We start from the raw sequence: 60,948 nt of genomic DNA, 5'->3' as shown, positions 1-60,948 counted from the left end.
TATTATTCATCGAGGGCAATCCTCATGCAGCAACTTAGAAGGGTATAATTCTTGTATAATCGGCCATCTCATCCAGATGATGACACCATTAGATGTCTGTGGAAAATATTATTAATTTCCATTTCCACATTCTTATATTTTCTCGATCCTTCAAATATTTATTTAATTGCTTCAGAGTTCAGATGACGTGGGAAAAATAATATAACCCTTCATTGATTTATGTGAAGTATCAAATGCCTTTAATGATAATTCTATTTAAAACTGAAGAGCTCTCAGTCAATCTCTCAAATGACGCATTTTTGGTTTTTTCTTGTGCTGTGTGTAGGGTTGGACATTTAGGACTGAGGACCGCTTTGACCGCACCAAATCGGGACTGTAGGCACTCCATTTGAGGATGGACTGGTTTGTCAAATAGCTTTAGGTCCAAGGGTCAAACCGGGCCGGAACCAGAACTATATTATTTGATATTTATTTAATATTTTTTATAAATTCTAAAATATCAAATCCAGCTGGACGGATAGGTTTCTACTGAGCTCAGCATAGTTGCCATATGTTTAACCATTTGTGGGCAACCCCTTGATGTAAAGAATACCTAACATTACCATGAATATAATTTTTTTACTTTGACTTTGACATTGACTAGTAAACCTGACCAGACAAGGACAAATCCCAACCCGAGACCGAACAAGAACCAACAGAAACCAGACCGAAGATTAGGTAAGATTTAGATCTATGCTAAAAACCCAGACTGGACTGGGACCGTCAAACCCTAGCTGTGTGATGGTTATGCATGGTTTCTGCATCGGCAACTATAACTTTTTTCCGTATAAATGACAACCGTCACCGCTTGTACAATCAAGTCCTTTACAAATATGGTGGAGTTTGTGGTGTTTCTGCCTCTATCTCTTTTCTATTGATAGAGGTCAGCACATATTCTACCAAATATCAGCTGGGAACACCGTCGGGAAAGGCTACTTTCTATGCTCGTGATATAGAAGGATTCATGATCACAACTTGCTCAGGTAACCGTTGCATATGCCAAAATCACTGCTGCTCTGGTCGATGCAGGACTCTACTAGAATTCGTTGCCGCTTATCTGCAGCCGGATGCTATATACATCAATAGTTGCCAATCAAGGCCAGCGCAGATTGTTTTATTTTGTCGCGGTCATGATGAATTGATGAATTGAATTGCTTTTTAATGGATTACTACCCCACGCGGAGTAGCGCGACATCTCGACTGCATCTTCTTTGTCACCATCATCTGAAGAAGCCACGACGGCCGAATGTGGCTACGACATTAACGCATGGCAACTGGCAGCCGCAAACTTTAAGAATGCCGCCGTCTTCTCTTGGATGTCTCAATCTTTTCACTCAGATACATGATCGGAGTTTGATGTGCCACATAGAATAATGGATGGCAATGAAAGCTAAAAATATCTTTCAATCGGCCCTCAATTATATTAAATATGCAAAATAATTTAAGAAAATGTTTAATAACGGAATTCCATATCCCTTGGTTCTCCCTAAACAAACTCGCTAAATTCCAAACATTAGATTCTGCATCAGATTCCAAACTTGATTACATATTATAAGTCAAATTCAGCATAAGATAAGCAAATTAATTCTATTGATGGTATCTAACACATTCCCGAACGTTATTACTTATACTCAAACACTTCTTTGTCTCGTTGTCCCTTCACTCCGATTCAGCAAGTCATTGATGATAAAGGAGTTAAAAACTCCAAAAAACAACAGAGCCAGCTCAACAGATTACGTGGTGCCGAAGACACATGTATGAACGAATATGACTTAATTTAAAAGAGTAGAGTAGTAAAAACAAGCCACACACCCCTATATCCGTTATGGAAATCAGCGGCTAGGATCAAATGTAGGTTCAAACGTAGAACGGTCAGGATTAAATATAGAAATAGGATTAAACATAGATAGGAGAACAGATCCAACGGCTATGATTTGTTTTAATATAGCCGTTATACTTCGTTATAACGGCTATGATTAAAACGTAGTAACTAACTATATAACAACCATTGATACTCTTATAAATAAAGACATAATGTTGGAGAACGGCGTGAGGATTAATAAAAGATTTACGGCTAAGGCCGTTTCTCCTTCTTGTGCGCTCTTCCTCTCTTCTTTTCTTCTTCCCCACTTCTCTCTCTAGTGCAAAGTCTCAAGCTCGCACATGGTATCAGAGCCACGGCTGATTACCGACGGAATGGGAGAACGCTCTTCTACTGCCGTCTCCTCCTCAAGGGAAATAAGTTCTTCCTTCTCCGGCATGGGACACATCCCAAACGTCATTCCGACAGGAGCAATGGTGCTCAACAAGCTCAACGAGAGCAATTTTAGCATCTGGAAAAGCGCAATGCTTCGTCTTCTTCACGGGAACGATTTAATTCGATTCATCGAAGATATTCCTCCTCCTGCATCCATTACAGATGAACAAGGGAATACCGTTGAGAATTCGAATTTCAAATAATGGTGGTGTACCGATCAGCAAGTCCTGGGGTTTCTGCATCAAACGATTTCTGAAAGTGTTGCTCCCTACATCAGCAAACCAAGATCAACAAAAGAGGCCTGCGAAAAGCTTGAGGCTGTATTTGATGGATGGGATCAGATTCGAATAATGGAGCTCCAAAGGCAATTTCATAATATGAAAAAAGGTACGATGTCCACTGACGAATATATAAAACATTTCAGATCCGTAATAGAAGGTCTGGAAGCAGCTGGACAACCACCATACTCTTCTACCATAGCCAGCACATTCCTGAGGGGATTAGGGGCTGCATATGCTCTGTTTGTGGTGAGCACCAACGCTAATTTGGGGCACCTGAACCTCGACGAGATTATCAAGAATCTCAAGGCACATGATGCATACATAGCATTCTCACAAGAAGACGACAATGGGAAATTCCCTCCCATTGCAAACAACGCTCAGAAAACACAAGGATCAAACTCTTGGCAAAAGAAGGATTACCATCAAAATCGGGGAAATTTTCAGAACCGAGGCCAGGGAAGGGGCAAGAATCAAAAATATCAACCACGCTGTCAGCTATGCTCTCAATATGGGCACAGGGCCAAAGAATGCCCAGAACTCCAGGGCAGTTTTCAGAATTGGAAAGCCATGAATAGCCAAAAAGAAGCCCATATGGCATCAACTTCCAACAACTCTTCCCAACAAGGCTGGTATCCTGATAGTGGAGCAACTCATCACATCTCTTCCAGTCAAGACAACATATCATCAAGGCAGAATTATCAAGGCAATGACACACTTCAAATTGGTAATGGGACAGGTTTGAAAATCCTCTCAATTGGTTCTTCTAAAATTTCGACTTCTAATCGTACACTTTACTTACGAGATATTTTGCATGTTCTTGAAATCACAAAAAACTTGTTATCCATACAAAAATTAACTATGGATAATAATGTGTCTAAAATTTGGTTCTTCTAACCTGTCAATTGGTTCTTCTAAAATTTCGACTTCTAATCGTACACTTTACTTATGAGATATTTTGCATGTTCTTGAAATCACAAAAAACTTGTTATCCATACAAAAATTAACTGTGGATAATAATGTATATGTTGAGTTTCATAATTCTTTTTGTCTTGTGGAGGACAAGGACACACACCAGATCCTTCTCAAGGGAACAGTTAAGGATGGCCTCTACTTCCTCAACCCTCCATCCTGGAACAAAACTGCAATGGTTGGAGAAAGAGCATCCACAGAAACATGGCACAGTAGGCTTGGGCATCCTCAACTACGAATAGTACAATCTATTGTCCAAAGATATGGTTTACCCATTTTTTACTCAAATAAAAACTTTGTGTGTGATTCCTGCAATGTCTCAAAATCTCATAAACTACCCTTCTCTACATCCCATAATTCCTCTCTAGTTCCCTTGGAAATTATCCATTCAGACCTATGGGGGCCTGCTCCAATAATTTCTAACTCTGGATATTCTTACTACGTAGTCTTGATAGACGATTGTAGTAAGTATACCTGGTTATATCCTCTAAAAAGAAAAAGTGATCTTCTCCAAACTTTTATTGATTTTCAAACTAGAGTTGAAAACCAATTTAACTCTAGAATTCGCTATTTCCAATCAGATTGGGGGGGGGGGGGAAATACCAGTCTCGCCACTCATACCTCAAAACTAAAGGGATTATCCACAGAGTTTCATGTCCCCATACACCAGAACAGAATGGGACTGCTGAGAGAAAACATAGGCATCTAGTAGAGACAGCTTTATTTTTGTTAAAAAATGCTCATCTACCTTCGAAATTTTGGGATGAAGCCGTATCTACCTCTGCATTCCTCATAAATCGATTAATAACACCAAATCTTAAAAATAACTCTCCCTATGAAATTCTGTATAAAAATCCACCAGATTACAATTTTCTAAGGACTTTTGGATGTCTCTGTTATCCTTACCTACGACCATATTCTGCAACTAAGCTTGACTCCAGGTAAGAGAAATGTATTTTTATGGGATACAGCTCTCTACATGTGGGATACAGATGCTACTCTAGACATCCAAGAGAAGACGGCGGCATTCTTAAAGTTTGCGGCTGCCAGTTGCCATGCGTTAATGTCGTAGCCACATTCGGCCGTCGTGGCTTCTTCAGATGATGGTGACAAAGAAGATGCAGTCGAGATGTCGCGCTACTCCGCGTGGGGTAGTAATCCATTAAAAAGCAATTCAATTCATCAATTCATCATGACCGCGACAAAATAAAACAATCTGCGCTGGCCTTGATTGGCAACTATTGATGTATATAGCATCCGGCTGCAGATAAGCGGCAACGAATTCTAGTAGAGTCCTGCATCGACCAGAGCAGCAGTGATTTTGGCATATGCAACGGTTACCTGAGCAAGTTGTGATCATGAATCCTTCTATATCACGAGCATAGAAAGTAGCCTTTCCCGACGGTGTTCCCAGCTGATATTTGGTAGAATATGTGCTGACCTCTATCAATAGAAAAGAGATAGAGGCAGAAACACCACAAACTCCACCATATTTGTAAAGGACTTGATTGTACAAGCGGTGACGGTTGTCATTTATACGGAAAAAAGTTATAGTTGCCGATGCAGAAACCATGCATAACCATCACACAGCTAGGGTTTGACGGTCCCAGTCCAGTCTGGGTTTTTAGCATAGATCTAAATCTTACCTAATCTTCGGTCTGGTTTCTGTTGGTTCTTGTTCGGTCTCGGGTTGGGATTTGTCCTTGTCTGGTCAGGTTTACTAGTCAATGTCAAAGTCAAAGTAAAAAAATTATATTCATGGTAATGTTAGGTATTCTTTACATCAAGGGGTTGCCCACAAATGGTTAAACATATGGCAACTATGCTGAGCTCAGTAGAAACCTATCCGTCCAGCTGGATTTGATATTTTAGAATTTATAAAAAATATTAAATAAATATCAAATAATATAGTTCTGGTTCCGGCCCGGTTTGACCCTTGGACCTAAAGCTATTTGACAAACCAGTCCATCCTCAAATGGAGTGCCTACAGTCCCGATTTGGTGCGGTCAAAGCGGTCCTCAGTCCTAAATGTCCAACCCTACACACAGCACAAGAAAAAACCAAAAATGCGTACGAGAGATTGACTGAGAGCTCTTCAGTTTTAAATAGAATTATCATTAAAGGCATTTGATACTTCACATAAATCAATGAAGGGTTATATTATTTTTCCCACGTCATCTGAACTCTGAAGCAATTAAATAAATATTTGAAGGATCGAGAAAATATAAGAATGTGGAAATGGAAATTAATAATATTTTCCACAGACATCTAATGGTGTCATCATCTGGATGAGATGGCCGATTATACAAGAATTATACCCTTCTAAGTTGCTGCATGAGGATTGCCCTCGATGAATAATAATTATCTTGATCTTAGACTATGAGAAAGTAAACATTATAGGTTCCATTATAATAGTTTTGAGGATTAGTAGTAAGGATCCATTATAGGTTCCATTATAATAGTTTTGAGGATTAGTAGTAAGGATCCATTATAGGTTCATGCATAGTTAGGAAGAAATATACTTGACCATAATTAAATATAGAAAATATGAAGATAGACTGCCTAGATTAAAACTATACATGATCAAATATACAAGCATAAGATAAAAGCTAGAGAGGTATGCTATCACTAAGTTTATTTTATCATAAATAGAAACCAACAAGTATGATGATGATTTTTTGAATGCAGTAGTCGTTATAATCTTTTCTTGCTTTTTCTCTTTGACTTGTTTCTTATATCCCCCTTCTCCTTCATTAATTCTTCTTGAATGTACTTCTTGATGCTGTGAGAGCCATGATTCGGCAACCCAGCTTCTAATCCCTGAAATCAGATCCAAGGTCTCTAAACATTAGAGACAAATATATTGATGCTTTTCCTCCCATTTTTTGCACTCCATAAGATTTGTTCCCAAGCATTGGTGGCCTGAGTGCATCACATTTGTCCTAATGCCCGCCGATTATATAATTTGGGACCTGGGGTCCAGAAGCTGGAAAATAAACATCAAATCAAACTTAGGAATAGTGTTTGTGATGCCAGACGTCGTCAGGGACGTCATCAGGTCGGATATCGAGACGATGCTTGGATACCAATATGAAGTCGGACGTCATCAATGATGTCGTCTGACAAGTAACTCCCTAAGGGGAATGTAACTACCTGATGTGATGAATCCTAGGTGGATGTATGTGCAGGCCCGACTCGTGGGGATTTGCCGAGCTCCAATGTCCAGGGCGGACGACCAGTGATGGTGACGGGCGACTTTCTGACCCTCGTCAAAGTGACCACAATGACTACTACATGGGACGGAATACTTTCATTTACGCTCGCATGTAACAGACGTGCTCGACCCATATCGAAGAATTCATTTGTGACATAATTTTCTCAATAAAATCTCTTACCTAAACTAACCCAAGCGCGATGGAGTACAGCCAAAAATACACTGAAAGATGTAATATAACAAACGAGCAAGGGGTACAATGTACCTCATCGGCGGTATCGCTCATATCGGTGTCTTTGTCAACGCGAGCTGGTACAGACCAGCATAGTGGAGAGGTGTCGGGGATGAGCATGGTGTAGCTCGACAGGCGGCTGTGGCGTAGCGCTGGAGCAATAGTCAGAGATAGTCAAGGATGAAGCCACAAGGAGGAGCGCGAGGTAGCTGGGACAGGGACTGTGGCTCGGCGGCACGACTAGGGTGGTCTGTTGGCACAATGGAATCGATGCGTAAATAGGAAGCAAACCTGGCGTGAAGTCGCAGCTCTTGGGCAAGGGCGCGGTAGAGGCGACACCCAAATATGACATCACAAGGTGACACGGGCAGAGCGCGTGCGTGGGTAATAGCAGCGTGCGTGCGTAGGGGCGACGATGACTTGGACAACGGTGGATCCTTACGTAGGTGCAGTCGCGGGCGCAAAGCATGGGGTGACACGCGTGTGGAGCAGCTATAGCGGCGGCGGACCAAGGCGGCAGTGGCTGCCGTCACAGGCAACGCAGATTGTAAAATCAGCCGAGGGTTGTTCAAACAACACCGGCGGCGTCATCTGGAGTGGCAGCCGACACGATTGTGGGATGATGTAGAGGTGCGACTGAGGTCGTAGGCAGATCAAACAGCACGGTGTGAGGGCCAGTCACACGACCATTTTGGAGGCTTGGGCGACCAGTGGTATGACTGAGCTTGGAGGAGCCCACACTGAGTTGTAGACCGCGAAGCGTGCCAGCAAACTCTCGGCTGCATGCACGTACGTAACTCGTTGATCGCTGCAGAGAACGCGAATTCCAGGTCTGATTCTAGGGGTCCTTCATGCTCCCTTATGCATGGGCATGATGGCCCTTAGTAAGGGCAGGAGAGCCCTTAGCAAGGGCTCTAGTGACCTTACTGGGGGGGGAGGTCTTATACATAGGACCCCCCTTAATACAAAAATTAAAGTATTTTGACACGGTTCGACAACACGAACGCGAAAACACGAAATGACACAAGTGACAATGATATGGACATGACACGACAAACACGGACATGACGAACACAAACACATGAATGCGATAAAACACCGAACATAAGTAGCACATGCCAAACAAAAATCAAAACGGTCGAATACACGGACGTGCTTTATCCGGGGTATTCAAACCCGGGTGTTTCACCTACGCCTTGGCGTGCTGGTCGGGTTGGATGCCAACCGGGAGGCTGTCGATGACGATGATGATGGCTCTGACGACATCTCTGATGGAGTAAGCTGGCGCGCTCCATCAGTTTGTCCATCCCAATTCCGATATCAGGGCCGCTATTAGGATGGATGGTGAGCTGAATCTCAGAAATGGGCTTTCGGATATCCATCCATACCGATATCCCAAAACCGGATGGCGCTATCGAATCTTGGTAGCTACAGTAAACATAGCTGATACCAGTATCCATCCTGACATTGGCATCCATCCTGATCTCAAAGGTTGGATGAAGCAATTGGATATCGACGTCGGATATCGGTTTTTTTGATCTCTGATATACGAATTCAAAATATATTTTAATTAACTGTTAATGTGTAACTAAGCAATTGTGAGTCACATATACTGTTTCTTGTATAATTTTCTGTGATGGGTCAATTCATCTTTCACTTTTAATATCGCACTTACTTTGGCCCACTATAAAATGGGTCAGACTTCTCTCAGACTGGCGCACATTATTCTTCCTTCTAATGTATATGTTTGGCATTTGGCACGTTATTACAATATTTGTAACAATTTCTCGACGACAGGTATTTATGCTACCGTAAAATTTACATGTCGCAAAATACTATATGTGATTAGGGCACTACATGGTGCCATCATCTAAAAAGTATTAAAGTACTTGTGCGCAACTAATTTTTAATAATAAGGTGTTATTTACAATAAGGTAAAAAACTGGAAAATTTCCAATAACATAATATAAAGAAATTTGAAAAGCAACAAATCAAAATGATTGACCTTTTCCCCAGCCATCCATTGTTGTGATGAATGCAAAATGAGGGATAACACCTACATATTATAGAAGCATTTTCCAATCATTTCATTGATATTATCTGCATTTTGATTTGGCATGTCAGTCCACGCATTAATTGGGCCAGTGGATACCAAAGACACTTTATAAATATAATTATTAGATAATTTACAAGCATATCAGTTTTCTTTCAACATATGTAACAAATTTATTTTTAATGGGTTTCATTCCCTCTCAAGTTTGTTCTTGTGCATTTTTCAGGGCAGAATTCAAAAAATAAATTTAAATAAAGAAATGTTGCTATGTAACTAATATTTCTTGTTCTTCACCTTATCATCTTAATTTCCTAATCCTAACTGAAGTATAATATCGATCTTTAGAGGCTAGTCCCTGTGGAGACAACCTCATTCCACTAGACAGACTTGACTCAGTTTAACAGTTACAACTTTTATTTGATGGACTGCTCCACTTGAATTCGTCGATGAGCTCTGCCGCCGGGTTGTTGGCAAGTCCATTGCCGGCCGATGATGGGCAGCCCAAATTCTTTTTATTTGTCAAGGTCACAATAAATTGGTGATGTAAATTGATTGACATCGGATTACGACGCCCACGCGGCGCTAGGCAACATCTTGTCTGCATCTTCGGCGTCGCCATCGACGGAAAGCAACAGAATTTCGAAAGAGCCATGACGATAGATGACGAAGTACACTGAGAGGGCGGAGAGAGAAATCGAGAGACATCGTGAGAGAGAGAGAGAGAGAGAGAGGGGAAAAAAGGGGGTGATCGAGAGAGAGGGAGAAGGAGAGGGAGCGATCGAGAGAGAGAGGGAGAAGGAGATGGAGCGAACGAGAGAGAGAGAGAGAGAGGAAAAGGAAGTGATCGAGAGAGAGGGAGAAGGAGAGAGAGAGAGAGAGAGGAAAAGGGAGTGATCGAGAGAGAGGGACAAGGAGAGAGAGAGAGAGGGAGGAGAGAGAGCGATAGAGAGAGAGAGAGGGAGAAGGAGAGGGAGTAGGAGCTGGAGCGATCGAGAGAGAGAGAGGAAAAGGGAGTGATCGAGAGAGAGAGAGAGGAAAAGGGAGTGATCGAGAGAGAGAGGGAGAAGGAGATGGAGTCATCGAGAGAGAGAGAGAGAGGAAAAGGGAGAGAGCGAGAGAGAGAGAGGGAGAGGGAGAGAGCGAGAGAGAGAGGGAGAAAAAGAGGGAGTCAGCGAGAGAGAGAGAGAGAGAGAGAGAGAGAGAGAGAGAGGGTGAAGGAGAGGGAGTGATTGAGAGAGAGAGAGAGAGTGAAGGAGAGAGGGAGGAGAGTAAGCGATTAAGAGAGAGAGGGAGAAGGAGATAAGAGTAATCGAGAGAAAGAGAGGGAGGATCGAGAAAGAGGGGGAGACGAAGCGATTGAAAGAAATATTTCCGTTACCGAAACGTCATCCGTTTCGCTCACTCATCCGGATGACTATTGACGGATGGCTAAAGGTACTTCGTTCACTCATCCGAACGAAGAAGGAAGAAGGTTTTTGCGCGGCCGGATGACGATCCGTCATCCGTGTAACAGATCTATTTAAACCAAATATGGTCAGGAAGACACGCCAGAGATCCGATCCAGAGAACAGACGGGCCTACAATTTCCGAAACTTGAGTTCGGGTCCAGTATCGACAAAGAAAAGTTTGGGATCCAGTAGGCCGTTTCTCCTTCTTGTGCGCTCTTCCTCTCTTCTTTTCTTCTTCCCCACTTCTCTCTCTAGCGCAAAGTCTCAAGCTCGCACAATTGAACACCAAAGCCATGCAGGACGACATCATAGCTGGTCCGTGGCAGTCCTACGATCGAAGTAAGTACGCCAGAGATCCGATCCAGAGAACAGACGGGCCTACAATTTCCGAAACTTGAGTTCGGGTCCAGTATCGACAAAGAAAAGTTTGGGATTAAGATGAGGAAACCATTAACATGTAATATCAGGCTAAGACGCCGGAGAATGTAACAATTTTAATGATCGAGAGCGGTCAAGGAGACGACTTTGAGAACCAAACTTCCCGTAAGAAGTCTTGTCTATAAAAAAATTCATTTTCTGAAAGGAGTGCCGATTTTTCATTTGAAGCAAACTACGAGGGTCATTCGAATAACGTTAACCAAAGCTTCCGCAAGCTTACGCTGGACGGTTAGCCAGTCCTACAGAAGAATAACACATAGGACGATATTACCCTGACGGCCGCATGCAGGCACACGATTAGATAGGGGAGTAGGTGGAGATAAACACTAGTTTGATTCTAGAAAGAACAACACGAAAGAAATGTACAGTCCCCCCCTTCACTTCGACAAGGACGGAAAGGCGTCCTCTGAACACTCGTTGGAATACAACGGCGACATGTCAATAAGCCGGCAAAGGGGTCATAGTGCAGTTAACCGCGCAATAATGAGCCAACGCCGACCCCACTATCAAAAAATAATTCATTTGCTCAATCTGTCACGGGGCTCCTATAAAACCCTGCCAAACCTTTGATCTCAAAGGCATCTGTCTGGAGATCAACATTCCGCTCCAGGCCAACTCAACCCCGTTTTCGATCATGGTGCGATCCATGTGCACCGTCGCCATTCTCATGGTAACTGACGAGTCTACTGGAGGTGACCCCTCAAATTTCAACTATTTGAAGTCTCTAATTTAAATCGTCCCTTTGACAGATGGCGGTCGTGGGAGCATCGGCTGCGGTTTTGACGCCTCAGAACTATTGGCACGCTGTCCTGCCCAACACGCCCATCCCTAGTGCTTTGAGCCGGCGTCTTCCAGAAGGTTTTTCCTCCCTCATACCCACACCGAGTAACTAAGGGCCATTGTCCTCCGGGTTGCTGATGCCTTAACGTTTTTCGTTTCATCTGTAACCCCTCCCCAGATGATCAGGTTAACATCGGATCCAGACTAGCAGTCGGGGTGACCGTTGGTCCTGGAGTTGGGGTGACCGTTGGAACCCCTGGGCCTGGTGTCGTAGTCAACGTCAATCCATTCCTCTACCAGTACGCGGCCACCGATACGCAGGTCCACGGCAACGCCGGCTCAGCTCTCTTCTTCTTGGAGAAGGACCTCGTCCCGGGCTCCAGGATGACCGTTCACTTCGCCAAAACCACGACCGACGTCGCCTTTCTTTCCCGATCAATGGCCAACTCCTTGCCCTTTTCCTCATCCAAGCTGCCCGACGTCCTGAGCAGCCTCAACGTGGGATCCGACTCCAAGGAGGCTGCCATCATCAGCAAGACGCTTCGCAGGTGCGAGGAGCCCGCCGTGGCAGGAGAGAGAAGGTACTGCGCCACGTCTCTGGAGTCAATGGTGGACTTCTCCACGGCCAGCCTCGGCTCTCGCGATCTTCTCGCTCTTTCCACGGAGGTCAGCAAGCCTGACTCGCCCAAGCAGGCCTACGTCATAGCTCCCGCGGGCGTGAAGAAGGTAGGCGGGAACAAGGTCGTGGCGTGTCACGCAGAGCCCTACCCGTATGCCGTGTACTACTGCCACGCCACGCGGGCAACCAAGTCGTACGTGGTGTCCCTGACGGGGACTGACGGGACGAACGTGGAGGCAGTGGTGGTTTGCCACACGGACACCTCGAGCTGGAACCCTAGACACATCGCCTTCCAGCTCCTCAAGGTTAGCCCCGGCACGGTGCCCGTGTGCCATTTCCTGCCCAGCGATCACGTCGTCTGGGCTCGCGACGCCTAAACCTGCGCAGCTACGAAATAATTGTCCCTTGACACTTCCATAACGTCAATGTAAACCTGATTATCTTGTAATCTTTAGTGGTCATTTGTGCGCTCGACTGATGGCGGGAGAAAAGGTCCGACCTCTAGAACTGCCGCCGCATAAAGTGAATGAATTTCGCCGAGGGTTAGTGCGTCTCTTGTGTTGACTCGCCAGTCGCCAATGGCCAGGTTACGGTTCCCAATAAAAACATGCCTAGTTGTGAAGTTGGATTATATTTCAGCTCATCTTCGTGGACGCCGGTTTTGCAGTCCATCTGCCGCTACCTACTGTGTGTTCAGCGAGTGTACCTAGAGTGTCGATATCGCATTGGACAAGGCTTCAAATGACTTGAGAGTCGGGGGTTGCCTCCCTTGAAGTTGAGTTAATAATTAGGGACAGTAGGAGGTCTGTTGTCTTGTAAGTGGTCTGGATTCACGGGCTTAGTCAACGAGAGGGATAATCGTGTCTTATGTTGTGGATCTCTCTCAATAGTTAGGCAGCGGGAATAGATTTTCACTACATCTGTCTTACTCAGGAAGCCAATCCAAAACGCTAGAGTAGCAGGAATTGTATCCAGGCTGTTCCATAGAGTTTTTCACAATTTGCAGGCCGGCGGACTTTCGATTTCGGCGGCGGCAGGGTCGTTCTTTTCTAGATATTGCCTACATCCGCGGGAAATGATATCAAAGCCTCTGTGGTTCAGCTGGACGACACCGCTGATTTGAGTGCGATGAAGAATGCGGGATAGAGAACGTCGAAACACATTCAACTTACGACCCTATGAGAAGAGTTCATCAAGGGATGTGGATATCGATATCCAGACAGAGTGATTGATATCTACGTAGACATAAATTGAAACAGAGGGCGTAAAACGAGAGTGGAATTAACCAAGCCCAATGGCGGAGTAATGGGCTTTGGGGAGTCGGGATAGCTGGGACGAATTAAGTCCTCTGGGACGTAGTAACAGAACTGTTGACTCTTCAAGGATTCCTCGTGCCTTACTCTGATCGCAGCGCACCCAGGATGATCAAGAAAAACAAAGGTGAAACGTGAATATACGAAAACGTCCAGCATGTCATTACATCGAACACATGGCTCTTATTTATAGAGCAAGTATCAAAGAAGAAAATTCAAAAGAAAGAGCAGTCGTAACGGTCTCCCGAACCATGAGCTGGCGTCCCACGTGGTGCCCAAAGGTTGTTGCAGCGGCCTCCCGGGGTATGAGTTGGCATCCAACGTGGAGCTCAGATCGCCGTTATAATTCACGACGATGGACGGTCGCGATCGAACCTGAAACAGAAATAACGAACTAAGCACGGGGTGTTACAACGGACTTCTCGTTGGGAACTTGGATCATCGCCGATTGCTGATGGAGTCTGGATCTTTGTCTTCAATTTCCCCCATGATTCAGACTCCTATCATGAACGTTTACAACTCCAAGACGCCTTCTCATGTCCAAGAAATTTACTCGCCCAAGCCCTTTTGTAAGAATGTCCGCAAGTTGATCTTCCGTTCTCACATAGTCCACGGAAATCCTTTTTCCTCCACACATTCCCTGATAAAGTGATATATTGTATCAATATGCTTGGTTCGGCTGTGCTGCACAGGGTTTTTACTTAGAATGATGGCCGATTTATTATCCAGGTAGAGCTTTGCCGCTTCTATTTCTTCTCCACATAGTTCCCCAATAATTCTCCTTAACCACACACCTTGGCATGCAGCCGAAGTAGCAGCCATATATTCTGCTTCACATGAAGAGAGAGAGACTGTCTTCTGCTTATGTGATGACCAACTGATCAAGGCAGTATTGTAGAAAAAAACTTCTCCTGAAGTGCTCTTCCGATCGTGCTCGTCACCTGCAAAGTCACTGTCACTGTATCCAACTAAGCCTTCCTTTTTGTCCCCCTTCGCATACACCAGTCCATATTCAAGGGTGCCCTTTAAGTACCTTAGGACTCTCTTAAGTGCTGAAAAGTGCTCTGACGTATGTTTGTCCATAAATCGACTCAAGTATCCAACAGCGTAGGACAAGTCTGGTCGTGTGTGTGTAACATACCTCAGACTTCCTATGATACTTCGGAAGATTGTTGGATCAATGCTGGATGCACTTAGATTATTGAACTTGAGTCTTGTTTCAGTTGGAGTATGTATGGCATTGCAATCCATCATCTTGGCATGTTTGAGGATATTCTCGGAGTATGTCTTTTGAGACAGAGTTATGCACTCCTCTTCTTGACTAACTCTTATCCCCAGATCGCAACTTAATCTGCCAAGGTCTCTCATGTCGTGATCCTTCATCTGCCTTTTGAAACTATTGATGTCTCTTTCTTCATTTCCCGTGAGTAGAAGATCATCAACATAGACGCCAATTATCAGGTGGGATTCTGCAGTGATCTTGTAATAAATGGCCTGTTCATACTTGCTTCTTATGAACCCCAAAGACATCAGACATTTGTGCAGCTTGAAGTACCATGCTCGAGGGGCCTGTTTGGGGCCATACAAGGCTTTTCTTAGTTTGAGAACATGACTTTCTTTTCCTCGAACCACGAAGCCTTCTGGTTGCTTCACATAGAGATCTTCTTCCACATCTCCATTTAGAAAGGCTGATTTGACGTCGAGATGGTGCAAAATCCAACCCCTTTTAGCACTATAGCAATCAAAACTCGTATGGATTCAAATCTTACCACTGGTGCAAACACCTCTCCATAGTCTATTCCTTGTTTTTGAGAATAGCCTTTTACCACCAGTCCTGCTTTGTGTCTCAGAATATTCCCAACTGCATCTTTCTTGATTTTGAAGATCCATTTTAGACATATTGGTCTACACCCTTCCGGTGGTTCCACCAAGCTCCAAGTAGAGTTCTTGATAATGGCCTTCATCTCTTCCTCCATGGCCAATCTCCAGACTTCTTCTTGTGACGCTTCGTTGTATGACATAGGTTCTTCAGCGCATGCAAGGCATTCATGTTCTTCCATACTTTGAGGACTGGTATCTTCATATAGCTGAGAGAGGGACTTGTATTTTTGATTTTCAGACACCTCAGATGTCGAGCTTTGGTCCGAGGTAACTTCGATAGGTTGCCGGTCTTCTCCTTGCTCCTCATTTTCCAAATGGTGTTCCTCTTCTTATGTCTCATTACTGAAAGAAACTGGATAGAAAGTGAGAGTAGGTAATTGGTTACCTTTGTTTTTCCAATCCCACTTTGAGTCCTCTTCAAAGATAGTATCTCGACTGATATGAATGGAACCGTTGACTGGATCAAAACACCGATAGGCTTTGGAGCCCAGTTCATATCCCACAAAGATCATAGGGGTACTTCGATCCTCCAACTTCCTCTGTGGTAGTTTAGTACATTTTACATGTACTATGGACCCAAAAATCCGAAGATGTGCTACTGAGGGTATTCTCCCTGTCCATTTTTCATAGGGTGTCGCACCCTGTAGAGACGACGTGGATGACCGATTGAGCAGATAAACCGCAGTATTCACAGCTTCTCCCCACAGTTCCTGGGGTAGATTCTTGAATTTCTTGAACTGATACAAGACATCCGATTTCTGCTTCAGAAAAGCAACCCACATTAGCCTTGAATAGTCATCCACGATTAGAAGAAAATACCTGCTTCCTCCCAAAGTGTTTGGACTGATAGGTCCACAGAGGTCCATATGCACAAGTTCTAGTGGATTCTTGGTTTTGAACTCAGATTTTTTTGGGAACGAAGTACGAATCTGTTTTCCTTCCAAAAAACTTCGACAGACATAGCTAGGCAGCTTGATTTGTGGGAGTCCCTCTATTGAACCATTATCACCCATATCTTTCAAGGAATGAAAGTTAAGGTGACCGTACCTTAAATGCCATAGCTGACTTGTTTGGTCTTCTTCCTTTGAGAGCAAACAGTCACCAGTTACTTGCTGCTTCAAGAGGTATAGTCTTCCACACGTGCGATTGACTTTGATGAGCAGATTGCATTCACGGTCATGGATTGTAAGACATCCTTCTTGCATAAGCACCTTGTAGCCTTCTTCATCCAACCTTCCCAAGCTGAGAATGTTAGCACAAAGTTTGGGAACAAAAAGCACATTCTTTAGTATCATAGCTTCCCCATCTTTTCGCAGAATAGAGATACTTCCCTTCCCTTCTATCTTCACTCACGAGTTGTCCCCAAACTTCACGAATCCTTCAGTCGAGTCATCCAGTTTTGAGAAGAAATCTCGATTCCCAGTCATATGATTGGTGGCGCTAGTGTCTAGATACCATAAGTCGGAATTTGGGTGCTCCACTTCGGATCCTTGGAGCAGAAGATCAATTCTTTCTTCTTCAAATGCCATCAGCAGTGCTGATGTCTCTTCTTCCTCTGCTATCGCCAGAGATTCACCTAGATAGGCACTATCACCTCTTTCCCTCTTTTCATTTCGACATTCATAGGAAAAATGACCGTACCTTTGACAGTTATAACACTGAATTTTGGATTTGTCAAAAGGTTTCTTATCTCTCTCATCAGAGAGCATATTTCTACCTCGGCCTCTGCTTCGTCCGCGGCCTCTTCTTCTTCCTCCTGATGAAAACTCTTCCTCATTGCCAATTCTGGCTTTGCTCATTGCTTTGGCCGGTAAGGCCTGCTCTTCCTCTCGGGATTCCCTATCCCTGAGGCGCATTTCATGCATGGTAAGTGAACCTATCACTTCATCCAGACTTACTTTGTCTAGATCTCCGTATTGCTCCAAAGACAAGGTGAGTGCATCGAACTTGGAAGGCATTGCTCTCAGAAATCGCTTACCACGTCTTTCTCCGCCATCGCCTCCCCGAGATTTCTCAGATCTGAGACAATCCGAGTAAACTTCATAGCAAAATCATCAATCGAATCGGTATTGGACATATTGAGCAATTCATATTCTCGCTTCAGGGCCTGTATGCGAGATTGAATGACTCTCTCTACTCTGAGATTTCTTTGCCTGAGAATCTCCCAATTTTCCTTCGCCTTCTTAGCATCCAGCATCAGCAGCTGCTCTCAGAAACAGCACTCATGATAGCCGACAATGCCATACGATCCTTCTTCTTGGTGACATTTTCCCCAACTACAGCCTGCCAAAGATCATGAGAATCCAGATATACTTCCATTGACATGGACCAGATCCGATAGTTTGTTCGAGTCAGCTTGAGAGTGGGCAATGAAAAAGATAGTTCGCCGCCAGAACTCGATTCTCCGTTCCTCTTCGCCATCGGTAAGTTTCTTGATCTCCCAGTTGCTCTGATACCACTTGTTGACTCTTCAAGGATTCCTCGTGCCTTACTCTGATCGCAGCGCACCCAGGATGATCAAGAAAAACAAAGGTGAAACGTGAATATACGAAAACGTCCAGCATGTCATTACATCGAACACATGGCTCTTATTTATAGAGCAAGTATCAAAGAAGAAAATTCAAAAGAAAGAGCAGTCGTAACGGTCTCCCGAACCATGAGCTGGCGTCCCACGTGGTGCCCAAAGGTTGTTGCAGCGGCCTCCCGGGGTATGAGTTGGCATCCAACGTGGAGCTCAGATCGCCGTTATAATTCACGACGATGGACGGTCGCGATCGAACCTGAAACAGAAATAACGAACTAAGCACGGGGTGTTACAACGGACTTCTCGTTGGGAACTTGGATCATCGCCGATTGCTGATGGAGTCTGGATCTTTGTCTTCAAGAACTACTTACCCAACGCATCGATTTGTCCTTGGCATTAGCCACCGACGGACGGCGACGCCTCCGTTGCATTGCGCACTCCTACTCTCACCTACTCTGAATACATTTTGAAGATGACACGATGATGGGTCATCCCGAAATAAAATGTAATACGGTCACTAATGTCAATACGGTTAGAGAAAAAACTAAACTCTAGTTAACGCATATAGTGTGGTCCGGCCATTCGCTGCAGAACGAAGTAGTAGCGGAAAAAATTCCATCAGCGACTCTCTCTCTCCTCCCTCGCTGTCTCCCTTTCTATCTCTATCTCTCTCTCTCTACATATATATGTATATTTTGAGAGAGAGACAGAGAGAGATATATACACAAATAGTATATTCGGCACCACGAGGTCCTATTCCGGAGAGAAGAAGTCCCGTTCCATCGAAGCAACAAGAGAGCCGGATAAAATGTCTCGAAGAGCGGTGGAACACATGGTTTGTAAGACCCGTTGCACGAAATGAAAATGCCCCAACCCACCTTCCATTTGGCGTCAAGGTCAGCTCCAGAGTTTTCCATGATTCTGATCATCTGATGTCCCTTCCAATTCCAGCTGCACATGCAGCTCCATTAACTGCAATCTCACCAGAACTTTCGTAAATATTCTCGAATTGAAAGTGATTGGAGCATTCGCAGAAATTCACGAATTGATGAGCTATCTCTCGCAAGACATTTAAGTTGACGGAAAACTTTTCGACGGAGGACTCATCTTACTGAATAATTTGCCGCCGGGCCGCTGTCTATTTATTGGCGGCCAAGTAAGGGTGACCCCAGCCTGGTTTATCTTGTCCAGATCTCACTAAATGGAGGAATGTAGTTGGTTCGTGTTGGATTACGACTCCGATACGGCGCTAGCGCGACATCTCGACTGCATCTTCATCGTCGCCATCAACCGGAAGCAACAGATTTTCGAAAGAGCCACGACGGCAAAATAAACGTACGGCAAGTGGCTGCCGCTCTTTTTATTCCGCCGTTACTCTTGAATAACTCCAACTCTTCGCTCAGACAGACATTTGGAGTTTGACTTCGGTTTTCCCGCTCTAGCTTCTGCCAGGTAGAAGATAGATGGCCAGTAAAGCTGTCAATAACTTTCAATCGGCGCCGAATCAAAATAAGTACACGAAAGAACTTCAAATGTCTAATAAGGAGATTACACGGCGGAGATTCCGCGAATTAAATGCCGTCGATACTTTTGGAATCCCTGAAAAAGTTGCATCTCTCGGTTAATCCCTGAAAGCCATAACTGTCAGTTGTCCTCCAAGGGCCAAGATTAAACCCGTAAATCCATAAATGTCGAGCAGACACGTCAGCAATCCTATCCGAAGCAGAAAAGGGTCTACAATTCCAAAGATTTGTGTTTGGGCCTAGCATCAACACAGAAAAGTCTGGGATTAACCGAAACTTGAGTTTCAAGTAAGAAGAACACTTCCAGTAGGGAGTTTATGATTTGTGTTTGGGCCTAGCGATGGGACCATTAACATGTAAGATGCGGCTTATGAAACTTGAGTAATCAATAGTGGTCACGGAGACGACTATAAGAAGAACACTTCCAGTAGGGAGTCTTATCCGTCGGAGGATTCATTTCGCGAACACTACCGAACAATCATAAACGACAATTACCGACACAAAAAAATTGCCGGGACAAGTACCAGCTTTATGTTGAAATGCTGGTTCCAAACATTAACTGGGATTTATATTTCGGCGTTATGTGCCACCAACGATTCAAGTAACTCATTATCACGATCTGTTGAAAATTCATTTCACTCTTCACTCACGACAGCATTACAATCAAAGTTCGGCGGAAGGCTTCATAAAGTTTTACCCTTATTTCTCTTTTCAGGCCTATTCTCTTCGAAGCTCCGAATTTTAGTAATGGCAGTAGAAGTACGCGAGAAATACTCTTGAACTTCCTATGGGCTTGATGGATATAATGTCAAACTATCTTCTTAAATTTGGTAGCATTACAATCATTGCCTTGTTTTATCCGCGAAATACAGTTTTTAAGATTATTCAATCTCGTGATACTTTCCACGTTTCACAATATTTGGACTTACATCGGACTTGCCGTCATTCCATCCCACAAATGATTTTTTACAAGTCATGTATCCATACTTTCATTGAAGTTAGGGTTAAATTGATAACAGCAAAAATGGGGTATTTATGTTATTGTTATTACTTTACTCCTATCAAGTAATATTTATGAAATTTTAATCTTTCTCAAAGACGTATAGCACGCGTAAGGTCGTCTCCACAGGGATGGGATCTTTGAGGTATAATTACCAAATGAGCCATTGAATAGAGAGAAGGGATTCTAGAATGTTAGTACTAATAAGCAATTTTATTAGTATTGTAGTTGAATTCCAAATAGGACAATGTGGAAGGAATCTCAGAAGATGATTGGGAAGAATATTAATATATATTTAGGAAAGCGCAAAAATATATAGGATGATTAGGATGATTAGGAAGAGAACGTGGCGCTTTCTTAACCACTTAAAATGCAACATTATTGAGCAATGATTGTGGCCTTTGGAAGCGCAAAAATGTGGCAGCGCATGACCTGAGGGTGTTGAAAGCAAGAAAAATGTATTAGCCAATCAGAAAATGCCATTTTTTAGATATATGGAAGAGAGATAAAATTATCCAACGGCCATGGTTAAACGCCAGTAAATCTGTGATATATTGAGATCTAGCTGTCCGATTGTGCCCAAATTTTGAGGGCATATTTTTCTTTTCCCCTTCTACGATTTTTACGGTTGGATTTTTAAATAGAGGCTGGGAAGAAGGCAAAATTCACTTTTTGAAGGTCGTCCCAAGGATTTGGCCAGCAAGGATACATGAGTTGCTTTGGAAGTCGACAGATCCTGATTCATCATTGAAAGTTGTAAGTTTCAAATTTCTAATTTGGATACATGAGTTGCTTTAGAAGTTCTAAAAGGCCATGGCATGGGCGAAATGCACATGCCCTTGAAGTTGATTTGAAATGAAATTAGCATTGCATTTTGGTTTTGATTCAAGATCTGAATTTTAATCTTTAGTTTTACATTGATTTGGATCCATTTTGCAATTTTAGATTTTTAAATTAGGTTCAAATTTCTTCTCTAATCCATTTTTCCCATCGCACGTCCCTTTTACCTCTGCACAAAGCCATCCACCGTCGCCGGTGCAATCACTCATCACCCCCTAGGAAGCTCAGCGTCGCCGGCGGTGACCCTCCGGCTTCTGGCGTGAGTCGAGCTCACCGATGCGTGGATCCCTGACCGCCCTAAGGCCTGAGGGCGTCGCGCTCACGTGCGATCCTTCAGGCGCTGTGCCGGCTCGCTGGTACATCGTGACCCCTTCGTCTTCTGGCAGCCAGTTTGTTGATCGGGTCACGACGACTGGTTCGACCGACGACCTCGTAGAGTGTGGTCACCTTGACTAGCCCCTAACATGTCAGTGGTCTCTGTCAGTGATCGTTCAGGCCTGTGCACGCATTGTCCAACCTTGGCCGACCCTTGGCGCTGGCGAGACCACCGTGCTAGCTCGGGAGAGGCTTAGGTCCTGCTTGCGGCCGTCCCGGCTGCCATAGCGAGACTAATGGACGATCTGCTCGCCTGATCAGCCGTCGTCCCCTGACCAAGTCCTTGCCAAGGGCAGGTTTGTCTGGTTGGGACACTCACATCCAAAGCACGGCCTCGGCGACCTGCCACAGCCCAGCTGTTGCCTCCACCCCCTACCCAATCCTTTTCCGCTCCAGCCTTGTCACTATCACACCTCCTAGACCCCTTCTCCATCACCTCTCACCCCGACGCCACTCGCGCTTGGTCTGAATGCACGAAGTAGATGAATATCAGCTCGCAGACTTCGACGAGGTACGTCATCCCTCTGCCCGCCTGTCTCTTATTTTCTGTAGTGCATTTTTTGAATTACCTCCACCGCGCTCGGGTTAGATATAGGTGAGCGAGACAGGTTGAGCGTGAACTACGTCTTGCTTGAGCGTCTGTTCTTGGTACGAATCGGGTCTGCCAATCACGTGTGGGCAACATCCAGTGGAGTTACTCCGTTCGGCGCCATAGTCATCCTCGTCCCTACGGACGAGGCTCGAGAGGTGTACCCTTCCACCGCCGGGCGACTCCGTTGGTCCCGGGTGTTGATAGTCCTAGCTAGTCGGCACTTGCACGTACCAAATTTGTCGCATCTTGCATTGCATCGTGGTATATCTTCTGTCTAGGATTTCCGCTCAGACGATGCCACTGTCGTAGTCTGATACCATTATCACCCACCGGCACTGAACCATCTTATTCGGTGCTGGCCCAAACGACATCTCTAACGACGTCCGACATCAACATGACATTGTATGATGCTCATATTGGCTCATGAACACTATCTTATCGGCCACCCTTTAATATAAACCTAAAACGAATGCACAAGCCTATCACAGTATGGTAGCAGCTCATGTTTACTTGTCATTTCTGATTTATCGCTACTTCCATAACTGATGCCTATTTGTGTGTTCATGCAACGTGATAACACCCTACATTTGGTATTTAATTCAATTAATTTGCACAATTCTATGTTTTTAAAGTGTTTAAAATAGGGCTGTTATCATATATCTCCATAATTACTTTTCCAAGTAAAATATGATTTTTCCCTGATTTTCTGTTGAATTATGAATTTTATGAATTTTTTTAAAGCTTGTAATAGCTCTATACAGATTGGAATTGCAGGTTTAAAATTTAGTTTTGATGTTAATTAAACTGGAGACAAATTATTGAATTTTCAAGATTTTTTTCTATAATTTATTGGATTTTTTTGTAATTTATTCCAGAAATAAATTAATATTGAAATAGAAAAAGGATAGATTATAAGAAAAATAGAAGTCTTAAAGCAATTTCTAAAGTCAGAGTGGTTTTTGTTAAATTTGTATTGCGATTATGTCATTAAAACAGCTCTAGGTCATCCATTGCGGGTGTAAATATCCAATAAAACTATTTCTAGGGTTTTATTGAATTAATCAGAACATTTCTATGATTTTTGTATGGTTTTCTAGGAAATATAGAGGAGAAAGAAAGTGGAGGGCCATATACATAATTATTTTCTGGTCGGCGTCAATTTTGGCATGCAAATTTTAGCATGGACTTAAGCACAAAAGCCCAAGGGATGAGTATTGGGTGGCCACGGTGCAAAATCTCGGTCGTCGGAAGAGAATACGACAGCCAAGATGCGTCAGCGGAAAGTCTTCTTTATGGGTGTTATGTTCATCGCCTGTGCTACGCATACAATGTGCATGCACGGGAGGTGACATGGCGGCACATGATTGGATAGCGGTGCTACAAACATACAGCTACGTGCAAACCGCTATGCATTATGTTTATTTGTTCTTATTTCAGCCACAGGGTACATGCGCGCCGATAAAGAACTCAACAAATGAAGTTAAAATTTTGCCAGCTAGTCAGCAGTTGACATGCGATTGCGTGTGAAGAAAAAAGATTATCAAATAAATGAATATTGATCAAATGAATATGATTGGTCAAAATTCATTTTTTAATAACTTTTGATCCTAAAGTTTGATTGAGATAATTTTTTATGGATTTGCTTGTCTCAACCTCCTCCTTCTGTTTGTATGGTTGGATCATTCAGATCAAGCCTACATCGATGGATAAAAATTAATTACTCATTGGGCATAAAACGGTCACTTCTACCATTGAACCTAAGTATAAAATAAGATTTTCCAGTTGAGGAGGTCATTCTGGAAGGGGCTCTTTCATAGGGGTAGATAGAGTGGGTAAAAAGCCTGGATCAGCCCTAATTGGCACTTTCTATTTCATTGTATTTGAATTTTTAGAGTAATTTTGATGATTTTGTTAGTTATTCTTCTTGATCCTGCAATGCTAAATCACTAGGCTTGATCCGTATGTACACGTACTTACTATGATTGAGAGGAGTGATCATCGAATTGATTTAACTATTCCAATTCCCAACTAAGAGAAAAAATTATAAAAAATTTAATTTCAAGGAAGATTAGATTGTGTTTATTAGATGGTACATAGCGAATTTGGATACCTGATTGCCTCAAAACAACAAAAATGAAATCTCCTTCTGAAACTCTCTACTGGAATCCTTTGATCCTTTTTATTGGATCAAAGAAGTTAATCTAGAGCTCTACTTCTTTTATTCTTCCCATCGTTTATACCATCCTTTCTAAAGTCTTCATCTAATTATGGTGATTTGATCTTCATTAAAGATTAAACTAACCCTAGGTAGGGTCAAATTATACACACACATCACAATTGAATTACCTTACTAGGTTCTCTTGGAAGATACCTATACTTGACGTTTTACATCTTAAGTTAAGGTTTCATAAATTTTATCTCTATAGGCTGAAATCAGCAAGGATAATGAAATATAAAATTCCATGATTCCCTCGTAATTTTTGGCTTATCACATAGTCAATGATTTTACTAGAATACGTTGCTGAGGTAAATTTTCATATTGTTGTAGTATATCTTGTAATTTTGAATTTTGACCTTTTTAAAGTTAAGAGTTTGTAGTACTTTAATTGTTCCCATTTACAAAGTGAAAGGGCATCACAAAGTTTATTATCTCAGAAAAAAAGGTTTTATTTGAACATTATATATTTCTGTCTTGTCTTATTCTCGGTTGCCTTTATTAGTCCCATCACATGTGTCCTAGTCATGTTGGACGATTGATGGTTCAGTAGGGTGAAAGGATTAGTAATGACACAGTGAATCGTGCAAGAAGTGTCAAGCATACCTTTGTGAGTGGACAGACCCCTATGGATAGGGGTTAATTCCTAATGGAATAGCTCTGTTTTTAAAACTATTCATTATTTATATTATCTAACATCATAATATATTTATTCATAATTGGACGAGCTACAAAAACAACTGAAAATGAGGTAGTTGTTTTGGCTTTTTGTTAATTATCTGAATATTTTTTAAGATGTAATTACAAATTTATGTAGTTAATGTACAATTTAATCTCTATGAAGACAGGGAATATGATCTGCTAGGGTCAGACTCTTGCAGTAATATATAAGCTCGCAAAGTGCCCAATGGAGTGTCATGAATCACCTTTGAACATATGATTAAGTAGAGGTTAATGATCTGTTGAAGGCATATATTTTTCGGTGAAAAGTTATATTCATACTCTAGGACCCAGCCTTATAACTCAAACCCTTGAATAATTATGTTAAAATAGTGTTTCAAGATTTTAGAATTCTCTATGTGTCATAATTTTCTCATCTATAACCCCAGACTTAGAGTATGATGCCTTAAACACACCAAAATATCATAAACTAGCCACAACATGGACACTTGATGGACACTTGATGGTGAATACACTACCATAGCATATGTATTAGTATGGCATATTTTTTGAACGGTCATTAACCCCTCAAAATAAACCCCACTAAGACTGAATCTCCATGTTCTAGAAGTTTTAAATAAATAGATTTTAAAAATTTTCAACACTTGTATTGTTTATTCTTATTGTGAAAGCATAAGGGTAAGTCATGTTCTTAGGGCACCTTATGAAATTCAGAAGCACAGTGGAGGTAAAAAATATATAGGTTATTTTTATTATGGTATAAATTCATTTATAAAGTTGAGTTTAATGACTTCCAAAAACCATTATCCCTTTCATTTTTGTTACAAAGTTTTGCAAACATTTTGTTCACGCTTGTAGATCTTTTTTGGGTTAGAAACATATTTATATGCACTTTTTAGACAGATAAAGGACATTTTGACTTGCCCTGGGGAAATAAGTTCATTTACATTGATTACTATTTTCATGGATAATGTTCATACAAATTGTGAGACATATATGAAAGCTATATACTGCTGCCTTTGTAGGTTACAGTTCAAAATTTTCAACAAAAAATGTTTTTTTTTATCTTTTTGTCTGACTTTTTATATAACCTCATTAAGGTACTTAAAGTTTATAGAAAAAAAACTTGCATTGAGTATTGAAAAATCTTAATTTTTACTCTAAGAAGGAATACTGTTATGGCTTCAAGTCAGCAGATACGGGTTGGAAGTAGACAGCCCCAATATTAGGGTTTTAAGCATCTACATGTTGGAAACAACCTACAGCAATTTAGAGAGTTTAATTTTCATGCAGGCCTTCATTCGTGGTTCATTTGATATTCTAAAAAATTCTAAAGATCTTAATAAATCACTCTACTAATGTTGAACTTGCAGTGAATGAAACTCCCAATATGGTCCCTCTAATTTAGGTTGACATACTGTTTCTGATATTTTATTCATAGTACCAAAAATCATTTTTTATGACCATTCACGTCAAATTGTTTTATATTTAAAATATTTAAAATATTTTGACATTAAAATAATAGACATAGAATGGATTTGGACATGAAGTAGCTCTAAAAATTTCTAGAATGCTTCCAAATGAGTGTATTCAATGGTATTCATTTTCATGCCCTCCAATGTGTGATTACTCGCTTATATGCCACAGTCATGGATATCTAGTTGTTTTAGCCTTGAAGGAAATTCAAAAAAATGGTAATAATTTTTTTTGGAAGATTAAATAGTGGTATGAACTTTAGATAAATATAAATTGTGAAGCACATATACTTGCTTCTTCTTGTTATTTTACAAAACAAGAACAAAAAGGTTAATTAGTTTATTAACTTTTAATCACATTTCATAAATGTGAAATGTGATTACAAGATGTATTAAGAAGTATGGCATGTTAAATCATATAAATTTGAAAACATAAACAATATTTTTATAATGTATTTTTTTGCAAGTAAAATCAAATACATCTTGTAGATTTCTGAAGTCAAGTACATTTTTTATGGATTGACTCTATACATCTTCTATACTAAAAGTTTACTCGTTATGTTTCATCTAGGAAATATTTCATTTTTTATGATTTGAACAATAAACTGATATCCAAAAGTTTGGCTGACTAAAACTGCATATATACTCACTTCATATGTTGTAATTTGATATCACTATCTCATGTTAAACTATTGCTTCTACTTTACCAATGGCCAGGGAGCTTTCTAAGATGTTATTGTTGCCCTAGATTTTTCATTTTTGGCTTTGTTTTTTTATATTTTCAAAAATAGCTGAAGACAATTGTAAGCATTCATATACAACTAAATAATGAAACTCTTATAAGACTAATGTATTACTGAAATAGAAAAATAATATATTGATAAATAGAAAACAACCACAAAATGGAATATATACCGTAATTAAATGATTACATAAGGAAAAATAATAGCAAAATAGCTTTATAGTAAAGCATATGAATAAGAAACAATAGGTTAAACAGTCTAAGGTGTGTTCTAAAATTGGTTAAAATCATTGACACATAGTTTTGTAATAGACTTTTGGTCACTTAACTAAAGGTAAGTAAGTGCTTTAAGGTTTGATCCTATGACTGCATTGCCCAATATTAGATTTTAGTTAACAGACATGCTAGCGTAATTTGGTATGGTCTGTGGCTGAACAATAACATTAAATTATTAAAATGATAACTTAGAAATTACATAAATATCTATATTATTATCATTTGTTAAGATCTGTTTTGATGTGGCTTCTGATTACCCAATCGATTTTTGGGTTTTGTAGAACCTAAAAACACTCATTTTTTAAAAAATATATTCGACCGTTAACATAATAGTTTGCTGAATCGGTGAATAAACCTATGAAAATATGAAACCTTTATGATATTTATATTCCATTTAGGCCAAAACGTTTTCTAATGCTACTAGACCACACTTTGCCATGTCAAAAACAAAAGGACACTTATATAGCTGTATATCCTTCATCTTGCAACACACTATGGCAGTATTGAAAAGTACTCAATCCCCATGGAATAGATTTTGATGGAGCATACCAGCCCACCCAAATGGAGACGTCTCCAGAGCTGCCATCTTCATCATTGATGCCCCCGCCGGTTCGCGTCCAGCTCGACCAGCACGCCAAGGCACAAGTGAAGACACCTGGGTTCAAATACCTCAGGTAAAGCACTATTGCATTTTTGCTGTTTTGATTTTGGTCGGCATGTGCTCATTATGTTCACCATTTTACCATATTCATAGTGTTTGTGTTCGTCATGTTCGTGTTGTTTCGTCATGTGTCGTGTCATTTTTGAATCATTATGATTTGCATCTTGCGTCATTGATAAGCCTAAAAATGCATGTAAAAATGTCGTTGATTTTGGATTTAGACTTATACAATAAAATTTATAATTTCCCTTAATCACTAAATATGAATATAGAGAAAGTACGGGGTCGAACCACAGGGAGGCAACAAATGAGAATTTTTATCCAATTTTGATAAATTAATTCAAGAATGAATTAATTTTGCAATTAATAAATCTTAATATACTTAATAATATTCTTTAATTAATCAAAATTAAGTAAAACTTAATTTTGATTTTTAATATTTCGGTCGGAAAATTCAAGATAGGAATATTATAATTTTAAGCTCAGATTAATTCAGATTATTAACTTCCCAATTATTATGAATTTTAAAACAATTTTATGAATTAAAATTGGGAATTAAATAATCAAGAAAGGGATTTTAAAATTGGAGTTCAAGATAGATGAATTTTCCATTCAAATTTTATTTTTGGTTTTTTTATATATTAAATTAAATTCCTAAACAATAAAAATAGAAATCTGGAGAGAGAAACTAAAAAAATTAACCTAGAGAGAGAAAGTGAAGAAATTGGGAAAAGATGAAATCCGACCCTAAATAAAAAATCTAGTGAAGCGGAAATGTTTTAAATTGATGTAGAATTAAGGATTAAAAATCAGATCTTGAATCGGAATCAAAACGAAGTGCTAATTTCATTCAAAATAAACTTCTAGGGCATGTACATTTCGCCCATGCCTTGGCATTTTAGAATTGTTCAAGATGAAGATTGAAATACAAATCACAGACTAACAAATTTGAGTTCAGAAGCAAGATCTGTCGACTTCAAGAATTCCTCCTGTGTCCTTCCTGGCCAATTGCTTGGGGGAGAGCATCCAAAAGTGATTTTTTCCCTTTTCAAGACCTGCATTTAAAGATATAACCGTCTGTATTGTAGAGGGGAAAAAGACGAACCTACCCTCAAAGTTGCAGCCCAATCTGACATCTAGATCTCAAGATATCAAGGTTTTAATGAGGATAAATCTGGACCATTGGATCATTTTATTTTCTAAAAAAAATGACTTTTCCTGATTGGTTGAGCTTATTTCTCATTTTCCACCTTATGGGATCACGTATCGGTTTTCGTTGTCCGCGTCGGCCGCTCTTCTCTCTTTTATATATTTTAAATCATAAGTCGCTTATTTTGACTATTCTTCTCTCTCTCTTCTCTCTTTTATATATTTTAAAATAATTATCCACTTATTCGCTCGAATTTCGGGCGAATGACGTGGATGCCCCTTAATATATAAATAAATATATTATAAAATTCTAAATAAATTAAATATATGCTACTTAAATATGTAAAAAATCATTTCTTGGCTATATAACGGTCAAAAAATTATAAAAAAATATGGAAAAATTCCAGAAAAATCATGAGAACACTTACCAACCTTAAGCCAAGTATTTAAAGCCCTGCATAAAATATTTCTTCACTAAAATGAGGTTAAATTCCATGTAAAAAATGATAAAAAAATCAGAAATAATAGTAAAATGAGAGTGTAACTGAGTTATCTTTATTTTAATATGATAACATGCAAATATAGTCATTAAAATACATAAATATAATGTAAAACTCATTAATTAATCATGTTAATTTGCAAGTTATCAGTCATTTTTATTTTTGTTTTAAAAGGGGTCCCTTGGGATAAGGACCCCCATGTTGGACCCTTTAAAGGGCTAATGGACCCTTTCTAAGGGCCCATCATAGTCCCCCAGTATAAGGGCACGATGGGCGCCCAAACAATTTAACGACCGTTTGTTTTGTCAAAGAATTTAGGTTAAGAAAGTTAGAAGAGGGAAGAGCAAGAAGAGGAGGATAAGCAAAACACACGAGGGAGGGGATGGGGAAAAGCACCCGTTTGCACCGATGACCTGCCTCCGAGGAGTCTCTAGCATACCGTACCCGATCGGGCCATCGTCGTGCCATCACATGACATGTCCACTCGACCGTCGACCTGCGCCACACATGGGTCCACTACTGATCTATTGTGCGGATTTGCTGCAGCGTCCACGTACTCGTGTAGTCCCCACGGTGAATCGCCGAGCCTCCGGGGACCCATGATCAGCTACACCTCATCAGACCAACGGCACACTACCTCACTACGCCGCTGATGTCTGACAATCAGTGACATCCCCAAGCCATGATTGGCTTCCTACATGATTGGCTTCCTACATCATCATCATCGGACGCCCACCCTGGAGCTTGGAGCTCGCCAAAACCCCATTGGAGTCAGGGCCTGCACATACACCCGCCTAGGACATTGCATCACGTAGTTTCATTCTCGTTGTGAATTTACCTGTTGAACAACGTCACCGATGATGTCCGGCATCAGATTGGTTGTCCAAGAGGTCATGAGAAACTCTACAGAAGTCATTTTAATGCAATAAATTTTACATAGTTGCTTATAGTAGCACAAAATTATCAGTACTTCCTGCATGGATTATAAACTTTTGTAACCACTAAATGCAATTTATCTTCCACCAGCAACTTTAGATATGGATTGTCATTCATTGCAGTAATATTTGAAATAACAGATTGATACTAAGTAGAAAAATCATGTTTATGTAGGCTTTGATGCGGAATGGGGTGTTGGGATCGTCGACCGTTCTAGCGTCAATTGGGCGAACATAATGCAGGAGGATGAGGATGCGTATGCACTTGCAAAAAGTCAGTGAGAAGTATGAACTTGGCATTAAAGACACCAACATCCAATAAACCACTATAAGAGTGTCGTAGGTATGCCACTAGGCTCCCGATGACTTGAACATCGGTTTCAAGACCGATGTCCTGGGCACGAAAACTACCGTTAGTGCGCACACCCTGGATGGGTTCAACCAATGATAGATCGATAGAAATTCTACCACTCGGAGTATTAATCCTATCTAGACCTCTCCTAACCCCAGCGGTGGGGACGTGCGGGGGAAGTATTGAAGGAAATAATCAACGCACAATTGGGGAGATATGCGCAGTGTACTGGTTTGGTCGAGACCTTGTCATTCGTGCCGATGATAATGAGAGTTGGCAGGTGATAACACCCTAATTTCGGTCTTTATTTCATGTTATTAGCAGGATTTATGCATTTAAAAGGCTTAAATTTGGGTTGTTATCATATATTTACACAAAAATAATGCTTCCAAGTAATTTCTGATTTTTCCCTAATTTTCTGTTAATTATATGAATTTTTAAGGATTTATTGAAGCTCGAAATAATTATTTTTGGATGAAAATGGCACATTAAAAAGTTTATTTCGACATTTATCAACATGGGAATTAATTAGGGAATTTTATAGAATTTTCTAGAATTTTTTACGAATTTTTAGGAATTTTCTGGGATTTATTTCAAGAAGAAATGCATTTATTCTATGAAAAAGGGCATATTTATAAGAGAAAAAAATGTATTTATGCAATTTCTAGACTTTTCGGGGCCTTTTTGCAACGTTTAGTTGCAAAAGACCCTGAAAACAGATCTCGGTCGCCACGGCAGGCGTAAAGATCCTATTTAAAATCATTCAGGGTTTTATTGCAATTTTTAATATATATTTTTAATGTTTTAGGAGAAATCGGAGGAGAGAGAGTGCGCCAGGGACATATACGCAATTACTTTTGGGCGGCGTCAAAAAGCAATTCCAGGATTTTTAAGGACTTTTCTGCAAAAAGGAGGATTCAAAATGCGCCAGCCAATGAGAGAGCGACACGTCATTGCGTGTTTAAAAACGAAACTAATAAATAAATCAATTTTAAATCCAATGGATTAAATTGGTTTAAAATTGATTTATTAATAACTTTTGATCCTGAAGTCCGATTGAGATGATTTTTTTATGGATTTGTTCGTCTTGATCCCCTCTTTCTATCTGTATGCTTAGATGATTCAGATCTAGCCTACATTGATAGATAAATATTAAGTACTAAACGGGGGTAAAATGGTGATTTTTACCCTATAACCTAAGTATAAAAGCTAAATTTCGAGAGGGGGAGCTCATTCTTGATGGTTCTCTATCACAGCTGCAAGACAGAGAGGAGTCCCAGCCTGGATCAACAGTTTTGGTATTTTTTTCTTTCATTGTATTCAAACTTTTGTGCATTTTGAATGAAATAGGTTAAGTTGTTTGTTTCTTTCATCTCCATTCTAGTCTGAACTTCTAAATCGCTTGGCTTGAGCGGCATGTACAAGCCCTGATTAAGATTGAGAGGAGAAATTGAGGATTTTTACCTGGGCATTCAATTGCATTACAAAAGAAAATTATAAAAAAATTTAGTTTTAATTTTTAGAAGTCTCAATTTACCCCATTTTAGTTCTGAATTATCAATCTGAAAAATCAACCCAACTCATTTTAAGAACCCTCTTTCAACCTCTCTAAATGATTTCTTGGATCCTTTAATTAGGATCAAAGAAGGAAATTTAGAGCTCTTAATTCTTCTAATCTTCCCATCTCTCCTACCCCCCTCTCTAAATTCTCACCTAATTAGGGTGACTGGATCCTCATTGAAGATCAAATTCACTCTAATTAGGATCTAAAACACCAAAAATTAAATCAAATTGAAATTCCTACTTGCCTCCCTTGGACGACACTCATACTTATCGCTGTACATATTAAGTAGAGTTTTATAAATTTTATTGCATAAGCCAAAAATTCACAACGACAAGGGCTAAAAATTTAGTTCTCGGTCTAAAAATATCATATACTTATCAATTGCTTATCATTAAATAACATGCTCATGATCCGCTCTAGGAGCTTAACTTCTCTACACATGTTCCCAAACCATTGGATGAAAATTTCTGATTCATCTAGAGGCATGTTAATTATTTTTATAGGCAGGTTCAATTCATATAATATTCCTCAAAACTAAATGTATAAGCCAAAGGCATAAGCCAAATAATATTCTTCAATTCATATAATATTCTTCAATTCATCTAGAGGCATAAGCCAAAAATTCACAACGACAAGGGCTAAAAATTTAGTTCTCGGGCTAAAAATATCATATACTTATCAATTGCTTATCATTAAATATATTTTTAATGTTTTAGGAGAAATCGTAAAATTCCCTGATTCGTAAAATTCCTAAAAATTCGTAAAAAATTTTCTGAACTTCTAAATCGCTTGGCTTGAGCGGCATGTACAAGCCCTGATTAGGATTGAGAGGAGAAATTGAGGGATTTACCTTGGCATTCAATTGCATTCCAAAAGAAAACTCTAAAAAATTTAGTTTTAATTCTTAGGAGATTAAGATTTCCCTTTTTATTTCTGATTTAGCAAATTCTCAAAACCAACCAAAACTTAAATGAAATTGAAATTCCTACTTGCCTCTCTTGGACGACACTCATACTTATCACTATACATATTAAGTAGAGTTTTATAAATTTTATTGCATAAGCCAAAAATTCACAACGACAAGGGCTAAAAATTGGCGTAATTTTCACCCCTATTTTTGGCTTATCAGCAGGCAACTCGTCAAAGACATGGATGACATGTAACGAAAGAGTCGGCGGCGTGAAAAGCTAATTGTGATGGCATAGACGATGAAACATGTATCAAGGCATGGTTGATACGATGTGATGGAAGTCATGGGTGCAGTGTTGGGTGCAGCGGCAAGCATGGTAGCAGCAGAGGGTGGCGCGGCTGGCGACCGGGAGCAGGGTGGCCGTGGGTGCGCCAGGTGGCCGTGGGATGGCGAGGGGGCTGGCGGCAACAAGCGTGGTTGCTGCAGGCGCGGGTGAGATGGTCAGAGGCGCGGTTGAGGCATCTGCGGGCAAGGGCAGCAAGACAGCCATGGGCGCATGCAAGGCAGGAGGGCGCTGGTGGCAGCCGCAGGTGGCCAGCGCAGATGGCCACGAGCGAGAATAGTGTTGTTGTTGGTTGGGGGCAGTGAGACGAAGGGTGGATGTGGCGGCTGATGTGCTGGCGTGGCGGGTGCGACGGGGCTGTAACTTTGCGTGGGTGCAATGGTAGTGCCATGATGTAGCACAATCCGATGAGTTCCTCGATTGAATTATAGAACAATAAATAACAACGTACAGTGCGTAAAATTAATGATAAACTTAAAACAACGAAGAATACACAATTGCCAACGGATAAGACCTTAGAACAGAAAGGATGTTCGCGAGAAAAATAGGAATGGGGTAGGTTCCCGGTGACCCATAGACCGACTCGAATACGGTCGTAGTGAGATGACCAATCACTGCCCTAAGGCATCCCAACCTTCATCGTAGTCGACTCCAATCGTCAACACATAAGGAAAATTTCCTATGGGACCAGTTAAAGTGGTTACTCCTATATATTATCTCTCAGGCTATGGTGCATCAAGATCGGCACTGAAACATGTACTTTAAGCTGAAAAGTAAGGGGAATCGGAGGAGAGGAACAATACCTTATGCAGACTCTGAACGACGACAAGGTGTATGGGATTTCCGGATTAGAAGAAAACCCGTGTGCGACCTTGACTGTGAATTGTTTCATTCGTCATCAATGTGGTAGGTTCAACAAAAGACTGGAAATGGGCCCCACTGGAGAAACCCAAGATACCAATTGGTGGTGTAGAAAATCTTGAATCGACAAGGTAAAGGCGGTCCAGCAATCAGCAGCAGGTTGGACTTTTCCTTCTTCCGTCAAAGACCCGATGACAAAGATGAGTCAAGGAGTGAGGGCGAGAATCGGCAGCAGAAGGGACCGGTCGATTGCCGCTATTGAACTCACTACAAGCGACCAAATTGGTACAGGGTGAAGTCCGATAATGGCTAGATGGGTCAGCCCTACAACCGTCGTAGTCGACGAGTCGATAACGGGCAACCATTCTGATCAGGATGGTCGAGACGTTGGAAGACCGTCAGATCTGTTGACGGGGATGTGTACCTTGAAATCACATCATATTAATGCTAAACTTACAGAAAAGCAAACACGTGATGAAATGCAATGAATGCTTATTCTGTGAGATAACATGCATCAAATTCATTTCAATAAGATGTTAAAATTGGTTATAAATTGATGTAACACAAGACATACGCCAGGAACGAACGTGGCATGCTACACCAGAGGGGACGGGCAAGGGGACGAGATGCAATGATGATAAAAATGACACATTCGTTTGAAATCAAGGAGAAGTACGCAGGACGACCTAGTGGTCTCGGGCATAGGCGCAGATAACAACACGAGGGGTCAGGGCATAGACGACTTCCCAATGACCCGAGTGTTTGGTTCGAAGGCCGACGGGGTGGGGGACGTTCACCGTCCGTGAGCATCCACGTCTGTCACCACGAACGAAGCTGTTCCGACTCTGACAAGGGAGTGCCCAGAGCGACGGGTACGTTGGGTGTCTCTATTGCCTTCCCTACTCTTTCTAGGACGAACTATCCTCTATGGGTGAAGAGGATGAAGATATTGCTCTAGGCGTACGGGTTGTGCAGCGCCGTCATCGAGGATGATGTGCCAAGGACGAAGGATCGTCTTGCTATGGCGACCATTTTTGGAACTATTTTTGAAGATCTTCAGCTTCATCTCGATGAAGACAGAAGTTGGAAGGAGACGTGGGAGACTCTTCGAGTGATGAACATCAGTGTTGACCGAGTAAAGCAAGCTCGCATTCACACGCTGAAGAGAGAATACGAGAACCTGATGATGGGTAAGGATGACTTAGTTGTTGATTTTGTTGACAAGTTATCTAGGATTGTGTCGGAGATGCGCAATCTAGGAGAGAAGCTCATAGAAGGCGACATCGTTGGAAGGTTGCTGCGAGCAACACCGGCAAAGTTTGACAATGTCACTATGGGGATAGAGCAGTTTTATGACATCAAATCCATATCCCTTGAAGAAATTGTGGGCTCATTGAAGGTGCAAAAAGACAAGCTTCGAGAACGAGACGTAGTGGTTGAGGAGCAAGCCCTCTTTACAAGGCAAGATGGAAGACAAAGTCGTGGAAGAGGTCGAGGTCGTGGAAGCAATGTGAGAGGCAAAGATGATGACTACAAGCCCCGTCATAAGTCAAAGGTAAAGTGCTATAATTGTCATCGATACGGACATTATGCAGCAGACTGTCTAAGTGACGACGACGAGGACAAGGAAGATGAAAGGGCCAATCTGAGGGATACAGGATATGAGCATGTATCTGCTGTCTTGTAGGCCATCACAAAAGATCAGACAAGGTGGCTATGAGTTTAGAATGTGATTACTCTTCAAGATTATGAGGGAGAATGATAGGAGTAATCTAGAAGAAGACTGTTACAAGAACAGGTTTTTCTTGTTTTATTTGTTCCACGATAGTTTTTATGTTTCTGAATGGATGGCTCAGATAATCACACGTAGGTGATTCTAACTGACCAGTTGTTAAGTGGCCGGCCAAGGTGGTAGCCCCATGAGTCGTATAAAAACCTGTGTGGACCAAAGATAAATCATGACAACAAGTGTTTTTGACTTTCTCTTTCTGAGTGAGTGAGAAAGATCTCTTGCGTTATCTTCTGGAGTTCTTCTAACACCCAGTCAGACTCGCACATCAGAGGTTTGAGGTGGTGGCCAGAGAGGGTACCGTGATGAGTAGCACCCAGAATCATCCAGGTCAAGGGGAACAACAATCGATGCAGCAAGGAAGGTGGCGCATGACGTCGGTGATCGTAAGCCCTTCCCCCCTCGTGGGGCAGCAATGTTAGCCGCCGCGGCAGTCACTTCCACAGGCGACCTGATGCAGGACGTAAGTCGTCGACGTCCTGTGGCGGGAGCGTGGTCCGTTCGTCCTTTTCTGAGGACAATGATCTTGGACTGCGCGTCCCGCTTGTCGGTGGGGTGTCCCGGAGAGGTCCTCGATTCGGTGAGCTGAATGGTGTCTCTATCTTCATGTGGTCAATGCGCCACGGATAGTCGGTGAGGTGCTGGTGGGCCCGACTACCAGTGAGCGGGTAGGTTCAGCCGGCCGGATGACGAATACGGCAGTGAACAGTGCATTGGCTGCGTCAAGCAGTGGCGGCGTCAAGCTCCGGTGGAGCTGTCGGCGAGCGGCGTCAGCGAGAGGCGTCGGCGAACGGCGGCGACGAGCAGCGGCGGCGGCGGCGGCGACGGCGTTGAGCGGCGGCGGTCACGGCGGCATCGAGCTGCGGCGGCATCAAGCGGCGGCGACAGCTGCGACGGCAGCGGCGGCGGCGGCGTCGAGTAGTGGCGGTGGCCGGTTGCGGCGGCGGCTGGAGTTACGGTGGCCGGAGAAGGCGGTGGCGGCGGCGGCTGGAGTTACGGTGGCCGGAGAAGGCGGTGGCGGCAGCAGCTGGAGTTACGGTGGCCGGAGAAGGCAGTGGCGGCGGCCGGACTCAACCGGGGTGGGCCGCAGGTTTGGGCCACGAGCTGGGCCGCAGACAGGGCCGGGGTCTGGGCCGAAGGCCTGGGCCGGAGGCAGCCCAATAACAAAGGCCCACAAGGGGCTAGGGCTGACGTGGAAACTTTGGGTTACGTGCCGGCCGTCAAAGAAATGGTGCCTCAGGACACGAGCAGGGGTGGATAGTCAACTGACGAGCGGCGCCTCGTGGCGTGGGATTTCGGCGTCTCGAGGCATGGCTTCGGCAGCTGGGCCTGGTGGGCCTGGCCGGCTGGAGACGTCCCATTAGGCCGAAGGGCCCATTGGGCCGGTTGGCTGGACCTGGGCGCGTAGTGGCGCGGCCTAGGTCCAGCGGTTGGGCGGCACAGGGCGGCGTAGAGCGGCTGCTCGTGTGGCATCTGCGCGGAAGGCGGCGGGCGCGCGGCGTGGCGGGCGCGCGGGTGTGGCGAGGTGGCGCGGGTGCGGCGGGGCGCGGGGCGGCCTGGCGCTGCGGAACGCGGCTGGGTGGCGCGGGCGGCGCGAGCGGCTGCGCGTGTGGCGTCAGCGCCAAAGCGCAGCGAGGCGGTGAGGCGCGGCGCGGCGACGCGAGGCGGCGTGGGCACGCAGCGATGCGGCGGGCGGCGTGGCGCGGCGGCGCGGGGCGCGGCGGGGCATGGGGGTGGCCTGGCGCGGAGAAACATGGCTGGGCAGCGCGGGGCGGCGCGGAGCAGGCGCGAGCGGCGCGGGCGTTGCAAGGGCAGTGTGGGCTCGATCGCGCGGGCAGATGGACGGTGCTGTCGGCGGCGGCGGAGCCACCTTCTTCTAGGTCACTCGGACCTCTTTCCAAAAATTTGTTTCTAGGGGTTCCTTATATAGGACCCATGAGGAAGAAATAAGGGAAAATACTTAACCTAATAGGTGAAAAAAATTCAACTAAACCTAGGAAAAAGATGCGGATACTTGAGGGCTATGCCATCACGACCGCTCATGGAGTTGTGCGCCCACGTGGCTAGGGTTTCCAGTAGTGCAACCAACAGGAATAAGAAAATGGATAACGATAACAAGGAGGCACCAAAGGAGTCTGACTGTGGGCGACAGCGGCAAGGAACAACCGCTGGGTGCAGGCTCCATGGACGGTCGAACGGGCAGTCAACTTGTAGAGGAGTAACGCTGGAACGGGGCCAAGGGGTTCGAGGTCCGCGTCCATGTCTGTCAACGGTGTAAGTCGAAGATGTTAAACATAAACAACACATCAAATCGCAATCCTCCTCTACGGCTGATACCGTTAACCTAACGACTGCCTCACATTGCCTATAAATGGGCCCCATTGTATCGCATTACAATCAATCTTCTTCACTGCCTTTCTTAGTTTTCTCTTAGTAAAAATATTCTTTTAAATATTACTTTGCGTTGTTCAGCTCTTCAAGAGCTCACCTTCTTCCTCGAGTTCCTCTGTCGAAGGTTGCAACTCAATAGAAAATACCCAAGTTTGTGGGGCGGGTGGCGTTCAGTGAGCTCGGGAAAACTCCTCCTACAGAGTCAGCTACACATACAACCATCACTCCTCCATGGAGGGTGGAAGGGTGAACCACAATGAAGGAAGAAGAAACCCTAGGTGGAAGGAGGTGGAAAACCAACGGAAATCAATAAACGATTTATTCTTTTTTTTTTGTAAAAGGTCTCTTTTAAAAGTTTCTCCAAAAAAACGTGAACCTCCCCTTCTCCTTTTATAGTAAAGAGAAGAGGGGGGGGGGCGGGGGGGGGGGGGCTTATGGGTGCCCTAATGGGGTCCTTTAGAGGGAGAAGCCAAACATCGGCTCCCCTCCTGAAGAACAAGACAGAACAAGCAAGGCAGACACATGGGGGAGGCCTGTACACACGCATGAGGGGGCCTCCCTTCAGTCGAAGGAATGACGAGATAAGACCAAATGACTCGGGAGGGCCACGTGCACAGGGGAGGGCCTCCATAAAACCAAAAGAAGACACAAACACAAAATAAACGACACGAATGCAGTTTCCTCAAATCTGGTAGCAAAAACCCGGGTCCTTCACATAGGCTCGGGCTCCGCGACGCAGTTGATGATGAGTCTGGGCTTACTCTGTCAAATAGTCCTCCATCATAAATGGCATTAATGCGTGTCATGATAACGCCTTATCAATGTCATGAAGGGCACAAAATAATTTTGTTGTAGTGGTCACATTAGATTTCATATAGTTGATAACTTTCATCCAATGAATTCGGAGGCCAGATTGAAATTCCTATCCTTCCTCGTTTTTTGTCAAAGTTAATCATGTTTTGTTGGAAATTGAGTATCAAGGACTCGCCTAAGAGATATCTTTGGGACCCTAGTTTAAAAGATTTTATAGTGCTTCTAAAAATCTCTTGAGTCCTAGGCTTCCATTCCTTCTTGCACATTAGTAACTTTAACATTATCATCCATAGAACATAGTGAATTTAACTAATGCCTTACAGAAAGGCTTCCAAGCATAATCTTTATACAAGGTTCATCATGCTTTTTTGTTATACCTTGTATCAATGTTAGTTATAATATGCCTGAAAAAAGGTTAAAGTACCTTCATTTCTTGTCATAAAGGGGTCATTAGAATAATTATTTGTACACTAATCTTTTGGCTGAAAATTTAAAAGTAATTATGGATGTGTTACTTATCATATTGCAAGTACGATTGTTGTTGCACTATATGGACTATGGGGCCAAGACATTTGAGCACTATCTTCGCTATCGCATAGACATAAAATATATTTTGGCTTGTATTAGTATTATTCCATGATTTTGTTGTCTTTGTGATAATTTACATTAAAATACCATCCATTACCATAAAAATGTTTATGGTAATCCAGAAGCCAGACATTTAAAATATTTCCTCTACACGAGCGATTAAAGGCACTGTGGTAATCATCATTAGGGTGAATATAACTGTGATAAAAACTGAAATCATCATGAAGAAAACAAATGAAATCTGTATATCTAATTGTTTCTAAGGATCTTTTAGTATAACGAAGAGGAAAGTAATCATTCCTGGTGACCAAATTTAATGTTACACATTCATTTGACCTACTCTAATTGCTAAATATCTTTTCTGAGTTTAATCTCCATTAAATTGGCCTCCTCTGTTCTCAATGGCATATAATAGTCAATATGAATGTGTCTTACCAGAGAAGAATCTAAAACATCATAAACAATATTATATTTTAACAAATTATTAAGTTATTATGTATGTATCTAATGTCATCAAAATTCCACTGTAAGTTTATGGTATTTAAATAAATTTAAGACTGAATCCTATGGAGAATGAATTTTATCATGAAAGACAAGAAACTTATGATTTTTGTTATAGTTTAAAAGTGAGGTAAGTGTAAGTGTAGTTAGTTCTATAGTTTGCTCCATGTTTTGTGCAAAAGCTTCATTGAATCAGGTTTATCTCCTTTAAAACGCTGGTGTTGAATTTCAACTAGAAGTTGTATTCTGATTCTGCCTTCCTCTCCTAGATATTTACAAATACTAAGTGAAATATAATTTCCTATCGGGTACATTATGATCTCATTAATGTTGATTTTTACTTTCTGATTCACAATCCAACTCCTAAGTCCCTTTTTTACAAACCGTTATTAAATGAATACGAGGCCCATGCATTTAGTTGACAAATAAATATTTTAAAATATTCCCTTTATTAGTTTCAGACAATGAATTGAAGTAAGTTGGCATCGAACTCTCATAAAATATTTAATGTCATTACTAAGACACTTTAAAGGGACTAATTTCAACTGTTTCATAGCAATCTAGCTGCAATTGTATATTTTTCAAAAAGTAAATGAATTTATGTCTTTCGTCTAAGATCAAATAATTTCATATTTCAAATAATATTTGTGCACTTATCTCTTTATTTTTAATATTTTTCATGACTTTTGAGTTCCATTACATCCATAAGAATTCCAAGTTATGAGAGTTCTCTTCAAGTTATTTAAAATATGACGAACCATCTCGATTACTCACTAAGTACAAAAAGTCTGAAAACATTTTTAAATAAGATGAGTGAATATCTTCTACGAATTTAATTGGAGTATAGTTATCACCCATATTTTTCTCAGATAGCTCACCGACCATGATAAAACATTGTGATGTAAATATGTTTATTTTATCCAGCGTTATTCAAAGCTATATTGATATAAAAGTTGCACTAATAAAACTGCTTCAATGAGTTGCATGCCAATGGGGTGCCAAGGTACAGCTGGTGGTTTAGAAGATTTCGGGAAATTAATCAGCTCTATTAGAAAACCCTTACCATGATCCGTTTTATCTACACATCCATCATCCATTATATACTCAATGACTTATAGTAAGGTAAACCATAAAAAATAATCCACCATAATTATTATTACTAATCTATGACATAAGTTGACTGAAATCACTACCTAAAATCTTTTAAATATGTAGAGAAAGATCACACTTTCAATTATAATTCACCTTGATGGACGTCTTATTCTATCCAAGATAAGAATGATTTAAAATGCCTGAGAAAAAGACTCAAAAATTAATTTCCTTTCATTATAGCACAATTCAGGAAATCATAAATATTTATTTAATTCATTTTTTTCTGATTGACTTCCTGCCAATCCTCTGCAGTGGCTCCATAGCCACGACCATGGGATACCCCGCACTTATTATATATATAAACTAATTGATTGTACTTTTGTATCATGATGTTTTAATGTCCATGCCAAGTATTCCTTGAATCCGAATATTTGCAAGATATGTTGAAGGGACAGTGACGATGATGTGAGGATATTCTCACAATTGTATTTCATATATTGAACAACTTCATCGCAAATATAACATGAAAATGGTTCATCTCCAGAATCCTCAAACCACATTGGAATCATCTTAATGCCAGTATGAAGGAGGTACATCCGGAAATGTGGGTTCAAAATTTTGGGTAATAACATAAGGTATTTTAAACTTAAATGCAGAATCATTTGTAGGTTAAGAGCTCATATTCGTTGACAACTAAATTCATTAAAGAGTGATGAATCAAATTGTCAAGTATAAGTACTGTAGTAGACACATATTTGGGGATCCCAAAACTTATATTGAACTATAAAAGTTGAGGCAAGCCAAAGGAAAACAAGCTGTCCAAGCTCAATAAACTATTACTGGGAAGAGTGGGAGTGTTAAGGTCATTGAGAAATTACATCTGATGTGAGGATGACGGCAACAAGAGTTTTAGCTCATTTGGAACAATAAATATAGTTGGAGAATAATTATACTCCCTTTTACTCGGACCACTTCCAGCAAGAGATCTGAGGATGCTAAGACATTTAATTCGCATGTTTAAGGGATAATAAATGGATGTTTCTTTAAGGCTGCAATGTAGCAGTTCCTCGCATTGCAAAAAATGATCAATACAAAATGAGTATAAACATGACCAGACCACACAGGAGACTGAGAAATTTCTTATTCGTTAAATATTTGCGCGCTAATAACTAGTTAATACATCGGAAGATACCTTGTCTGACACACCTATATCCATCGGGGAAATTAAGTATGTCATTTCTTCTCATAAACACTCATCCCATCTGATTTGTGAATAAAACACGAAGCCATTCCTCGGAGTTGAAAATATAATTTCATTGTAGGTTTTCAAAAAGTGGTGTACCTTATTGCATCAGGTGACTTTGGCCACTTAGTTTCTGTAATGCATTCCAAATAGTTAAATATTATAGTATAATACATAAACCGCTGATCCCTCCTAATAGAGTTATCTCACTGGAATACACTCACATTGTTTGGGTAAGAGAGAATCATGATAGCCTTTTTATAGCTTACTGCTAATCATGAAAACCTGATAATTCTAAAGACCATAACCTGTGTTTATATTGATTATTCTTACATTGTTTGCCATAAAAATATTTCTAATGCAGGTCGCCATCTTATGATGCAGATAGGAGCATACTTGTAGGTGCCATGACAGCAGAATATGACACCTTAAGCTCTTTGGATTGTATCTGGAAGCTATGGAGGGGCTCCAGAAAATCTGAAGCTCTCTCTATGGTTCAGGGACCTGGAAGCCCAGGTAAGCAGCTTGAGAACAAGATGTAAGTAGCCCTAATTTGTATGCCATTTATAGGGACAAACCATAAACTCCCTTTAGCATGCTAAAGGGGGTTTAAGGTTCCCATAGAGTCGTCTCCTATGTGTATTTGTCTCCCATGGAAAAGATGATGATGCCCTTACACGAGAATAGCCAACAAGGAGACTTCTTAATCACAAGTCTTGCAGAATACATAGAGACCATATGTCAAATAAGTCATTTTTTGAACAAATAAAATTTAGATCCTTGAAGGTGTTGAAGTATTTGTTTTCAATTGTATATATTCTTTTCGGAATTACCTTTATGGAAAATGGTAGCAGAGGGGTACAGTTTGATTCATTTAGTTGAAACAAACCATAGAAGTACTCTTTTAGGCTCTCAATAAATTCAAATTTTCAGGGATTTTGGAAATGACTACAATGCTAAAAAAAAGCTAAAATTACATATAGAACAGTTACTGGGATTCCGTAGTGCAGCATGGGCGATGTTGATGATATAACTGGCAAGAATGGAGTGCCAGTATGTAGGTAAACATGCTGCAACCTGATCGGTGCCCATAGAGAGCGTGGGGCAAGAAGCATCAGAGTGCTGAGTACTCTGTCCGGCAGCGGTAACCCTGTCAAATTCTGGAAAACTGGAGTACACTCATGGAGTTTCATAATTTTTTGGCTGCGACTGGAAGTAGAGCAGTAAAACACATATAAATTTTGTTACAGGTAATTTCTCGAAGGAGTTCGGTGCTGAGTTGCCCGATAAGGAAAGTCTCTCTAACGGCTCTGATACCATAAGAAAACGAAAAGTCAATTGGAGTTCATGAAAGAGGTGGGAGAAGAGTAGGACATGCGTTACAGAGAGACAAAAATAACAATTCTTAAATACGGTTGTACTACACGTATCATCATTATACAATAGGGTTTCTATTTAGTGATAAAATATAATACACCATAACAGACCTGTTAGGTTTAATCATGGACCTCTATTCGGTCCTGTCTACGGTGAATCCTGGCCTTCTATCTTTTATACTAACTGTGTCTCAATGTATATCAGAGACTCGCCGGTAATCCAAATCCCAATTATAGGGTACGTGTTCACTTCTTTCTAGTTTTAGAGCAAGATAATTCGGATTCATGCAGTACAAGGCTGTTGCATGGACTCATAAGAGAAACTCATTTATAGATTGGCCATCTCAACCGGATGATTATTCCGTCAGATGTCTGTGGAAAACAAATATTCAGGTGTGCCTTTCCAGATCGTTAAAGCTTCTCAATCCTTGAAGAGCTCTGGGTCAACCTCTTATCTGCGAATTTTAGATTTGGTCGTACGCGAAGTGTGCTATGAGCATGTGTGACCTTCTATATGAGCAATCAACTCCTTATAGCGGACAGTAGTGACCGCTAAAACAATGAACTCCTTATAAATCATTAGGACTAGTTTGTAGATGTTTCTTTATCCCTCTCTTTTCTATTCTAGACGCAAAGTCAATAGGAACTTTTGAGTATCCCTTGTGAACACCGCTCGGAAAGGCCACTTTTGATGATCCAAATGTAAAATCTTCCGTCGTCTAAATTTGATGAGGAAGCAGCTGCATATATCCAAGGGATAGCTGTTCTAATCGATGGAGGACTCCTCAACTTGAATTCGTAGTCGTTATCTACGGTAGGGTGGTTTGTCCATGAATTACCGGCCGATTATGGCCAGCCCAGATTCTTTTTAGCTGTCAAGTTGACACTAAATTGATGTTGCAAATTGATTAATAATGGATTACGCAACACCGCGCTGGGCCGGCTTCAGACTGGATCTTCTTTGTCGCCATCAACAGAAAAAAACTGATTTCCACAAAGAGTTCTGCCGCAAAATGTAGCTACGAAATTAAAACCTTGCAATGGGCAGCTGCACACTTTATTACGCCGTCGTCCCACCTTGGTTAACCACTCCCGCTGAGGAAGAATGCATTGGGCAAGATGAGCCTGACGGCTGACTGCCACCACATGCTTTAAGAGGGGGTTACTGTTGAGATTGCTCGTGCCTCGTGTGCAGAGAAGAAAGAGGAGAAAGAATGGAAGAAGAAGAAATGGATAAGAAGACGCAAGACAAGGCCGTTGAGATCATTGTATTCCGCAAATAATTCAATATACATTGGTTCGTACTTATATCATAAAAATGATAATAAAAATAGGTAGTTCTTGTTCATATATAATTCTGACCGTTATGACAAAATATCATGGATACTTGAGATTGCATCTCCACCGTCCAATTTAATCCTGTCTAGATTTGATCCTACCATTTATCTTTCTCCTATCTAGATGTAATCCTATCGGTCTATGTTCTCCTACATTAAATCCTAGCCGCTAATTCCTCTAACGAGTAAAAGGGTTACGAGTTCATTTATTACTAGTCTAATGTTATTAAAAACCCTATTGGCCGGCTCCTGATGATGTGGCTTTTCCGAGTAAAACTCGTCCTCTAACACTCCCCACAAGATCATCGGCGGTGACGACGTTGAGCTCGTCCCTGAGAAAACAAAAAACACAATTTTGGTAAAGGTTTCATTAGTGCATCTGCTACCTGATTTTTTCCATTGACAAATCGAATCTTCAGGGCCTTGGCCGCGACTTGATCTCTAACAAAGTGATTGTCGGTTTCGATATGCTTCATTCTAGCATGAAATACAGGATTTTCTGCTAGAAAAGTGGCACCCAAGTCATCACACCACAATGTTGTTATGTCTTGGGGTTAAACTTGAATCTCTTTGAGCAGTGATTGAATCCACATTATCTCAGCAGTTGTATTTGCAAAGGCTTTATATTCTGCTTCTGTGCTTGATCTGGAAACCGTGGCTTGTTTCGTTGAGTTCCAAGAAACAAGGTTTTTCCCTATAAAAACGAGAAGGCCACCTGTTGATCTTCTACCTTCTCGGTCAGCTGCCCAATCAGAGTCACTAAATGCACTAGTGGATGTGTTGGAATCTCCGTGGATGAGTAAACTGTGTAAAATACTCTCTTTCAGATAATGAATTAAATGTTTAATAGAAATCCAGTCCTATGAACTGGGAGAGTGCATTTTTTTACAAGCTTTATTTACTGCAAAAACTATATCAGGCCTAGTAAGAGTCGAATTGCAATGCATCAACCATTTGTCTGTATAAGTATCATCAAGAGATTTAATTTCACTTGTAGGTGTTGAACATAAAGCAATTAGAGTTGGAGTGGTTTACAATTTCCATTTTAACTCTTTGGAGAATAGTTAACAGATAACGTGTCTTTATAACGTGACTATGACTGTGATAATAATTCAATGCCCGAAAAATATTTTGCAGGTCCAAGATCACGAATTGCAAATTGTTTATGCAACTGATGAACAACATCTTGTATATCTTTTGAATGTAGAGACACTATCAGGATATCCTCATCATAAATCAAAATAAAAATTGGATTTGTATCACTTAACCTAAATAATAAAGATGTATCAACGATCAAGCATGACAGCTTGCTCCCTCAGAAACATCTTCAACGCCGTCCATCTCATCATCGATCGCCCGCCGGTTAGCATTCCACCTGACCAGCATGCCAAGGTGCCAAAGAAGACACCCAGCTTTGAACATCTGGGGTGAAAAATTGCTCGTCTCTTTATCACATTTGGTTTCTTTCTTCCTCTCTGTTTAGTCCCTTTTTTTTTCAGACTCGTCGAGTCATTTTCGTTGAGTCGTCATGTGTCCATCATTTCATTCGTCGTGTGTGTGTTTTAACTTTACTTTATAAGAGTGTACTTATTTATTTTGGGCCCTTCCCCAACCCTTTTATTTTTATTTTTTACTTTTTTTTATTTTGTTGTAATGTGGGCCCATTATGTAAGGGCCCCCTTAATGGACCCTTCCCCCCCCTAATGTGCCCATTAGGATCGGTGAGGCCAAGAAGTCGTTAAGTATTGTGTTTCTGTGCATGGTCTCAGTGTGAGAGGAAAAATGAGGGAAGAAGAGGAATGAGAAGAAGTGGATAGAGAAGGAGATCAAAGGGAAACAATGGCTTTGGAGGATCTGGGCGGGGAGGAATCGACTCCCTCTAGTTCGGCTTCGTGAAACCCCTCCCCCCCTTCCAGCACCATCTCGATCGCCAGCGCGATTGGGAATTGGTCACCATTTCCGGTCGCTTGTTGCACTTGCAACTGTTGGACTAATCAAGGCTTAGGCGAGGACGACCCGTCGACATCCCTCGATCCTGGTCTATCTCCTCCAGGACATGTTCGTGCCATCAACTGCATGAAGGGCCTGTCGTGGCACCTTCTGTCGACCGCCGAGTCGATAGAAAAGGCGACGACTCAACTTTGGCACTAGGAAACACGGCTCTGTCTGTGCACGAATGTGGACCTGCCAGAAATGATCGACTTCCTTGAGCGGCGTTCACCGTTCAGTCATCTTCCACCACGTGGACTCTATACTATCGCATCGTTGCTCGGCTATCGTACTACTTGGGGGCCCCGTGCAGTTTGACTGTGACCCACCTAGAGTAGCTGGCAGTTGATGCATATAGGTGTTTGGAGAGCCTTCGCATTGCCGCGCATGCCCGTTTCGGTGCTTAAGGCTGCCGTATGCTCCTAGTCCTGTGCCTTCTGGGCAATAGACTCGTGATGCACGTTTGAAGCATGTCACCCAAATGCTGATTTTTTTTTGCCTACGGTGAATGGCCGTCCGGCCCATGCTGTCGACCTCCAAGACCGTGTTAGCCGATCCGTCTTAGTCTGCACATCTACGGCCATTGTTCTTGCTTGCCTCAACCTTGCCTCCACCCCGTCAACTGCTCTTGCGCATTGCTGCCAGTCAAGCCACACAGATGCCCCTCTTGCTCCTCTCTACTTGCGACCTGCACCGGCTACTGCAATGGATGGAGACTTTACAGAATGAGCCGCACGCTGACGAGGTACATCGTCCTCCCCCTTGCTGGTTGTATTATTCCTTATAGTATATTGTCGATTGCCTCCTTGACGCTCGGGCAAGGTAGGTGAGAGAGGATTGAGAGTAAACTACGAGAATTTGAGCGCCTTACTGGTACAGGTCGAGCCCGTCGTTACGTGCAAGTCCCTACTGATTGATTCAGTTCGGCACCGTAGACTCCATCGTCCTTCCAACGAGGTTCGAGAGGCCACTATGGCTATCACCCAGAAACCCCTTCAGAGCTCGAAGCTCTGCACACACTTCATCGAGTCAGGGCCCGCAACTATAACCATGTAGGACACATCATCATATTTCATCGTAGTTACATACCTTTAGGGTTTATCCGTTGAATGACGTCGTTGATGACGTCCGACTTCACTATCTCAGAACCAAACATCGATTTGGTACCGACCAGATGAGGCCTTCGACCACGTCTGGCATCAAATTGGTATCAGACCTAGGCTGTGGTGGCTCACAACATGTCTCCGAAACCACATCCCCATCATCCGCATTGCATCATTCTTGAAAACCCATCTAGGTACCTTGAGGACTAGAATGGCCATAAAGACGCGATCGAGCAAGGGGGCTCAACATGGAGGTTTTACCTCCCCGTGAAGAACTGATCCGTCACCCGACGAGAGAGGCAACCCTACGGCCCTCTCAGAACCCTGCCCTTTGATGGCCGAAGGTTGCCTATTCCTACCTCCTTTTGAGCCCTGATGAGGGTGCCACCGATGATGGTGCCGCCGGATCGCCCAGTTCACGTGGCCACACTCACGCCCGTCGTGGACACCCGTGATCCCCTCATAGTTCCCCGCGGTCACTTGGTGTCTCATCAGCAAGCGACAACAAGGAGAGGGCGACGAAGAGTTTTCGCCAACACGGGAAAAATCCCATGGACGAGGCAACACCCCTGGCCGCTGCCACACATGGCCAAGGAGCAGGACGCGGTCAAGGACGATTGCACCAATAGCACTGACCGTGAGAGGAACCACCCGAATAGCAAGGAGCGTACCTCCGCACCTTGACTATCATCGCCGAATGCGTGGATCAATTGCTCGCACGCCCTGTGGTACCTCTAGTACCCGCTGTTGCACCGACACCAATGGCTCTAGAGCGAGCCCGCGACCCGCATTGGATCGCATGATACCCGAAATGTCTGAGGAGCCCTTACTCCGGCGACAAGTATGTGGAGTACGATCGAAGGCAAGACGAGGAGCTTCGAGATCGATGCCCGCCCGACACCCTGCATGCGACCCATAGGAGATCCGTGCTTGGGAAAGGCGACACCCATAGGACAACTACGACCGTGGGCATGTGTCTGACTTGCCGCTCTATTGAGACAAACATGTCCGGCCTTATGACCGAGGATACGAGGCTGGCCTACCAGCCTGTCTGGACGAACACGTCCGGCATCACGATCGAGGATACGAGGTTGGCCTACTAGTCCGCCGAGATGATCATGTCGGACACCACGATCAAGGATACGAGGCCCTACTGGCCTGTCGAGATGAACACGTCCGGCACCATGATCGAGGCCAACCTACCTACTTGCTAAGACAATCACGTTCGACTCTATACTCATGGGTATGACCCCAACGTATCGTCCTACTAAGCCAACCATGTTTGGCCCTACGATCATAGGCACGAGGCCGACCTACAGAGCTGTGGAGACGACTATGTCTGGCCTCATCACCGTTGATACGAGGAACCTGACAGGGTTCCCCTGTACCCGCCACGCGCAATGCCAGACATCCAGGCACCACACGACAATCATCCCCAAAACTTGGATGAACCATGACCGCTATCCGATCCCACCTTGACGACAAGCCGGCCCGCGTCATGTAGACTACTCGATGCCTGAATGGTGCCTAGATGACGACGAGCGCCGATGAGAGGAGCATTGTGCTCAGATCTAGAAGAGCGCACCAACCGACATTGTCGTCTTTAAGAGGTTGAGGAAGCCAAAGGAGTTCATCGACTGGGAGTCAAACATGAAGTCCTATTTTCGGTGGTACCGGAGGGATAATGACTTGTGCGATGAGTATGTATAGACGAGACTTGGTGGATAGGCCAATATCTTTTGGGAAAGTGAGCGAGTCACCCCCAAGAGACCAGGACGACCCATCACATCAAGGACCAAAATGGCGTACAAGTTAAGGAGCAATAACGTGCCTCGTCAATACCAGATGACACTATTCTTCTTATGGCTTGACCTTATGCAAGGTCGACTCTCCGTGGTGGAATACATTGAGGCATTTGAGGAGTGTCAGATGCGATGGTGATTCGTGGAGGACCCACAAATCATCATCGGTCTGTTTGCCCAAGGCCTATGGCCGACCCTGCGCAGCGAGGTGCTTCAGTGCAACCTTGCAGAGGTCGACGAAGCCTATCACATCGTGGAGCATATGGAGCATCCAAGCGACGAGGTCACCGCTCCCACTACTCACATCGCGCCTCGAGCTACACCCGCTCGGAATAACACAACTGCAATTGCCTAGGTTTTTCTAGAACACTGCGGGGCAAGGAAACACCCCCCCTCCTCAATGGGATCTGCCCACTTGCTCGGGCCATCACGAACGACACACTGGCCCGTAGCATGACCATCAACCAAGCACCGATTATGTGCCTTAAGTGCCAAGGGAAAGGGCACCAAGCTAGCTAGTGTCTGTCTTTGGCCCTCCTGATCAATACAAGGAAGGCTGAGCATGACCACATAGGTGAAGTGGAGCTGCTACCTGACGATGTATATCGTGCAAACAAGGAAATTGCAAACCGGTATGAGTCACCGGACTCTTGAGTGTTGTATATTCAGATACTGGATGCCCGTACGACCTCGACACTCGCTCCACACCCTAGCATCTGGCGATTCGTTAGCATAGCCGTTAACTGCCCAACACTAGTGAGACGTCAATCCCACCCCATGTTACATCGTAGGTTAACCCTGCGCCTATCCCATAGAGGACAACCCTGATGGCCGACACGACTTTTCAGACCTCGGTCTTCTACACCACTATCAAAAGCGTGTAAGTTGACTATCGACAGCAAAGGTTGAGTCAACCCCATGTCTGACATGATGGTCCCCGACTAGGGTTGGCGGCCATACCTCTATTGGGTTCTACAGGCCTTGACATTGATGAATAAATCAAAATGATTTGCAGTGGAAGACTTGAACGGATTGAACAACATCAACAAAAACATTGAAACAATGTACCTTTCAACAGATCGCAACCGTGATTTCTTGAATCTCGGAGTAAGATGAGTCGAGCTGCTCATGTGTACAGCCTTTAGACATATCCACGTGATCCTCCACATGTCAAATCTCCTCCTTCTCCTCTATGAAACCAGTTCTACCTGCCATCGTCATTACGCCATTCTGATCGCATCGGGGATGGACACGGGTGTGGGGAGAGTAGAAAAGAAAGGGAAGGCCCTTGAGCAATTCCGGCCTGGGTGAATTTGATTCAGGGACTTCCCCTATTTATACTAAGTGGATATTTTTCAAAAAACCCCCGAAACTTAAGTATATCTTCCGACGTCCAAAAGACCATTTGTGTGTGCCCCTTTAGGCCCATGTATCAGTCAAGTTAACGACTCCAGCAGCCCAATAACCTTTATTGGCCTTCCAAATTTACTAATTATGTCAACATATAGATTACTTAATGTTGGCTCGATTTAACCGAATCGATAGGTTGAGTCTCCGACACGTGGGTGTCAAGCTACACCTTGTGTCCTAGAAGATACAAAGGAGTGTGTATTGACTCACTCATGGAATCTGTTTGTCATTAGTTACCTTGTATGTATAATCTGTCATCCACTTAACACTCCTTGGATGACTTAGGCTATGGTCAACTGTCAAACCCTAATTAATCATCTGAGTTAATACTAATGCATTCGGAAATCATCTAAGAACTCTTCTCTGATATTTCACTGCCTTGGTCAAGGACTTCATCGCATCATCTTCATTGAGCTGTCACCTCTTATACCGAGAGTGGACGATCCCATCTTGACAACTCATTCGTCTTCGTGAACTTCTTGATGTACCCAAACTAAGATCGTTCAGAATCCCATGATTAGAGACTCGTTGGCCATAGTCAGAGTACAACTGTCCGTTCAGAAGACGTCATTGGTGTCTCGAGTCTAAGGACCACTTACACAAGATGTCTTAGGTGTCTCAAGTCTTAGGGCCACTTACACAACCGTGACGTGAATCAACGTGATTGACAGTTAGGTCCAATACCATTTAGGGATTTGTACAGATCAATTCAGTGAACTCTTTTTACTAAAGAGTACCCACTATCTATCCTTAGTGTCTTCACACTAACGACTACAAGAACGACCATACTCATCATATGATTGAGACTAGATAGTCCTATTCTATCCGGATAATTCCATGTCCTTCTCGCGTATCCTTTGGATAGGAATGTTTAGAACACATGCTTACTAGTGGTCTCCGTATTACGATCTCATCATAAGACACTAAGTCTGATCATGTATTCGTGGACTTCATTATAAGCATCATACGTACACTATAATGAATATGTTATATTATTGAACATTGAACGAGATGTGGAATGTGTGATTAGCTTGCCGGCCACATTTATTTCCATCAATCTCCCACTTGGACAAAAGCCAATCACTTTTGGTGCACAAACCCTTTGTATACGAGTGATATTCAAAATACATTGAGCTAATGGCTTCGTCAATGGATTTTCTAATGTTGGTTAATGTAACACTTCCATCATGTAATCTCCTACCAAAGATTATTTTCCTAATCAAGTGAAGTGTCATTAAGAAGTTCTGCAATATCAGGTGAGACCTTGACTCTTTCACTTGTGCAATAGCACCATTAGTGTTACACAACAATGGAATAGGGTTTATGATCAAATATAAATGCAGGGTTAGTGATGAACATTTCAATCACTCTTTCTTCTTATGGAAACATTAACTACAATGATGTACTCCACTCTCGTCATCAAGTTTTGAGTTGACCTACTTGGAAATTTTCCAATAGGCTATACTTTCATACAATAAAGTATAACTTCAATCATTTGAAAAACCAATTTCTATCATTTGAATCTCATTGAAAAACCAATTTTATGTAGCCCTTGAGTTTCAACCCATCTTCTCCATGAGCTCAACATTTCCTTTTGTCTTCTCAAGACATCCAAAACACATATCATATTGTTTTAGTTCTCATAACTATTAGAGCTTAAGCCACTTTAGGCATTGCCCATAGAATGATGTGCATGATTAATCTCATTATCATGACATAATGAATCTCTCTCAGAGTTCCCCATCCCAAAACTCCTTTGGTGGTGATATCTGTGTTTATGGATTTGGAGAGTAGTGACCTTATTGACCTATCTCTATAGATGTATTCTCAATACATAGGTTACTTCTTCAAAATCCTTTCATGGAGAAGATATTTCACAATCCTTCTTTTGTTGAGTATAACATTGCTACATCATTCTCAATGAGTAGAATGTACTCTACATAAAGATGTGATAATTATGATTGTATTTGTGCTCCCACTAGTCCTCATGTATACTTGCATGGATAGTTCTTCATTCTCAATGAAGACATGAGATTTGATCACTCTATCAAAACTCATATTCTAACTTCAGAATGGCTGCTTTAATTCATAATTGGATTTTGGCAGCTTGCACACTCAGATATATAATTTTAGGTTGTATCGTATACACCTTCATCTATTTTTTTATTCCTTAATCATAGTGTGCATCTATGGCGAGAACGATTTCGGTGGACTGTATCATGGCAGCTAGTGTGAACCCTTACTCCATGAATTTTTCCTTTGAACAATTTCAATTCCTCCATCAGCACCTAATCTTTATCAAAAGATTACTTACTCATAATGGGTACCATACCCTTCACAGTGTCGACCAAGTTCAAAAGTTGGTATAGATGTGTGGACCAAATTCAAAATCATGTTCTCGCTCATTCCAAATGTTAGAATAGCCTCTTCATATGTTAGAGATCACCATCTCTTAGATAGAGTACTTTAACATAACTCAAAATCATGATGTCCGACATTATGATTGAGTTATCTAGTCATTTCTACTGAACATATGAATTTCTTTCAGTATACTTCTGAACAAGTTTTGGACTAACTCTTCATCCAATGAGGTTATGATATTTATGGATCTGGAATTCCTTTCGAGACTACTTTTGCTCCCACTATCTTCTCATAGAAGATATGTGTCTTCTAATAAGACAATCCTTAGCCAACAAAACACTTTTGTTCCTTAGGATTAAAAAAGTAGTATCCAAAAGTTCCAATTTGGATATCCATAAAATCCATTCCTCATAGTCCTGAACTCCATCTTATCTGGTTAAGTATCATCTTGTGGGATAGACTTTCCATTCATAAAGTTGGGCTTCATTCTTTTTCCAGAACTCTTGTGGAATAGAATTCACAGATTAAATGGTTAACAAGTTCAGCATTCATGCAATTGCAATGATTGCATGTACACATGGGTTCACTAGAGGGCTTAAGTTGCTTGTCATAGAATCCGCTATGTCAAACACAGTGTGAATCTATGTCTTTGATGAACCATTCATCTCATAAGTGGATGACTAAGTTGAGATAGGTAACATTTTTCATGCATTAACTATGTGAACACCATACTCAAGTATTATTCTCTTCGATCACATCAAAACGTTTTCATACTCTTTCAGGTATGTAGAAACATATATCCTTATGTATTAATTACAATAAATCATTGACATGTTCTCCACTTAATAAGTTTAGAGGCATGGGTACTTTACCCAATGGTATGATTATCATTTAGCATATGATTTAAAATCAAATGCGCTAACTATGCATCCCATGCATCTTAAGTTATCTATCTTTTGTCAATACTATGTATCCTCGTAAAAATGAGCTTTTGTCACATAGTTCTTGCTCTTGTTAGGAGCAATATCACTTTGAGATAGTGGTAAGAATCTTCCACTACAATTATTCCCTTTCTATCCATACCAAAGCAATCAAATTATTTCTCAAATAAATAGAACAACTATTGTTCTCAATATTTCGGGAATATCCAAATCTGTTCATAACAGATGTGATGTTCTTCTTCATGATAGGAACATGATTATGTTCCAAAGATACCATATCTCCAAAGTGAAAATTGAGGTTCACTATCTAAATAGTGATCATCGTAACCTTTGCGATACTTCGTAGCCTCAACTTCATGTTTCCATTTCCTCAACTTTCTTCCATATGCTAAGCAATTAAAACATCGATATGTTTGAACTTGCTCTGAGCAATCTTAATGAGTTACTACGCATAGTTTGTCTTCTAGTGACCTTGAAGACTGTCGTATAGATATTTGTTGCTGCTTATATCCTTGTGTGATAGGGATGCCTTAACATGCTTTGTTCCTTTGTCCTTCTCAAGAACATGGAACACTTTCCAATTGGACATACCAAATAAGGTGTCTCGGGATGTTACCTTCTAAAGGTTCACCTTTGAGGTTTTAAGCAAGTTAAGTTTGAGTTATGAAGGGATTGAATGACGAGATCAAAAATAAATTGAATGGAGAACAATTCTCCTAGTAGATATCACTCTCTCGTTATTTCAATCACCTTCAGCATATCCTCATATGTAGAAGATCCCACAACCATGTGAGCTTTGTGTAGACTCTTCAAACAACCATCATACATTGTTACATGATCTTAGGTTATTTGTCTTCATGCTACCTCAATAGCTCATTGAAGGTGCGTTAACATTGAACCATGTCATAGTGAACTCTTCACTTTAACTCTTTACTCGTATCCCATCACCGTCATTGACATTGTTTTTAAGGACATAAACTAACCTTTTAGACTTGAAGACTCTCATCAAGTCTATGAGCACATCACAAATTATTGACTTGTCAATGAGTTGCATGAAACATGCAATCTAATGGGCTACTTGACGACGAGTTTTACAGGAGATTCGCTCAATGAAAGATCTAAAAAGTTTTAGCAGATGTTCTATTTGTCAATAAGGGCTCCCAATAAAATTTATCAATCCATACAACCCTCATGTGTACGGAAGCGGAGAAATCGACATTCTCCTAGTGGGGATCGGAATCTCAAAGCACATACTATGACCTGGAGTATACCCCCACCAATCATAATACATATCATTGAGCACCCATCTCATGGGACTTGCAACCAATTGCAATATCTGATTGTAGTTTGGTCCCCAACAATCATGCAACCTAGAGTATACCCCACCAACCACTGAGTTTGGGCGAAGCAATACCTTCATTACTAGACAGAAACAGATTTGCGTGTAATCATGGAGTATACCCCCACCAAACTATATGGTTCCTCTACCCCGCCCTTATGTCATACACTAGTACTTAGTCCCTCCTCTTGGATAAGTGGGCCTCGAGTTGACTCCACCAACCCAACTTAGAGGAATTTGGATCCTAAGACTATAATGCAAGAGGACCGTGCTTGAGTTTGTCACTCTCGCGCTACGGCTTAGAGTTTAATTTTGAGGGATTTTAGGATTGGTCTCAACTATCACGAGCAGAACTATGTGACATCTCATATCACATGTGTCTTCATCTAGGGCGTATCAATAATACATATGTGTCGTGTATGGTGTAAGGACATGAATGAATCTTGACTATCAATCATAGTCATAATTTTAAGCCCAATATCTCTCTATATTGGATAACGAAAACTTAGGGATCCTACATTAGGTCCATCTAAATTTTTTCTAGTATCTCATTCCATCCAACATTCCACAATATAATATTGCAAATAAAAAATCAAATAAATAAATGCAATATAAGCAAAATTTAATCACATTAAATTATCGATAAATTTAAAAATCAAGAAATAACCATTTAAACAATTTAAAATGGCCATAGGAATTTTATAGAATTTAATAATTTAACTCTTAAATTATTCTATTCGATTATTCTAAATTTATATGTACTCCCGAAGTTTAGGAATTTTATTGACATAAGAAATATTAACTTTTAATTTATTTTGATGAATAAAATGAAATACATATTATTCCTGATTTATCTGGAATTTGATTGACATTAAATAATTTAACTTTTAAATTATTCAACTCAAACAAAGGGAAATCAACATTCCAATTTATATTTTTGATTTTTGTGACATTAAATTTTATATTTAAATTTTTTCGCGTCAAGAAATCAATTTTATGAATTTCCTGATTTTTCTAGAATGGTTTGGAATTTATATCATGTCTAAAACAATTATTTCTAATTAGTCTAAAACATAAAATATATAATCTGCTTTATAGAGAACTAAATATGGTCAAACTATACTCTATTTTAATAACCATATAGTGGCCTATTTGGTTAAGAGCTCTGGATTTAGTACTCAGTAGGGCCAGAAAATTTTCAACAAATAAAAAATTGTTGCCCCATTGGCTCCCAGGTGGTGTGGGCCCAGTCCAGGTGGCATTCACCACGCGTGCGACTTGCCTTCGTGGTGCTCGTCACTCGAGCACAGTGACTACAGGGACCTTGCCACGTGGGCGGGGCACCAAGGTGGCGACCGCAATGCGTGCGGGCAGCCTAGGTGGCACCCGCCACGTGTGCAGCCTGCCTAGGTGGTGACAGCCACGTGTGCGCACCGCCTAGGCGGGCCACCTAGAGCGGATCGGGTTTGACCCGTCCGCGCTAGGTGGCGCCCCGAGCGGGCCCCCCACGGCCTATGCCGACCTAGCCTGGGTGATGGCGACGACGTCAACATGACTTTTGCAGACACACTGCTACCGTCAACCAACCAAGTCAATGCACCGGCATCAAGCATGTCTCTATCTACGCACGCCCCATCAAGCACGTCTCCACCTATGGACGCCCCGTCACGTGTCATGACACATGATCAACACCAGATCAAGAACTGCCCTCTGACGTGACATTATATCACGTCGCCTATCTTTACCTTTATTTTTATCTTTCGCATTTTCTCTTTCCTCCAAGGCCTATATATATAGGCCAATGCTGCAAGAAACATTTAGGCAAAGTTATATTCAAGAATTAAGTTTTTCTCTTCTTGGAGGACTTGCCCTAATCCATCCCTCTTCTCTGGATCGCCGCCGCCGCCGCCGCAGCCGCTGCCACCGCTGCCACCGCCGTTGTCGCCCCCACATGCCACTGACCGTCGCCCTCTCTCTCTCTTTCTCTCTACCTGTTCGTGCCCAGCCCCAAGCACTCGGCCGTCCTAGCGCCAGGTCGCCAACGTCAGGGCCGCCCAGCGCCTGGCCACCCAAGCACAAGGCCGGCTCGTTAGGGCTGCCAGCACTTAGGCCCCCAAGCGCCAGCGCAGGCCACCCCCGCGCAAGAAGCCAAACCGGCCACCCACACGACTACTGCCCGCGCAGGCCGCCAAGCCGCCTGCCCACGCAAGCGCTGCCCGCGCAGGCCGCCAAGCCGCCCACCCACGCAAGCGTCGCCGGCGTAGACCACCTCACCAGCGCGCGCGCAGGCCTCCACGCCCTGCACCCGCACAAGCCTCCATGCCGGGCACCCGCACTGACGCTGCCGGCACAAGCCACCACGCCGACCGCCCGTGCAAGCGACACCGTGTAGGCTGCCATGCCGACCGCCCATGCCCCGGATGCCCTCGCCGCCACATGTTGTCGTGCATACCATTTTGGTGTTGGGCCGCTGCCTCATACCCCGCAAGGGGGTGACTCCCCCCTTGACCCCCCGCTAACTGACCGCACAGTTGGATCCATGACACCCTATCGAAGCGCACGTTAATCGTCCTGCCAACGACGCGTCGAGAATTTCCCGCAGCCTGGCCACGCACTCCTAGTGTAGAGGTACCCCTCAAACTCTTTGGTGTTCGTGTTCTTCGTCCAGTGTTCTGCGAGAAGTTCTTTCACTTCCGTTGGATTTGTTTTAGGTTTTCTGAAATTTTCAACGACTAGTGGATTAGGTATTTCTTGAGTTTTCCCGTGAGCGTGAATTTGATAGTATTGATTTTGGTGCTTGGCATCATTGCAGTGGTTGAAGATAGTACTTCCGCCCTCGATGGGGAAAGGGGCTGCACCACCATTATTTCATCGGATTTAAATCTCTCGAGATCAACTGTATGAATTTGTGGTCTGTTTTATCCACCTCCTCCCAAAACCAACCCTCACATATAGCACCTCATCATTCTTTTCCCAATCTCATCAGTCGTCTACACTCCTCTCCACCCGTCGTCCCCTTTACCGTCATCATAGTCGTCCTGCATTAGTCGTCCTACATTAGTTGTCCTACATCACTGGGTGAACCAGCGTTGGGCGGGCTCTTGCCACTATCGGACCACCGGTGAGACGCTGCTGAATGGGCCCATTCAGATTGAACAGGACCAAGTTCTACCATTAGGAGGTTCCCTTCAAGCTGAGCTGGGGCGCCTCTCCCTTTGGGAGGGTCCCGTTCCGCTGAACGGGACCATTCTGACATGCGGAGGCCGTGTTCAGCCATGGGGAGGCAACGGATCACGTTCAAGCTGAATCAGGACCCATCCTGCCAAGAACAGACCCTGTTCAACCATTGAACAGGGTATGTTAAAGCTTTAGAGAGCCCAAAACAGAACGGAAAGGCCGTCCGAACAAGAATAAACAAAAATAGTGCAAAACTATCTTTTTACGCTCAATTTTGGATGATTTTGATGCCATTCTTCATCCAAATCATGACATAAGCTGGCTCGTATGGCACTGTTGGGGTCTAGAGGCCTTGACATGGATGAATAAATCAAAATGATTCGCAGTGGAAGACTTGAACGGATTGAATGACATCAACAAAAAATTGAAGCAATGTACCTTTCAACGGATCGCATCCATGATTTCTTGAATCCCGGAAAAAGATGAGTCGTGCTGCTCATGTGTGCAGCCTTTAGACATATCCACGTGACCCTCCACATGTCAAATCTCCTCCTCCTCTATGAAACCCATTCTACCTACGGCATCATCATTACGCCATTCCGATCGCATTGGGGATGGACGCAGTTGTGGGGAGGGAAGGCCCTTGAGCAATTC

General features: G+C 42.4%; 1 protein-coding gene across 1 annotated transcript; it reads left to right on the top strand.

Moving 5' to 3' along the window:
- The first annotated feature begins 11,488 nt into the window (after positions 1 to 11,488).
- Positions 11,489 to 12,801, top strand: LOC144703512 (BURP domain-containing protein 3-like). Its single transcript, XM_078575685.1, has 3 exons — positions 11,489 to 11,601; positions 11,681 to 11,789; positions 11,890 to 12,801. The coding sequence occupies exons 1-3, from the start codon at positions 11,566 to 11,568 to the stop codon at positions 12,705 to 12,707; spliced, it is 963 nt and encodes a 320-aa protein (XP_078431811.1). The 5' UTR covers positions 11,489 to 11,565; the 3' UTR covers positions 12,708 to 12,801.
- The last annotated feature ends 48,147 nt before the right edge of the window (positions 12,802 to 60,948 follow it).

This window comes from Wolffia australiana, chromosome 5 (assembly GCF_029677425.1).
Source record: "Wolffia australiana isolate 7733 chromosome 5, ASM2967742v1".
NCBI classification, from domain to species: Eukaryota; Viridiplantae; Streptophyta; class Magnoliopsida; order Alismatales; family Araceae; genus Wolffia; species Wolffia australiana.
The sequence above is the reverse complement of the archived record's forward strand: the minus strand, read 5'-3'. Positions and strand labels throughout refer to the sequence as shown.

Bases quoted from the DNA above. Each gene is read 5' to 3' on its own strand.
- LOC144703512 (XM_078575685.1), top strand. From the start codon at position 11,566: ATGGTGCGATCCATGTGCACCGTCGCCATTCTCATG. The intron at 11,602-11,680 runs GTAACTGACGAG...TCCCTTTGACAG, and splicing joins GCACCGTCGCCATTCTCATG to ATGGCGGTCGTGGGAGCATC. The intron at 11,790-11,889 runs GTTTTTCCTCCC...ACCCCTCCCCAG, and splicing joins GAGCCGGCGTCTTCCAGAAG to ATGATCAGGTTAACATCGGA.